Source organism: Sipha flava, unplaced genomic scaffold, assembly GCF_003268045.1.
Source record: "Sipha flava isolate LNK unplaced genomic scaffold, YSA_version1 3_pilon_pilon, whole genome shotgun sequence".
NCBI classification, from domain to species: Eukaryota; Metazoa; Arthropoda; class Insecta; order Hemiptera; family Aphididae; genus Sipha; species Sipha flava.
In genome coordinates this window covers 2,145,232-2,217,320 of record NW_020273108.1, presented here as the reverse complement: position 1 = coordinate 2,217,320, position 72,089 = coordinate 2,145,232, and the positions used below count along the sequence as shown (strand labels likewise).

At 26.2% G+C, this 72,089-nt stretch overlaps 3 protein-coding genes across 4 annotated transcripts; all 3 read right to left on the bottom strand.

Moving 5' to 3' along the window:
* Window positions 1-2,432: 2,432 nt before the first annotated feature.
* LOC112688660 (jmjC domain-containing histone demethylation protein 1-like) lies at window positions 2,433-11,425 on the bottom strand. 2 transcript variants are annotated; one of them, XM_025561968.1, is made up of 2 exons: window positions 11,337-11,425; window positions 2,433-4,696 (listed from the first exon to the last, which is right to left on the bottom strand). In XM_025561968.1, the coding sequence occupies exon 2, from the start codon at window positions 4,583-4,585 to the stop codon at window positions 2,624-2,626; it is 1,962 nt and encodes a 653-aa protein (XP_025417753.1). In that variant the 5' UTR covers window positions 4,586-4,696; window positions 11,337-11,425; the 3' UTR covers window positions 2,433-2,623. The 2 variants fall into 2 exon arrangements, with proteins under 2 accessions (XP_025417753.1, XP_025417752.1); XM_025561967.1 differs by lacking the exon at window positions 11,337-11,425 and adding an exon at window positions 5,691-5,771.
* A 14,389-nt stretch (window positions 11,426-25,814) lies between these two features.
* LOC112688635 (protein kinase C) lies at window positions 25,815-51,752 on the bottom strand. The gene is made up of 16 exons (XM_025561924.1): window positions 50,764-51,752; window positions 37,682-37,742; window positions 37,410-37,569; window positions 34,527-34,558; window positions 30,878-30,951; window positions 30,653-30,794; window positions 30,450-30,568; window positions 30,153-30,312; window positions 29,898-30,046; window positions 29,700-29,825; window positions 29,301-29,455; window positions 28,268-28,406; window positions 27,938-28,126; window positions 27,236-27,382; window positions 26,543-26,758; window positions 25,815-25,997 (listed from the first exon to the last, which is right to left on the bottom strand). The coding sequence occupies exons 1-15, from the start codon at window positions 51,175-51,177 to the stop codon at window positions 26,573-26,575; spliced, it is 2,253 nt and encodes a 750-aa protein (XP_025417709.1). The 5' UTR covers window positions 51,178-51,752; the 3' UTR covers window positions 25,815-25,997; window positions 26,543-26,572.
* A 13,654-nt stretch (window positions 51,753-65,406) lies between these two features.
* LOC112688650 (adipocyte plasma membrane-associated protein-like) lies at window positions 65,407-71,463 on the bottom strand. The gene is made up of 8 exons (XM_025561950.1): window positions 71,086-71,463; window positions 70,856-70,959; window positions 70,336-70,541; window positions 70,027-70,155; window positions 67,560-67,728; window positions 66,858-66,992; window positions 66,531-66,789; window positions 65,407-65,715 (listed from the first exon to the last, which is right to left on the bottom strand). The coding sequence occupies exons 1-8, from the start codon at window positions 71,086-71,088 to the stop codon at window positions 65,494-65,496; spliced, it is 1,227 nt and encodes a 408-aa protein (XP_025417735.1). The 5' UTR covers window positions 71,089-71,463; the 3' UTR covers window positions 65,407-65,493.
* Between the last annotated feature and the right edge of the window lie 626 nt (window positions 71,464-72,089).

Genomic DNA, 72,089 nt, shown 5'->3' with positions numbered 1-72,089 from the left:
AAGGTCAATTAAATTTAAAAATTCATTTAAAATATTATTTAATTTGTATTTTTTAATAATTAAGTGTTTCCAATTTATGCATTGAAATAAAATAAATATGAATTATATGATTATTTGATAGGTATTCATTAAAAGTACTTCTTAAGCATGGTTGGTACTTAACTTTTAAAAATGGTACATTTAAATAGTACTTTTTCTTTTATTAAGTATAAGTATCATTAGTGAATTTGATTTAAGTCATTAGTATAATCGACTATATATCGTTTTCAGTAGACATAATGAGTACAAATAATATGTAAATATAACATGAATAAAAAATATAAATGAGAAAAAAAGCCATCCAATGATGACACTCAGGTAAATGATTTACAAACTAAAGGTGAATTTTTATTTTATTTTTTTATTTATTTTTGTAGTAGATCTCTGTTTTATTTGTGTTTTAAACGTTTAGCAGGCCTATCTGGAATTAGTATGAATGAAAGTTTTTCAATCAAAGGATATGAGTGCAAAAAAGATTTAGAAGTATTTGGTTTCTTCATTAATAGTTTTAAATGAAGAGAATAGTTTCATATATAAATATGGGGGATCATTTATTCATTTTTTCAAGGTTATATTCTGAAATTTTATTAAGGTTGAATATTTTTACACTACCCTAAAGCTGTAGACCATATGTTTAAATTGGCTTCAATAAGGTTTTGTAAATGAAGAGTTTGATATTAAGTGAAGTGTGTTTATTAGAGGTTTGACGGTACGAATACAGTTGTACAGAGAAAGTTTTGTAATTTTTTATACGGTGGGTCCATGTTAGTTGTTTATTTACCGTAATACCTGGGGTATTTAACTATGGTAGAGGAATTGAAACTCCATTGAATGTTAACTGTGGTAAAGAATAAGACATAATAGTTTAGCTAATAAATTATTATCAATCATAATAAAATAATAATAAATTTAATTAAGTTTAAAAATTAGTAAATGATTAATACTTGTATATTAATACATAAATAAATGAATAAATAGTTTATACCTATATAGAATAATTAAATAAGAAGTTAGTTATTATTATATTTGTAAAATATTTCGGGTTTTTAACTAAATATTCATCATGAGGTATATATAAAGTCAATAAAATTGCATATAAATAGGTAAATAATTTAATTTATTTACAGATTTCTCATCATGGAAGATATTTAAATGAGAATTTATTTTAAACATAATTTTTTACATAAAACAATAAGGCATTATTTAATAATAAATTACTTAAATAAAACACACTTTTAGAATGGAAAAATAATAATACAATCTTTTTTCTTTATCTTACATCTTTATTTTATTTTATTAAAAAAATCAATACTAGTCATAAATCTGAAGTATAATTCTGTTATGTTTAAACTTTATAAAATAATGTAATTTAAAAATATAACCAAAATATATCCTGTATGTTTTTGAAGAGCAGGTTATAGTTCCATTCAATTTTTTTTTTTTTTTTACAAACATGTATTAGATAGTTTCTGTTGGTTCTCTATTATTTTTATGTCATAATATCTTCATAATTTATTAAAATACATACTTACATAACTTGGCAGGAGCAAATGGGGAAAACTGCCCTTACGAGCAAAAATTGTGTTGTTCTGAGGTTTTTAGCACACTCCTATTTAATATTATGTTAATTTGCTACACATATGGAGCTAAATATAATAGTATATTAATTTTTGTTATGAAAAATAGTTTCTTTGTAATTTTTATATAATTATAAATATTAATTATGATTTTTTTAAAAAAAGGAAGAATTTTATTATTCTCTAGATTAAATCTTATAGTTTATATAAAAAAATTTTTGTTTAATATTAGTTGAATGAAAAATTATAATTATAAATAATAATTCTATTATAAAAATTAAATTCAAATAAGATAATGCAAATGTATAGATTCTTAAAAATTATTTTTGCCCCCACATGAAAAGAGTCTAAGTTACACCTAGGTTAAAATAGATACATATTTTAATATATTAACACATTTAAGTAAAAACGACTGAATTAATAGCATTGTATGCCATTTAATTTTTTTTTTTTTTTACTGATAGTTACAATCAATTAATTAGGGAAATGGACTCAACAAATATTTAACTGTTGACAAAACATACTTGAAACATAATGATTCTTTTTTCACTAACTTTTTTTTTTTTTTAAATAACTAATAATTAATAAGAAAAAATATGTAATTGGAAGAAAAAGAAATCAAAAGTTTTTAACTACATTTATAAAAAAGTGTAAGTATCAACTTAGATATTTATTGAACATTTATAAATAACTTTCATACAAAAATCAATATGTCTACTAAATATAGGTCCACAGAAATATTTCTAAATGCATTTCACATTCATAATAATTAAAAAGAAAAATAATATTAAATTTAAATTAAAACTAACCAATTTCAAATAATTAAATATAAAAATAAAGTTATGAAAAGTACAATGATAAATAATTAATACCTTGTCATCCATTAACTACAAACTACAAATTATAAGCACTGATAAAAGTTTAAAATAAAAAAAAATATTCAACTCTGAAAACCAATGATGTTGAGAAAGCATTATTCAATAATAATTCTCTTCAATGATTTTCCCTCATTCATTTAATTCTATGTCCGGTAAAGTTTTCAATCTTTTATTACAATCATTGTCCATGTCACTTTTAAAACGCTTCTGGTGAATGTTTGATAGTTTAAGAGCACGGAAGTGGCGAGGCTTGCTTCCCAAATTTTTTCCTTCCATACAACATTTAGGGCATTCCCAACTATTAAACATATATAAATTGTTATTACCAATATTGGTAAAAACAGAATGTTTAAATAAACAGTCTGGATGGACAATTTCAAAGCATACACTGCATTCCATAAGATTACTAGGATCATTTTTAGCACTTTTTTGTATGGATGTAACTATTTTTTGACCCCAACCATCTAATGAGCAAATTTTACAAGTTGCAGTAATTGGTAATATTGGCGTTAAACACTGTCTCATGACACATGTCTGTTTAGCTCGACCAGACCCACCAAACTTGACCATATCCTTACAAAATGAACATTCTCCACAGTCTGGGTGCTTACATGCATTACATCGCTTACATCTTGTACGCCTTCTTTGTGGGCCTGAATGAGGAGCATTTTCTGTTTTACGGATCTTCACTTTGCTATTCATATCTCCGGCACTTTTATAAAACCTTTTTTCTTTTTTTTTGACTCCTTGCATATTAAGAATAAGTTGCCCACTTAGAACATTTTCAGGTTTGTCATTTATATGTTTATTAAAAACAACAGTTCCATTTTTTATTAACTCACTAGCATTCTTGATAAAAGGAGGAACTCTTTTGTTATCAAATGGTAAAACATGTAAATATCTTGCTATTGCTTTAATGCCATAAAGTTCCTGTTTAGTAAAATGAATATATTTAACTGGGGCTGGAGGAGTTTCAACACTTTCTGTTAAATGAGATATACCCAAACCATAGTAAACATAACGTTCCAAAACATACCACAACATTTCGGTAAAAAAAGGATACCTAAACTTTTCAGGAACATTAGTGGTCTCTTCAATTTCTGCGATACGGAGTTGTTTTTGAATGTCAAAAGAATGTAAAAAGTTTCCTCCAAATACTATAGAGTCTTTAGTAGTATAAGCAGCATGAATCCAACCAGTAGGTATGAAAAATGTATCTCCTGCGTTCAATGTTACACGTTCACATTTTTCAACAGTATCTCCAAAAAATGTGTCACCCTGTTTACCAGACAATATCCATTGTTCATATAGACTAATGTTTACATCCGTAGAAGGTACTAACCAAAACACTTTGCTCCCTTTAAATATATGATACCAGACAGATGTACCACCAAATTCAATGTGAAAATCTGTAAAAGAGCCTTTAACTGACATCAAACAATACTTTTGTACCTTTGGATGGGGTAAACAAGGTATTACATTAGTTGATTCTGTTTGACTTCCTTTAAATCGTTTGGGCCAAACACAATCAATCCAATCCAATTCTCGCACGATATTGGGACTCTTTACGTAGTTTTCTAGCTTAGTTTGGCTGAACTCGAGTGGATTTACATTTAACAGTTTGTCTTTAACTGGTGCCCGATAATACTTAGCCCATTCTTTCAAATTCATTCTAAAGTTCTTTTGAGTTTTTACATCAGTTACATCTAGTTTTCTTCTTGAACCCACATTAGTACGAATATGATTTACAGAAAAATTTGGAGTAGGAACTTGTAAACCGAGACCTACCTTATCATTAAACAACAATGGTATTGTAAAACCATTTTTTTGAAAGTAGAAAATGGTCAAATCTACTCCCTCCATCCGCTTAACAAAATAGGAATCTGTATAACTTGTTGAGCCAAGTTTATCTTGAAGATTATAAGACTGTACACCTCCAATTTCATCTCCAAACGCCCCATCTTCTGAATATGTTTTTTTTTCATTGTGAGTTCTGATTCTCGTCGAATATTTGTGCTGTACTGGAGTCGGCGGCGAGACAGCGGCAGTGTTAGTTTTCCCGGGCTGGTTGTCGCGCGAATTCAACGCCATTTTCGTTCAGTAATCGCGTGCGCGTTTTCTCCAACGACGGTAATAGGCAACGGTGCGTGCACTAAAACACTCGCTGGTAGACAGTAGATAAACACAGAGCCGCCGTTTCTACTGCAAGATAAAGCAAAATAATTGTACAGTGCTACCATTTTATACAAACTAAAATATTGCAATGATTTAGTATTGTTCATGATATATTCATATTATATTATTAATTATTAATATAATTAATTATTATCATTCATTAATAATTATTAACGTTTTGAGTAATATTGTACTATTACAGTTAATAAAAGCGGTAAAATAAAAATAATAAACCGATGGCAAATATTATTTATTAACCAACTGTTATCATTTTTAATATCGTACTATCCGAACTAGCGAAGCTTATGTAGTTGATAGAATAATTTTTATTTGAGATGTGTTTCAATTCGGGTATACAGTGGTTATAGGCCAGGCCGTATCTGGGGGGGGGGGTCCAGGATACCCCCCAAAATTTCTGCAATATTTTACGAATGTTTAAAATACTTATTTATTTTTAATACCAACATAAATATTTTCAGTCAAAAACGACTTAAGCTCCAATTAATCAATGACTGCTTTTTATTTTATATCATAATATCATATGAAAATATGATATTAATTTTAATAAAAGAAGATTAAATATTTTTCTGTCTTATTTTTAACCAAATATCAAATGTTAAAATCTAAATTCAATAAAACTACTATATACATGTTTTTAACCCCTTCCGAAAAAATTTTTTAGATACGGTTTTAGTTATAGGCAACGGCATCTTTATATTACTCAATGTGGCAGACAGGCACTGACGCGGTACACAAATTCGTACTCGCTCTCTCGCTGTCCGTTTGTTTGGTCCTACTAACAACGCGCGTACAAAGTATAAGTAAGCCGGTGAATGGGTGACAAGAGCGTTATGATAAATGTGATCGGGAGTAGCGAACGGAAGTTGAGGGGGAGGTATAAGTTAATGAAGATAGAAAGAGAGAATTACGTTTCGTATATTGTTATAGGACATGAGAGAGAGGTGCGAGCACACATTTTTTATTTTACATAATAAAAGTAATTTATTATAATGATACTTACATAATTTGGTTGTTAATAATGAAAGAAAGAAAAAAACGTAAATTTCGTTATTAAGAAAAACACAAAACCGTTAAATGTTAATTGATATTTTTCTAATTATGATAACACAAATTAACAACTATGAGTAACGCTGCGTAACGTTCCGCACCTCAAACGAAAATTATAAAAAACATTGTAACTACGATTTCTCGATTTTATACAAGTATGATAATTTAGTGGTATCATGATACCACCGTGCATAAAGATGTTATGTTTTTTTTTTTTTTTTATTAGGAAAATTAACAATCTATGCTGCGTGCACAATAAGCTAATGAGATAAAATATTTACAAACACATGAAAAAAAAGACAGAGGAGGGAGGCCATCCAGTGATAGAACCCTCTGTGACGAAGTTTATACGTTTACTAACGTATGCTTAGTATTGTGGTTTTTTTTTAGAGAAGATCTCGACACCATTTACGGATTAGTCGACGGATCGTGTTGTCGAGAAGATTGACGGTAGAAAGACGGGAGATCAAATGATTGGAATTTTCTGTGAAAGTTTGAATAATGTTTTTTTTTTTTTTTTTTAATTTATTTATTGTTTCTATTTTGAAATAGTTATGTAGGGAATTGTTTGACACATACCATGGAGCTGAGGTATTGACACGAAGTGAGATGGATTGAAATACCTGGATAGTGCGAGTTTGAGAAGGCTTAGCGCCTCCCCATATTTGAACTCCGTATGACCAAATAGGCCTCAGAAAGGATTTATATACAATTATTTTTTTTTTAATCGACATTTTTGATTGTAATATGGGTCGGAGCAGGTGGAGATGACTGTTAAGTGTTTTACGTTTGGATTTGAGGTGTGGGCCTCAAGTTAGCCTTTTGTCAAGCACTATACCTAAGTATTTAACTTGGCTTGACGTTGGGATAGGAGAGCCCTGGAAATATTGGGGGAGAATATTTTTTTTGCGCAACGTAAATAGTACCGTAATCGATTTTTCTGTATTTATTTTTATTTTCTATTTTAATGCTAAAAATTTAATTTTGATTAAGTAATTTAAAGCGAATTGGCCGCTGTAGTGGGATCATCGTCGGATGCTAGTATCGCCGTATCATCTACGTATGTGGCTAACATGGTGTAATTTGAATTAGGAATGTTAGAAGTGAAAATATTAAATAAGTCGGGAGAGGTATCGCTTCCTTGTGGGACATCAGCAGTTATACGATAGTATGAAAAAAGTGAGTCACCGTGTCGGACTTGAAAAATGTAATTTTCTAGGAATGGACGGATTATTAAGTAATATGGTGCATAAAGATGTTAAACTGAACACAATTGTAAATTCAATTTTAAGTTCATATTTTGTAAATTTTCGGGTAAATAATAACAAATTATGGCAGGAAGTGAGACAATCTCTGAATGTGAAGCAGTGCTTCAGGACTATCAACTAAGATGACATTTCGTACAGAAATTGAGCATAAAAAGTGTGTTACACATAGGCGAAATATGAGGGGTTGCTTGGGTATGCTTAGCACCCCCATTTTCGAAATTAGCACCCCCAAATTTGTTCATGTTAATTTACCTTTAAATACTCATTATTCATTATGTATAGAAAAATAGAGTTTTTATTGTATAAATTTATAAATTTATTATTTAAATAATGGTGGTGGAATTTCGCCCTTCGTTTCTTTGGTCTTCGAACTAGATAATAGTAATAGGTAGGGATGCCAGATTTTGAAATCCCTAAACCTAAACCATCATATTGAATGATTATTTTTTTTATTTTGATATGAAAACAAAATAAGTATGTAGTTTTGTAATTTAAATATTTATTGGTTAATACATAAATACTTTATTATTATACATAACTTTAGGTACCGATTAGATTACCATAATATGATTATATAATGTAGGTACGCCATTATTCTATGTTTTATTATTAAATAATATAATATTAAATGTTATTTTCTCTCCGCTTCTATTAACGGGGATAATTTGAATGATTGGCCGGGACAACGGGACGAATGGCAAGTCTAGTAGTAAATATACTGAGTTTTAAAGAAATGATAATTAATTTATTTATCAAAGCGGTTTTGAGCAAAGGTTCAGTACAAAAATCAACAATTTATAGGTATATTTTACCATTTTTAGTCTAATTATCGGTAGGTTCTTTTTTTATCAAATTGTTTAACATTTTATTGTTTGACGAAGAAAATTATTTTTTTTTTAAAACAAATATTTATCTGTATTCAAATTTTTATTATGATTGGATAAACCAAATTTTTTTAATAAACATTTAATGTTAAAAATTGATGTAAAAACAGTAAAATCCATAAAAATCGTCGGTATAATAATTTACGCTTATGAAATAAATTTCAGACTAATGATTTTTTTTTAAATTTTTTTAGTATCGGTAAATAAGTAAGTACACATATATGAGTTAGGTGATATTACATTTTCACTTAATATCTAAAAATAACAATTTTATTACATAAAGACTTTCAAAAAATAAGTTATTTTTAAAGTTCTATACTTAAATCAAAAGCGCTTTTTGAAAATTTCATCAAATACGAAAGAAAATATCTTTACTATAGGGTAAGAGTTTCAAATTTCTAGCCACATTACCTTTGGAATTATGACTAAATAACTAAAATCTGAAAAGTAGAAGTCTTATTTACAGCATATTTTTACCATTTCAAGACAGTTTTTTCCTCATGCCTAGAAAAACTATTAAGATTTTAAAAAATGACTTATCTAAAGTACCACCCTACGCCAATATAAAATCTAAAAAGTTCCTAGAAAAAACTTTCGGACCAGTATTTCTATCCGAAAAAGTGTTAAAAAAATAAAATACAAACATCATTATAAAACTATTTGTGTTTACAGACGGGTAATTTATAATACGCGCAATAAAAATATAAAATCAAAGTGAACAATTTAAATTTAGAAATATTCAAATATTTTAGTAATTATTGAATTTTACAGGTGGCGGATGTCTATAACCATTAAGAAACATGAAAAAGATAGAAGGGTTTTAGCACCCCCTGTTTTTTTTTTATTAAAATTGCGTCCCTGGTGTTACAACAAATTAAAGTTATAAGGATGAGTAATTCATGAATGAATCGATTCAGTTAGATGGCTGATTAAATTTATTCAGTGTTGTAAAATGAATAGGTTCATCGCAGTGACGTATACAGAAAATATTTTCGGGAGGGGCTACGATGTTTCCTATAATAAGTATAATCCTGTATTTATGAACAAAGGATATATGAAGTGGTACTTGACTATTTAATATTTATAAGTCTACTGGACTGTTTCTATAATAAAATATGCTATGAATAAAATGTATTATACAATTATAATTTATTTATTTATTAAAATGTATTTAATTATATAAATATTATTAATTTATTTAATTTATTTATTTAGTTAACTCTTAATAATAAGCATTGAACCATTAATTGAGAACCTTAAAACATTTTAATGAACTATTCAAGTACAATTGAATAAAATAAATGCAACCAAGTTCAAATCATTTTCTATTTTTTTTTATAAAAGTATTTCTAAATAAGCATAAAGCACTATTAAAATATAACAAACGTTTAAAATAATTTTTAAGTTTTTTGAAACATTTCGGGATGGGGGGCTATAGCCTACTAGGCCCCCCTCCCTATATACGCCACTGGTTCATCTGTAACACTGTTATTTTCAAAATTGAATTAGGTAATATCACGATTCACTAGCATTCATAATTACGTAGTTTATCGTGTCGTGTGATTATGATTACAATTACTAACCATCATATTGGTTACTCTGAAGATACATATGATGATAAATCCATCGTTGTATCCATCATAACAGAAAATATTTTGGCTTTTTTAACTTTTCTTGAGATTATATTTTTAATTTCTTTACCAATCAATTTTATTATTATAGTTACGGTGATTGCACTGAGAAATGTAACTAGATTTTCTCTTCCAATTTTAGTACCTAATAGTCTTTAATGCTTTCATATTTATATTTTGTGCTCTATCATCATGTTCCTTACTTAGTTTAATCAATTTTTCTAAATTAGACTTCAATATATTATAATATTTCGACAATAATAAAATGATTTCCAAGAAATTGCCATGGTTCAACGAGGAATGGTCTAATTTATACGCTGCTTCACATTTTTCACCTTTAAATGGTAATCCCTGATTTTTTGATTCCCTGCTAGTTTTATGACTTCAATAATCTACAATAACACACATCGTCTTTCATTTACTTCAATTTTTCTTTTTTTAAATTATTCACCACACAATAAATGTTGGAATACTTCTATCAGTAAAACATCTGCTCATCCACTGTCGAGCCTATACAAAAGAAAGATATAATCATAAAATCCTGAACAACATGCATGAAGCCCTAGGATCAAACAAGAATAACCTCAACAAGACTTTTTTTAAATCAATTAATATGTATAATTCTATTAAATAATAATTTTCCTTTAACATATTCTAATTATTATTCTGTAAGCTAATAACCATGTTGTTGAAGCAATACCATGAATAAAAAATAAATAAATAAATAAATGTTGAACTGTCTTCTCCCTTTTTTCTCTGATGAATTAGTACTGTTTATTGGTAAACTATTCGTATTAATATCGATTTCGTTAGAAGTTTCGTACATGAGTTCGTAGTACATATATACATGTATACTATATGACGTGTCTTATTTTTTTTTCTTTTATTCTCGGTTTACAATTTTTATGGAAGTAACGAGATTAAAACGGGACAAAAAGCGTCCCGTTCAAAGTTTTTCGGGACAACGGGACATAATGATAAAAAAAGGACAATCCCGTTTTAAACGGGACGTATGGTCACCAGTGGCGGATCTAAGTTTTTCTTTTTTTTTTTTTGGAAGGAGGGTTGAAAAATGTTTTCCCTTGGGATATTTTTTGTAACATTGCAGTCAGTTATTAATAATGAATTAAGATAATAGTAAGTAATATAATACATTAATTTACATCTAAGACTACTATTTTCTTGTACAAATAAAAATACAAATTATATAGGTACTTTCCCTCATACTTTAAAAAAAAAATCTTTTTCTTAATTCATAAAATTGATTTTTAATTTATATTTTTCCTGATGTGGGGGTTAACCTCCCCCCTGTGGGTCTACCATCGATGATCACCCTACATGACAAATTACTCATTAGGCGATTCGACATTCTAAAAAACTTGGTAATTTTATAAGTTAAAACTATTGTAAAATAATCAATTAATGTGACGTTCAAGTGGGAATAACATTGGAAATACATGGTTTCATTTTAGAGTGTTTATCAAAAATTAAACTATAACTTATAGTGCGATTCAACGCGACAGAACGACCTACTATTTTGTCAATGTGAACCATATGTGGGTATACATATAATATTATGTATGTACCTACTTGTATGTTTAATTATTTTATTAATTTTTATTTTTATAAGTAATAAATTATCTGTATCAATAGTTAGATACAATAAGAGCATGTGATAAAAGTTACAATTATGTTTAATTCTAAGCAATTAATCACGACGTTGTAAGAACTTCGACGTCCACGTTCGAATCGCATAGTTTGTAATGCACATGAACAACTTCTTAATTAATTTTAAGTTTACTCTTACGAGTCTTACCTTATAGGCAGTGAATCGTATTACCAATCTCTTATGCAGTTGTGGTTGTCACTTGACGATGATTCACGAAGAAATAAGACAATATTATTTTCCATTATGATAAAATATTATTATCAAAACAAAATTACGACCTATTTCATAGGTATATTTATATAATTAAATGCCAAAGTGGATCACATCCACTTTGTTTAATGCCTGTGTTATTAGATGGGTGTTCTATGGAAAAACCGAAATAAAAACAATAATAAATGTACACACACTTCTTACATTGATAACGGCGTTCGGATTTTACAAGTCATCTATAGTCAAGGTGGATATATATCCACCTTGTTTATAGTTAATATCATGAATGATAACAAAAAAATGATTTACATAAATACAGCACGGTTAAAGATATAAAGTATATCTTTAACCGTGAAATACAGTTATAGCCATTGAGATAAAGAATATACTTTATCTGTGTATTCTTTATCTCGATGGTTATAGCACAGTCTGTGGTAATAGTAGTAGTACCTATGCATAATAATTACAAAATATAATACACACATATAAAATAGGTACACTCTAATACAGAGATTTCCAACCTTTTTTGACTCGCAGCACTCTATTATTTTCTAAAAACGTGGAGGCACCCGATAGCCTATGGCCTATACTCTATAGCAGTGGTTCTCAATCTTTTTAGAACCGCGACCCAAATTTTCTTCCAAAAATCTATCATGACCATAGTTTTACATTTACAGAATCAATAAAAATAATTTCAAAAAACAAATTTTTTCTATTTTATTACTTATTTACTACTTTATAATAATAATAATAATAATAATATATTTATAATAATAATAATATAATATAATATAATGTATATAATATAATACTTAATTAATAATTAGGCGTATGTGATGAATGTACTTGTTTCTTACAATCTGTATAATTAAAAAAACTTCTAGCGAACCCCTAAAAATTGACTCACGACCCACAGTTTGAGAAACGCTGCTCTATAGTTTATACTGAATACGCAATACTAATATATCGTATATTTAAATTTATATTTTGTAACTTCGGTTTTATTTAGCATTAATAAATAATAAAGATAAGATAAAGTCACTAGTATTTCACCGTAAATAACTTTAAAATAGTTCACATCAAATCGATAGCAATTGAACCAGTATGAAAATTAAAATAGATTGAACATCTCAGTATTACTATGTAAAAATTATATGTGTTAATAATTAATTCATTAAATTATATTGTATATACTTGATTAATTATACACAATAGGTTATATACTATAGTTTTATTACTCACAGTGCTATATTTTTCATGAAGGCGTTTAAAAATAAATATATTGTTTGAGCCGAAATTGTCACCATATTATAATTATTATTAAAATTATTATTATTGTATTATGTATACCTATTATTGTTATTATTATGCTAATGAGCACGGCGACTGCCGATTTTATCTGTTTTGTTTCCCTCATTCACTATCGTGCTTCATTCAATTGCTTATTATATAATATATTATTAAAATTAAATTATCACGTATATTATATATTTTATCGTCGTCATATTTATTGTCTTCACCCGTTCGTCGTCGGCCAACGACCGACTGTTGTTATTTTGTATTTAATCATCGTCGTTTTTGCACAAATACAATTTTTTTCGTTTGTATACTTATTTTTTGATACCAATATTTGTTGTGATTTTTTATCGTTTTTCCTTTTAGTCTCACATTGTGCGAACTACTTGGATTTGTATTTATTAATTGTGCAATCATAATATATTGTTTTACGCCATTGCCGCTATTAATTACTACAATATTTCTATGTTACGCCATTGCGGCTAATACTTGTTAAATTGTAATTTTTATTCTCGTGCCATTGAGGCTCATCTTTGTAAACTTAATTATTGCTGTAAGGCTTAAAAAGCCATCTCTTTTAATTATAAATTTATTACTATTATTTATTGTTAATCGGCTCTAATAGCCAATATTTAAATTTTGTCTTGTATCGTTTATTTTTTTTGGATTATTATTATTATTTTATTTAGCTCAGGCAGCAGCTGGCCAGCGGTGCTCCACAAAATTGTGAGTTTTTCTTATACGAGTATATTATTATTTTATTTATTTATTGTTGATTGTTCTATTTTAAATTATTATATTTGTGTGCCACCGGTGATTTATTATACAAATTTAGTTTATTATTTTATTTATATCTATATCATCTACCAAATCTCACCATCAGTTACCATATTATTATCAACTATTATTTATTTTATGTTGTTGTGAGTTTTAAATCTCCGTCAACCATAGTTAATCCGAAACATTTTGGTCCTTCAGCCCGGATTTGAACCAGCGATCTATAGATTTCAAATATTTTTGCGGCACCCTAAATTTAATCTCGCGGTACCCTAGGGTGCCGTGGCACTCTGGTTGAGAACCTCTGCTCTAATATTATATAGTAAATAGAATGATATAAAAAAGGGCAAATGGGCGCTAATTTCTCAATTGAATATGGGGCGCACCGGGAAAACTCCCGGTGTTCTGGTAGACCAGTACGGGCCTGAGTAGTTCATTGAATCACTGAATTGATTCATTCAATTTAATTGAACCAAAATAATGAATTTTATCAACTGATACGTATTTCTCATCCACGGCGCCATTTTTGTTGGTTGTGCATCATTATCAATATATTATAACAGAATATTCTATGATCAAACATTTTGAATTTATGCCACGAAAAACCGCTACATGATAATATTATAGACACAGATATGTACAATTAGTAAAGATGGGAATTGTGATCAGGGGCGGATCCAGACCATGATAACCGGGGGGGGGGGGCAGTGCTCGACTTGAGGGGGGACGCAGGAGACGGAATACCCCAACTAATTTTCAGAAATTTTAGCGTCCCCCTACTATTATTACGCTATAATCATAACGCTTAGCTAGTTTTGGGGACGTTCTTTTTTTTAAAGTAAATAGAGTCCTCCTTCTTTAATTTTGCCAAGTCGAGCAATGGGGGGGGGGGGGGATTTTTAACGGAGAAATATGATATAGATATTTATATAGATAATATTAAAAATATTAATTTTGATATAGGTTATTTATTTAAATAAAAAAAGTTTTAAAAATAAAATTATACAGTAATAATAATAATAATAATTTTTTGTTATACCAATATGTGTCATAACAATAGAGTTTATAATTACAAATTTGTTGATTATGGAGATGCTGAACGATTTTCACGTTGATAGTCATCAGTTATCACGTTTCAGAAACACGAATGGATCTTCGCAGGAAAAAATTGTTTGTGTCCGTATTTAATATTGCCTATATTTGGCCCCGTTTTTGCAACTATCAAAATATGATAATATTAATAAAACGAAAACATAATTTTTATTATAATAATTTTATATAGGTATTGCTAAATTTAAATTAAAATATTTAAATACAATACTAGTTAAATAAATGTAATAATACACAATGCGAAAAAAAATACAATATTCACTTAAGATCGTCATTTAAAAGGTACAATTCAAAAGTAATAAAAAATATAACATTTTTATTATTTTATTACATATTATTACATATTTTTCCATACCTCTAAGTTCAAAGTACCATATTTTAATCTTTGTTAAACGAAAACAATGAATTAATTGTGAGATACAGCAATACTCAATTATAGCACCAAAATTAAATTGGTAAATTAAGGTTTACTACGGCTGATAGAGCAAAATTGGCAGGTAGCTTATTTTATTTTATTTAATACTATACTATCAACTATACTGGTTCATATTCAAAGGGTTTAAATGATGTCTAAGATTCTGTGGAAGGAACAACATTGAAATGTTTATAGTCTGAGTGTTATGGGCCAAATAGTTAGTAAAATGTATTAATAATCTAATGTTGTATTTTAAATAGTGTAGTAAAGATGATTTTGCCACAAATTTAGGAAAAGATGATTTTTGTATCGGGAAATGACTAAATTTGTGTTGATGGGACCCATGGTTTAAACTTTAAATAGTAAGGTACGCTTTTATAACAAAAATACAAAATATTAAACCTAATTGTAACATTTGTATTACATTTTCGCTTGAAGTATACGCAATGCATTGTGTATTTTTAAATTTCAAATTATGTTATTGTGTTTTTTTCTCGAATTGTGTATTGTTAAATTTATTTAACTATTTTAATTTGAATTTAGCAATATATAAAACTAATATAATAAATTTTATGTTATTGTTTTATCAATGTTATAACATTTTGATAGCTGCAAAAAAGGGGCTAAATGTAGGCAATATTATATACGGACACAAACATTTTTTCCTGCGAAGATCCATTCATTCGGAAACACCGACAAACACAAAACTTGGTTACGAATATTTAACATCATGATAATAATATATAACTGTGATATCAGTATATCACCCAATAATAAATATAAGTGATAACACAGTACCAGTATAAGTTTGATATAAAAAAAAGTTTAAGATTTCCCTATTTACTCTTGAAGTAATTATATCAAAAACTAAAGTTTGCTACGGTGACCGGAGGGGGGGGGGGCGATCGCCTCATTCGCCCCCCTCTAGATCCACCCCTGATTGTGACTCATTTGGATGAATCGATTCACTCAATTCAATTCACTTTAATAAACAAATTCACCAAGTCAACTCTCAATTCTCAATTGATAAGTCAAATCATATTTTAACCAAGTGTTGGTACTTGGTAGTATTGAATTGCCGAGTTACTGATTTGCGACACATTGATTCAATTTATTCAATTCACTGAAAAGAGTTGACTATTTGAGTCAACTCACTCATGAACTACACATCCTTAATAAATAATAATGCAAATAGGTACCTATATTACTTTGGTAAAGTATTTTTAAGTAAATAATTTATCGTTAAAGCGATAAGTGATAAGTCATCCAAACATAAATTAACCATTGTTACCTACCATATATATATATATATATATATATATATAAGTAATATGTTTTACTTATAGTAATAAGTATAATATAGTATACATTATAGGTAGTTTATAGTATATTAAGTACCTATATTAATTTATTAAAAATTCCACAGTCTTGCTGTATTACTGGTTGTAAAAGTGTTGCAAGCAAATCAAAATTTAAAAATTCAGCTGTCCCAAATATATTCCTCCCTCTAAATACCGGACATCCTTATTTGCTGAAATTTTGTCTGTTATTTGGAGTTTCCCAGTACCTATTTAGAGGGATAAATATAATATTAGAAAAATAAAAAATTAAAACCATAATTGAAAAATATATTTATTTATTTAAAATAATTTATAAATAAAAATAGGTACATGATAAATTTAATTTATTTTTATGTATTTTTAAAATGATAAAAAAATTGATAGTATAAAAATTAAGACTAACATATAATAAGAAAATCAGTTACTTTAGATTGTTTTGTATTTCGACGCGAAGTCTTTTCGTAGGTTAATGCACTTTCTAATTCTACTGTGCTGGAGAATAATGAAGTACATTTCTATATTTCGATGAAAGAAATGTATTTACGTATACTCTTCAGTTGCCAGTGCCTCCTGTAGATTTCCAACGTCAACGTCATAAAATTTCCATGACTGGACGGATAAGATAAAGTAAAATAGTTTAATAATGTATAATGGTAATATTAATAAAATTAAACTTACGAGTGTAGACGACATTCTACAATTATTTTACTAAATTTACGATAGAAATGAATAAAATCAAAAGTTAAAATTCCAAAAAAGTGTCCGATATTTAGAGGTTTTCCTATAGAAAAGTGGTGAAAATGTATCTGGTCCCCAAAAAATATCCATTATTTAGATGTGTCCGTTAAGGGAGATTTCACTGATTATAAATATTAAAACAAAACCTAAATTAGAATTTAATCATCAAGTGGATCATAACTATGCGGTGCGTGATTTTTTTTTATATATTGTTTTTTATTATTAATAGCTTCTAGTATAAAACTATGATAGCTTATGCAATGCATGATATAATTGTAAAACCCATAGAACAATAGAATAGTAAGTTATTTTAAAAGAAAAAAAAATACACAAAAAATAAAAAAGTATTTACATTTATTTATCACTTATCAGGTGAAAAAAGGTTAGAAGAAAATAATTCCACACTACATGATACAATATATGAACCCATTGATTTATTTTTGGAACAAAATACTGATAAATTAGGTGAACTTATTCTGTGAAATATAATAATTATTTTATAATAAAAATATTATTGAATAATAAATTTTAGTTTTTTGCTAGATATATGCTGACAATATAATATTTTTATACATTTATCTATAGATTTTAGTCCTAAAACACCTAAATTGAAAAAAAGAAAGAGAAATAGGTTATAATTGAAACATCTACAAAAAGTAAACTGAGGAAAAAATTAAAACTTGAATAACAGAGAGTTTGAAGGAAAAATAAAAAATTACTAGTTTACAAGAAGATTTTTAAATTATACTCAGCTTGTATTAGGTATACATTAATAATTTATATAGATTCATTTATAGATAAATAATAGTAAAGTACTAACATAAACTATCAAAATGTTAAAAATAAATAATAAAATATTTTTGTCTCCTGACAAAAAATATAATAACTAATGTCAAAAATAAAGAAATCAACAGATGCTAAGATTCAAAATACATTTAAAAAAAAACTTTAACGAATCCTTTTTAAATTAATGAATTAAAAATTTTAAGACTGAAACCAATGAAAGGTAATATAATGAAGAAGTAAAAAAAATTGCTACAACATTATACTTTAACTCCCGAAAACATAACATTTTCTCCGGTATTTATAAAACTTATTTTATTCAATTAATATATAATATTAACATTTTTCATCGATTATTTAAAGGACTAAACTATCTTTACCAAATTCTAGCTCTATTTGCAATTGGATGTCAAATATTTATGCTGGTACTGGATTTTTATCAAATTTATTAACTGTAAATTTCCAGAAGATGATAGAAATTGTTGTCTTATATTTGATTCCATGTATATCACTACTACTGAAATAAAATGGGATAATGTCAACCATAAGTATTTTAATTAAAAATAATAAATTAATTATGTATATTAATTATATATTACCTATTTATATGTGTGTATAGGTATGTTGGATATTGTGACTATGGCAATGGCATAACAGTTGAAGACTGTGAAACAGCTGCAACAGAAGTGCTTGTTTTCATGATATCTAGTCTGAATAGTTCATGTAAATGGACATGGGTTTATCAATAAGATAAAAGCACCTGTACAAACATAACTTATAAAAATTGCACTATTGAAATGTGAAAGTTTGAGCATGAAGTATTTAGTATTACATATAATAGTGCTGTATATTAACTACAATTCTTTAAAAATATTAGGATGTGATCTAACGACGCAACAATATCACAATATAAAATATAAATTTAATGTTACTCCAAAAGGACCTAACATTCATTTTACATCTGATGCTTGTCACAACGTAAAGTTAACTGTAAATGCTCTTGGTAAATTACAAGTATTAAGAGATGGAAATAAATTAATAGATTAGCGTTTTATACATCAATTATATATTATCGAATCTAATGCAGGATTTAAATTAGGGAATAAGCTATATATCCATATACATTATAAAGGAAATATAATAAAGGTCAAGTTTGCTGTATAAACTCTGAGCTCTTCTGAAGTAGATGGTTTAGAATATTTAAAAAGGACTTCAAAAGAATTTGAAAATTGTGAGACCACCATAAAATTTATATGAATAAATAGATAAATATGGAATAGATAAATTGTTTGATTTCCTTAATTCAAGAAATACATTTGTCAAAAATTTCAAACTTTATTGCATTCAGAACATCGAATATTTAGAGGAACGTATGAATAACCATATAAAATATTTATATTCACTAAAAACTAGATAGTATAGAGTTATGGAAGAGTCAACGAAAAACATTTACATTTTTATACTTGAGTTAGCGATTGCTGTAAAATCAACAATTTCAATAGCTAAAGAATTACTTACTCGCCATTAATTTAACTTTGTCCTGACATACAAGTTAAGCCATGATGATATTTAATTATTCTTTGGTCATGTGAGAGGTCGTTTTGACTACAATGAAAATCCTAATTATTTAAGTATGCTCTTCGTAATATTTTAGTACGTAATGCCATAAATTTGACTAATGGAAATTCTATATAATTTATGTCTGAGGAAAACTTTTTATTTACTTCAAAATGGAAAAACAAGAAATTGGAAGCTGAATAATTCAATTAATATTCAATTTATAAGGATAAATTCTTACATAATATAACTGATAATATATTATATTATATAAGTGGTTATACAGTACAAACAATTACTCCAGAGTTAAAATGTAAATTTTGTATTAGTGCACTAAATGATCATACAAAAGATAATAATTATTGTAAACCAACCGGTTTCAAGATGTTGACAAATCTTAAAAATAGAAGAGGTCTTCAGTTAGCTTCTGAAAGCATAGGTATACAAAATAGTAAAATTAACTGAGCAATATTTTAAAACCTTTGCAGTAGAAAAAATGCATAAAAAATATTGATTTAAAAATCATTGCAGTAGAGCAAAATTTTTTAGAATTATCAAGTTATATTATCTGAATGTTAGAACTATTTTAAAAAACTAAAAAAAAAACTAAAAACTAGTCAAATAATCTATACATTACTTATAATAGAACCTATTAGATGGTGCCTTTTAAGTGTAGAAAATCTGCGTTCTGTTGAAGCAACACTAGGTAGTAAACAAATAATACTAAACATATGATGAATACTTGGAAACAATACAAGACAACATTGAGTCGACAAAAAAAAAATCTGGACATAATTGAATTATAGAATAGAATAATTGAATCTTCAGAAAATTTGTTTAGAATAAATGAATAATATAAATAAAATATTACAGGTAGGGAAAGATCACAATTCAGCCAATATTTGAAAGCTGTACTTGTTGAACCACGTATTAGGTGGCTGAAAGTTTAAATAAATATGTTTGAACTTCAAGGTAATTCAAGATTAGACAAGGTAGATAATTAAAAAACCCAGGGTCAAAACATATAATACGGTATGTTTTAAAATACGTATTACATGTACATATAGTACGTATAAAAATTAAACCTCTTATAAACAAAAATACATTTACAATTTGAACTAACAATTAAAAAAAGACAGTATCAATTATAAATAGACTAATATGGTGCTATTAATATATTATTAAAAATTATAATTATCTTATCACGGACGTATTTATAATAAATTTATTGTACTTGTGATGTAGATAATACTTTAAATATTTTCATAGTAATTGATTACTAATACCTACACGAAAAATGAATGTATTTAATATTTAACATTACAATTTTAGTTTAAATAAATGTACATGAATAATTGTTTTATTTTATTTTTTATGTAATAAATAAAATGTTAAGTGTCAAAAGAAATAGAAAAATACTTTCATTTGTTATATATTCAAATATTCCGTATTATTAACTTGGTTAAATTTAAATTTTTTCTTAAGATTATGAATGTAATAATATATTAAATTCTTTGTCTTAAACAATATTTTATTGTTTTATATTTAAATAGTACACTTTTGAAAGAATAAGAAAATAAAATTGCAAACAAAAATTTTTTTTTATATATATAACACTGTATAATTTTTAACTACCTACTATATATTTATAATAAGTATAAAAAACTTAATATCTGACAGGAAGTATTTTTAATTATTTAAGAGTGAATTTCAAAAACAAAATATATTTTGTCTTCATTTTTTATATGTTTTATATGCATATAAAACTAACCCTGAAAAAAAAACTATATTATTCTAGACAAGATTATCAATTATTATTGACTTACAATATCAATACAATACAATATCGAGAGTTGAAATGTCAAGACAATATAATAATAAATCATTTTACTGCCATGTCTAGTTTTGTAGTATCACTAACTAGACGATGTAATGAAAATACCAACATTCATTAATCATACCATTGCTTTAGTACAATTTTTTTTTTTTTTAGGAATCATAAAATTTAAATCATGTTATAATATAACACCAACATTGTAAGGCTCATTTGATATTTTATTAGAAAAAAAACCAACAAAAATATGTTAAAAATAATTATTAAGATTATAATTTTCTGTAAGCTATAGCATGATATTATTTAAGATATATTAAAGAAATATAATTTGTTTTTATTAAAAAAAATAAAAAAAATGAATTATAATTCATTAGTACTTTAAAAAGCGCGAGGTATTACAGGAATAAACACAAATTATTAAATTAAATACCGATTGAATACAATTAAGTTAAACACACATTTTTGGCACAAAATTATAACATAACTGTAATGACTCAAAACAAAATACAACAACATTAAAACAATAGTATTATATAGTTATGAAACAATAAAATTTTAAAACGGCTATAAATTATAAAAAATTAAAAACATAAGAATATAATATTACAAAAACTTAATTAATAATACTGAATATAATAACCAGAAAAAACAAAATAAAGACTACATACACAACATAAATAGAACATAAATAGAGGTATTTTAATAATATTAATTATATCAATAATTATAATAATACTTAACAATAATAATAATTTTAATAATAATAATAATATATTAATAATTAATAAAAAGTACCTTGGTGATGAAAATACGTGATGACTAGGTTGTTATGCTTATATATTAAGATTCATTGTAAATTTAGAGCAATAATTAACATTTGGGATGAGATTTTTAAAATACGCTCTAAGTTTGTTAAACAGAACAACAATAGCTATAATATATGATTTCGATCAATGTAACACTAGTTTTAAATATAAATTATAATTAAACACATAATTTACACATAAACTAATGATTAAAAACTATATTATAATAGGTTTATACTGTAATAAAATTAAACCACTTTTGAAAAATGAGTTAACTTTATTTAGCTTTAAACATTTAATGAAAAAAAAAATAATTATAATTATATAATGGGAGTTTTTCAGCACCCATAGGAAGAGTAACAATTAAGAAAAAAAAATTGACAAGCCCACAGTATAATGAACGTTATTATAATTAATTAATAAATTTAAGTGCATAAATTATGTTCTTTATAAGTGGTAATCATTTAACCTAATGATAATTGTGTAATATTAAAAGTTGATGCTTTTATGTTTTCCTAATACTATTTCATTTTAAAAATGAAAATTGTGCATAATATGATATACATATAAACTTGGTATATATATATATATATATATATATATACACAAATAAATTATAAATTAAACTATATATATATATATATAAATATAAATATATTATTAATCACTAACGGTATATTATAATTAATCCTAATTTATTATCACTAATAGCTTTTATAATACTTATTATAAATTTTATTTATTTTAATATTTTTTTCTTTATATATTTAGCGCTAGGGTATCTTAAATTTAAAATGAACAATTAATTACTTTGTAAAATTCTTAAATACTTAAGCCTAATTACCATGAATAAAGAGAGAAACCTACATAATAATTGTTTATGTTTATGTATATTATATATGTTTAAATGTCAATAAATTACATCTTAAATTGCTTTTATGGGCTTATTTGAATTTCAAAATAATATCTATTATCTCGTAGATTGGTATTATTTAACTTGCATATTTTAATTATGATTTTAAATAATGAACATAGAGTAGACTTCAATTAAATTTTCCTTTTATAATAGTAATATAAAGAAATTATCATATGTTGGTGGGCGGGCTGCACATCAGTGATTTTACTTAACATTGTGAAAATGTAGTTTCCATTAAGTTTAGCAAGTGTATTCAAAGTATTCAGAATGGATAGATTAATGATTTCGGCATGCCGTGATTTGTATTTATTTTGTTGTTTATTTACCTATTTATTTATTTATTGAGTAATGCCTACGAGGGCAGAGAATACAATATATATATTTTCAATTCAGTGTTTTTTTAATTTTTTTTTTTTTTTTTTTTTTTTTTAAGGAAAATAAATAATTTTAGCCTTTTGGAAATCAATAACCGAAATAAATATCTAAACGATTTTTTCCCACAGCCGACCATGAGTCTATGAGAATGTTTTGTACGTAAATCAAGTGATGTGTACTTATAAAGGTCGATGAAATAATTTCATAACTGTACTATGTGTCTATAACAATTATCTAAGCATATTAATTATGTAATAATTTACTTCTAATTTTTTTCATCTTTAATTAACTTAGATATTTTATCAAATAAATTAAAAAATAAACACATATAGTAATGTATTACATTATGCATATAGTTTTGAGTTAGTGCTACTTTTTTTTTCTTTTTTTTCTTTTCTTTTTTTAATTTTAATAATGAAGTAAGCAAACTTGTTATATGAGTTTAACTACAAAATAATTGTATGGTAGAACATATAACGAACTAGTAAAGTAGTCAGTGTTGATGATTCAAAGACCTAATATTATATTCTATACATAATATTTCACTAGTCGATAATGCATTCTGTATTTTTCGAATTTATATAGATGTTGAATAATTGAAAACTGGATGATATTTTGTATTATTCAAGTGCGAAATGTCAGTTTTAAAAATTTGTACAAGATAATGCATCCGATTTCAACACGAATTCGATACATAATATCGAAAAAAGAAAAAAATGTAAAGAAGAGGTACGAGCACATGTGATATTCTCTCGTTATAAAATTAAGTTTTTACGCCAGACTAAAATCATATTTGACTGATAAAATAAACCACTTATTTTCATTACTGATGCATAAGTATATTTTTTTCTCGGAAACAGAAAGAAACATAAATCGATAAGAAACCACATTTATAGACCAATATCAAAAATACAATAGGGATAATATTTTATCACCGACGTTCCCTCCCTTATGGGTAATCAAGCGTTATACTTAAACATGATGGGCAATGTTTCTTTTTATACAAATAGAACAAAAATATATATTTTTGATAATATTAAAAAATATTATAACCATTTACACTAGTTTTTCGGAGTTCAACTTTAAATTATTAATACTATTTTGAATAGATAGTTTTTGTACAATAATAAACTATTTTACTGTAATGTTTTTACGAAATAAACAGATAACATATAAATGTGAATAATTACGATCTGAATATTAATAGTGAAGAGATATTAAGCGAGAAATTTAAAATGTAATATTCTATGATTCTACATTTCTATAATATGTGTTATTAAAAACCAATTTTAATAAGTCAAGTTGGGCTTTTTATGTTTTGAGTTATCGAATAAAAATATTTGACATTGTACACGTCACTGCAATATGGAGCCCTGTTCATAAAATTCATAATTAATAATAGACGAAAATAAATTTTTTATATAATAAAGTATATATATATACATATATATATATATATATGATATAGACTACAACAATAACCGCCCAATTATAATTATCTTTAAAATAATTTTACTTATGTTCCAATAAACGATCAGCACATTTTTGTTCAACAATTATTTACTAAATGGTCCATATCTTCAATCATGTATTGCCTACTAACTAAAAATTAAACATTTAAAGGCCACTTGAATGAACACACATTGCTGTCTAAGGGCATTTCAGAGAAATATTTTAAAAAATAAAATTGTTAATCTTTAACGAAACTAATGTACAATAAAATTTATAATATATTTTAATCGTGGTTATATAATTTATATCTAAAAATGATTGTTGTTTAATACAGGTAACATGAGACTAATTTTAAATAATATAATTTGTATTACATTTATAAATAACTCATTGTAGATGAGCAGATGTCAAAATATTCGAAATTTTTGAAATATATTTAATTTATAAGAAAAAGTATTTAAGAGATTCAAAATATACGCATCCAAAGATTTAGTGGTGTTATAAAATATTATACATTTTAGACAACAATATTTATATCAATATTATGTTTTTGTTTACTAACATTATATAATAATTCTAGAATAAAATTCGTAAACATAGAGTAGAATGTCATGTACGAAGTGTTATTATATAGGATTTGATTTTGTATCGGTAAACAGAAAATTTTAGATTTTATAGCTTTTTAATAACAAAAAATTAATAAATAAATAAAATAAATAACTAGCTTATAATAAACAATAATTATAAGTATTGTGATTCGCAATTGCACACACAGACGCAGACAGACCGATACACGTACGCAGGCACAATCAGGCACATAAATATTCATAATTTAGTGGTTTTATACCATGTTCTACGATCGATAGTGACTAGTTAGTTTATAATAAAATGCAAAAAATAATACTGTTTAAATTACGATATCGTATTCTAATTGTTTCGAGCTCAGTTAGTTTAATTGCTTTAGATTTAACTAAAAACTATAATCCAAACGGATCAATTATTTCATTAAATTAAAATAGGACTAGAACAATTTTTATTAGAGTGAAAGATCACATTATAAGTTAACTAATGTTATAATATATAAATAATTAGAGGCAACTCGTGAGTAAATACCATAAGAGACTCGTGCATATCACATATTATATAATCATTCTTGTTTACTGTTGACTGTTCGTTTGAATTCTCTTCGAATTGATGCTCTATGAGTAAAAAAAAAAAAAACAATAAAAAAACGTATTAGGATACTTAAGTAGGTAGTTTATATTAATATTTCATAGACGTCATAGAGAATGATTTATAATCAAATTATTCCTATAATATTTGCAGCACTAAACTTTGTACGAAAATTATTTTAAATTTTATCAACAATTTTTAGATAAATAAAGTTAATATATTAAAATAAATCGTTTTGAAGTAACACTCAACAATATTTAAAATTACTAATTGCATTTTAAAATAAAATATTAAACTAAAATTTGTTTTGTCAATGTGAATGTGAAGGTAATTTAAGGTGCTTTCCTGCTTACAAGTTATGATCATGATCATTTAATTAAAATATAATATACGATCAAAAATAATAATAATAATAAAATAAAAATACATAACATAAATACAATTTCAAATATATGTTTTTGTTTTAGTAAATAATTAAGATTGATTATAAATATTCCTTAGATTAAATTGTAAGTAATAATAATAACTAATAGTATAATTATTTAGTAATGATTAATATTATTTAACTCACCTTAATTAAATATATTGTATTGTAGAATTATTATTTAGAAGAATCTGTAGTCTGAGAAGAGGTAAATTTGCTGGGGTTAAAATCGAAATTTACAAACGAAAATCCTTGAAATTCTTCTTGGTTTATAGACAGAGTTACATCAACGGGTACAGGGGTTAAAATTGGTTCTTCTTTAGTGAATTCGGCATCAAAGTTCATAGCATCTTTTTTGTTTTTCTAAGAAAAAAAACAAGAATAATTAGAAAAAAATTATAGTCAATTTTTGTTACATTATACTGAAACCTCTGTCAATGAATAATTAATAACTATACTACGAAAAATTATCTAATCAATCAAAAAATGATTAATAGTAAAAAAAATTTTGATTAAAAAATTATGCTAGACCTATCGAAAGAAAATGCTATATAGTTTATCGTTTGATGTGTTATAAAATGTAATACATTTTTATAATAAAAAATTTATACTCAACAATACAAAGTAATTAAACAGAATTAAATTTTCAGAAAAATTTACTTATCAATATACATATATTATAATTGTAATCATTGTTTTGAACATATATACTTAATGAGATGCTTTATTTTATATTAAAAAAACATTAAAATGCTATATTTTTATTAATACAAACAATTTAGCTAGAACATATTTACAGAGGTTTAAGGGTACTTTTTCAAAAGTAAAAATAAATATTACAATCTTAGGCTTGAAAGGTGGTTTAACACGTCGATTTTCTAGTGCGTCCCAATCCAAATCTCGAAAAAATGGATGGACTCTTATAGCAGCTTCTAGGCCATCAGCTAACACACAACCAAGGCGCTTGTTACGATTTTTCGTCATAAACTAAACAAATAATAAAAACAAGATTAGTATTTAAATTTTATTGTTTTAACATAAAATCCATAAGTATCAATATAAAAGCTGTATATACATTTTGGGTTATACCTTTATGTTAAAAACAATAAAGACAAAATGGTATTAAATGATTGAACATTAAACTCTGATAAAATGTAGAAAAAAAAAAACAAATTTTCTGCGATTTATATTGAAGATTCTTAGTTGATACTATAATATTACTGAGGTTTTTTTTTCATATTTAATCCATAATATTGTATATCTTCAATATTATTTTGAAATTATTTTCAATTATTCATTATAAAAATTAGACTTTTAAAATAAATAAGACATAAAAATATTATGGATTGTTAATTTATTTTGTAAGTACATCAATGATTAAAATACTTTGTTAAGAATACAATTAGTTTAAAGAAAAAAAAAAACTAAATAGTATAATAAAAAGTAACAATACTTATAAATATTCTTTGTTTTTCATAATTTCAAAATTATATTTTTGCTATAAATGAAGAATGAATTTATATAAAAAAAAAAATTATATACCCCTTTCAGTATGGAAACAGCTTCTTTACTGAGCCAAACTGGATACAGTACATCGTCATGCAAAATAGATTCGAAGAGATCGTCTTCGTTATCAGCTTCAAATGGTGGTTGGCCAGCCATCATTTCATACATCAGTACACCAAGAGCCCACCAGTCAACACTTGCACCATAGTTTAGTTCTTGAAGAATCTAAATTAATTATATATAAGAATTAAAAATACAAATAGTATAAAAAAAGAATTATAATAATATAATTAATTCAATTCACAAAGTATACCAATATGATCATCATAATTTTTAAGTTTTAAATACTAAATAAGCATAACTTACTTCAGGAGCTATGTAATCAGGAGTTCCACAAAATGTAGTAGTAGTTACTCCGTCAGTTATGCCTTCCTTACACATTCCAAAATCAGCTAGCTTACAATGCCCTTCATTGTCTAATAATATGTTGTCTAATTTTAAATCCCTAAAATTACAAGTAAGTTATAAACATATATTTAGTTTATACTATCAAATTAAATAAATAGTCAGAAAACCAAACATAAAAACTTAATTATTAAGTAAGATAAATAATATTCATTGCAATTAAAATAAAAAATATGCAAAAATGTTGGTATGATTTATTTATTTATTTATATTTGCCAAAAATCTGAATAACTCTGACGATTCGTATAATTTTAATAATAAAATCGTTTATTAGACCTAAGATTTTTGTTTTTTTTTACTTCGTATTTTGACGAGTAGTGCAAATAGAAAAATATCAATATTAATTTTTGTCAAAATGTACTGCTTCCGGTTGGAACATAGTACAATTATTACAATGGAATACATGTGTTTACTCTAGTCTTATTTTCTAACAACCTATAAAATATACTTTTACAAGTAGGTAAATGTTTTTTTCCTTTTATCATAGAAAGTTAATTTAAAAAATCCAAAAACCCAAGGAAACTTATCAATATTACTCAATTTTACGATGCAGATAATATTCTTCATCATATAAATTATGTAATATAATATATTACATTTTATATGTTACTGATATCAGAATAAAAAAATAAAATAATAAGAACATTAAGTTTATTATTAGTCAATATTATTAAAAAGTACAATATAATCAACGCAAAAGCATTTAAGTTCTTTCTTTTTATGATGGATACATTCAAAAATATCCTTCGGCTTGACTAGAGATTTTTAAACGATTTACATTTCCGATTAAAACATTATTCCGGTCGGTAAATTTTTTGATTCGCATTAAAAGAATTCAGAATTTTACACTCACGTGTATAAGTAACTGTAACCAGATTCTCATCTCAATTCTTCGTACGGGAAATTACAAACAACAATAGAAATAAAAATTCACCTATAGACTACACCATGTCGATGAAGGAACTGCAGTGCAAGCGTAACTTCAGCAGCGTAAAATCTGGCGCGAAGCTCATCGAACTTTCTAGCCCTTTGTATTTGGAACATCAGATCACCACCATTCACATACTCCATCACAAAAAACAGCCGGTCCTAAAAATAGCCAATAGTGAACGCACTAATAATATGTCAATGCCGTGTTACTGGTCGACGGGTCTATTTTGCACGCCACGCCGTACGAACGATTTCCGTTACGGAGAGAACACGTGTTTTTGTAATGTACATTAACGTGTCCCCGTACGTGTCTAATGCACACCTACACGGTAATCGTTCGCGACGCGTAAAAAAACATATGTCCCAGTAAATCAGCAGCTACAATGAATTAATAGTAACGTACTTTAGTTTGAAAGCACGAGTGCAAAGCGGTTAAAAATGGATGTTTAGCGGCAAGAGCCAAAATACGTTTTTCCGTCATGGTACAATCTACATCATCGTCCTGCACGATTACATCCTTTTTCAACACCTAAAACACAGGCAGATTGTCATACTGTTAAAATCGAATTCATTAATTCTATCGTAAAAATGCGTATCATACTTTGACAGCGTAAACCTCATCGGTGCCTCGTTTTTCAGCCAACATCACTTTGCCAAAACTGCCTTTGCCTAATACTTTTATGAAAGTAAAATCGGTCACACTCATTTTTCGATTACTCTGTAAATTGAAGCAGCTCATACTTTGATTCACTAGCAAAAAAAAAAAAAAGAAAAGCGTATTATTATAATATCGAATTAATAATATATGTTATTCGTAATTCAAGTTTAGCAGTTGTAAGTTTTTTAAAATTATTACTTTTAGACATTTTGTCAGTGCTTCGTTTGTCGTGCGGGGAATGCTTATCTGACATTATGTTCAATATATTAGTAGATTGTTGACTGAGATCACGGTGCAAACTACTTCCACTTCCCGTAACACTGCTGATGCTAAAACTACCGTTACCACCAGGCCAATCCTATAAAAACACATAGGTTCGTAAATAATAATAATACCTTTTTTTCAATCATTAACATATAATACTCCTGTTTAAAAGGAAGCAACATCATAAGTAATTAAAATTAATAATTAGTATGAAATTATAATATATCTTACAACATTTTTGCTAAGATTTAAACCACAGCTACGTAATGTATCGGCCATTTCTCGAGGATTTATGCCACAGTTATTAGCAACATTTTTTACACATCTCCTATGTACATTTAATGTACAAACTGAAAGAAATTTTTTTTTAAATATTAATTTTATTTGTATAAAAAAGTTAAAAATAAATACATTTAGTGTGATGAAATAAATACCTTCACATTGTAAGCCTTGTCTATAGATTCCATAAAGTAATGATCCACAATGATCACAGAATGTAAATATTTTATACGTGTGTGGTTTGAATCTATGAGGAACATTGACACTAAATCGTTGAGATTGATTTCCTTGACTTAACTGAAATAGAAAATATATTAAAATCACTTTATCATACGTACTAATTTTGAGAATCATAAAAATATTGAGAAAATAAAACGCACTTCTTTCTTCCCGAATCCTGGACAAATGGTAACTACTTCCATATGACAACGTTTGTGAACAACGCATGTGCAAACTGAAAATAATTCGTTTGATTTTTATTACATACGAATAATCTTTGAACGTACAAAAACATAATACCAGTTACAATTTTTTATAAGATTAAACGGTTATTATGATACATTTTTTGATTATTAATAAATGGGAACGTTAAGACGTTGGAAAACATTATTTCACGAGATTTCTCTGAAACCGATTACATCTTTGAAATGTTATGATCAGGGTTCGGATTTTATAGTATTTGCTACTTATTATTAGATATAGATAATAATAGCAAAGTAGGTTATAAATTAGTTTTATGAACCAGGGACTCCAAATATGCGATTTTATTTTGCTATTTTTTTTGCATATTTGAAGTATTTTAGATTTTTAGTGCTATTTTTCACTAATGTACATAATTTAATACTTTATTTTGTATTTTTCATCAGTCTTATTTATATTGAACGAAAGATAGTATTCCATGAGGATATGTGAATCCATAAGAATTCCTATATTTTCGTTTCATATTGATAATTTATAAATAATATGATATTTGACATGTTATAATCTATTTTTAAGACGGCGATATCCAATATACTTATACATTTATGCCTTCTTATCTGTTTTATTTATATTTATTATATTATTGTTCTATAATGTAGTTTCCATATTATAGTTAGGCCGTTTTCACACACACTAATCGGAACCGCAGCCTCTCATAGACCGGACCGATAAATTTGTCGGTCCGGTGGACGATTCCGGTATTCGCAGTTGGCGTTGAATTTGATAATTCGAATGCCAGACTGATCTTCAAACTATCGATCTCAATGTTTTCTTATAAAAACGTGTACACACAGGTTGGCACAGGAGGGAAACCTAAAAATAATTATATTGATATGATATGATTCCTTCCAAGTACCTTATACTTAATATAGAATGAATCCATTATCGTCTTTTAATGTTGTCTCTTCGGTACCTACTTCGAAGGTACAGTATCTCAAACAGATGGCGTTTGTTAAAAGCAGCACACATTGTTGAGAACAACAGAGAAAATAACTAAAACACGAATTCACCCAAATGAGTATAAAAAATGTTTAACATTGTTTCCTCGTTATGTGTGAAATGAAACAGGCATCGGTTAGGTTTTACCGGTATGTGTGAAAAAAGCGAACAACCGGTACCGGCACCTGTTCTGATTTTATCGGTGTGTGTGAAAACGGCCTTACTGTCATACATATTTCAGCGTCAGTCAGTTTTCCGTATCGTTTGATTTCGTTTCATCTTTGTTCATTACTCGATTGTGTATGATTTGTTTTCCTGTTTCAATAATTAAAGTAATATGCCGAAAGATATAACATTGAACTATTCAAGACTTAGGTATTTTGTGTCCGAGTTTAGCGATGAGATTTTTTCGATTGACGCAAGTATTTTGCTATCATTTGCTTCTTATGATGTTTTTAGGGTATATTTATAGAGCATATTTTAAGGTTTTTTTTGTCATATTATATCGTATATTTTAGTATTTTTGGTATTATAAAATGCGAACCCTGGTTATGATAATTGATCGATTATTTTGAAATGTATCGCGTTACCGCAAGTATAAGTTTAAAAAAGCCGTTAAGATTAAATCAACAACGACTATTTCATATATAAATAAATAAACAAATAGTTTATACATACGAGTACAAATAAATAAATAAATAAAGGCTAAGCCTGGATTATTATTATATATGTAAAGTACGACCGGATTCGAATTTAAAATTCACTATCAGATATATAAAAAGTTAATACAATTACGATTGAATATGAAAAAATAAAATTGAAACTGAATATGAAAAAATAAAGGAATATATTGAATATCTATGTTTAATAAGAACTCATTTTAAATAATGTTTCCTATTAAAATAAATTATTTCTACGTAAAACTACTCATTTTTTTCAATGTATTCCTTTCTTTATTTTTTTTTTATTCAGTTGCAATTTTATTAACTTCGTTGAATTCTTAATTCAAAATCGGTTGTATTTTAAAAATATAATAATATTCCAGGCTAAGTTTTTATTTAATTATTTAATTAATGTGTAATAATAATTAATATAAATAATTAATCCATTTCGATATAAACTATTTGTTTTTTTATTTATATATCAATTTTGATATTATTATTAACCATTTTATAATTTTTAATTTTAATTTAATTTTTTTATATTTTACTAACGATTATTTGTTCTACGTGTAGTTCAACAAAACATTTGTGCACGACGTCATTATAATGTATTGTGCAATGGGTCGAAATCAAAACGTTAAAACATTTCTAAGTTATAAATAGAACGCTCGAAATGTCCAGGAAATGTATATAGAGGTCATGGGGAAAAAACACGGTGATCTGTAGAATGTCGTGTAGACAATGTCTAATAAAAATATTAAAGTTTTATAATTTTTAAAATAATTAACTTTTACCATAACAGTATAACACGTGCATATTCTCAACTCTACCATTCTTTATTTTCAAAATATAAATGACGTATCGATTTTTCGAACGAAATCACACGTATGTTTCGGAATATTTTATACTTATAATAAAAAAAAAAAAAACTAAATTATGTGCTAGTCAGTAGTTTTCCCGTAATCGGTATCTGGACATCTATTTTTTTATTTAATCATAATAATATAAGTACCTGTACCTATAGATTTAGTTAAATTTTAATTTGGCCAATATGTAATTGTAAATTGGTAAATTATAATCATGGGGTAAAGTATACCTAATGAACTATAATTATTCTATAGAACGATTAAGATTACAATTTATTGTTCGAGGGTCGGCTTACAAATAACTGATATTCGTTGAATGGCTGTTGCCTGTGTAACATGCTTATACGAGTATATCTACATCGGTAATAAAATAAAAAAATAAATGACTCTATTAAAAAAACAATTCTAAGAGAAGAATTTAAATTCTGTAACTTATAATAATCAATAAGTTTTAAAAAACTAAACGTAAAAAACGAAAAAAAAAATATCATAATACGATATGTAAAAATAAAGAGTGATTTCAAAATGTAAATGCTTGTAAAAAAAATCGACTTAGAATAATCAAATGATTATTATTTTGCATTGTAATACTTGTCACTTAATAAATTACTTAAGACTGCATTATATCTAAAGCCAATATATAATATCACTTATCAATTAAACCATGTATAAATGTATAAGAAATGTAATATTATTTCTAAGTCTTATTCTAGATTTTCGTAAATTTTAAAAAATAATATCAGGGTCCAAAATCTGATCTAATTAAATTTTATTAAAAACTTTTGGTGCAGCTTTTCAACATGAAAGTTTATTCCCAGAAAAAAAAAGCAACGTTATAAAATCAATGTTTTTTCCTTCCATCGCTCAGAACGTCAAAGTAAATTACAGTTTTTTCAGGTATATTATTATTAAAAATGGTCCATGATTTGTTAAATAAAGTTTTATCTTTAAGGCTTAAACAAAAATTAAGTATAGGTACCAAAACCAACTAGCATATTTAAAGAGTAAAATGTATTCATACGTTCTCAGAAATGTAATAATATAAAAAATAAAATGTTTTTTTTTTTTATAAATTTACATACCTTGACATTGATATCCTTGTTTGCCAAATCCCCTTTAAAATAAAGATACGTTTTTTATTAATAACAAATATAATAAGATTTTTTTTATTGGTAAAAAACAATCTGAAAAATGTATACAATAACAATTTATTTTTTATTTGCTTGTTTTGCCTGAGAAGAATTCCTTAAAAGGCACTCTTATTGACATTCATTTAAATTCAATTTAGTTTATTAATAAAAATTGTATTTTATTTTATTTTTAATATGATTAAAATACTTAATAAGTTTAACTCTGTTTTTAGTTGTAACAAAAAATAAAGTAAATAAATATGTATTGAACTTTAGTTATTGTCAATTGAGTTGTATAGTATAATTCTTGAATAAATTAACATACGGGTTAAAATTGATTCTAAATTAATTAAAATTATATTAATGTTATAACAAATAATTAATACAGTACCTAAAATGAAAATATAATAATACATAATGATAATTTTTTTTCGGTATAGTTGTATAATATCATAACTACGATGTTACAATGTTTTATAATTCATATAAAAGTTTTATATTTTCGACGAAGTTTAAAGAAGTGAAGTGTTAAATATTAATTTGGTAAATTTAAACTACAACTTTTTGCGAGATGGCAGCTGATTTCGTTATTTTAAAATGTTTATTGACCTGTATTTGATTTTTTTAATAGGAACCTACCATACGAACAAACCAAACAAATCAGTGATGACTAACGCATATTGAAATTCTAATTATTTATACAACCATTGATTTTAAAAAAATACAGATTCGCCAAACTGTTAAAATTTGTAGCATTTACGTGGACGCATTAACAAGACTTCGCTATAATCGTTTGCATTCAACTTGATAAACACGGATTTTAAACAATAGAAATAATGAATTTCTATTCTTGAAAACCGCTCCATGTTATGAAAATAACACTTCATTAAATTGTTGAAAACTTGTTTTTATAAAGATGAATGCGAACGATTACAGCGAAGTCTTGTGACTGCGTCCACGTATGTGGGCGCTACTAATTTGAACAGTAAAACGTATTCATTTATAAGCCAATGGTACAAGCTATAAAAAGTACATGTTTCACAAAAGTATTTTGCATAATACTACATACATATCTACTACATAATATAATGGACGAAGCCCGAAATTCAAATACTTCAATAAATTGTTGACTAATGTAATGGCACAACAACGATAACTGATCGTTAAAATATACTCATATACTCGTATTTTATAAACATATATTAATTGTTTATGAAGAAAGATGAAAAAAATCACTGAGTGATAAAATGGTAAAAGTAATCTTAAAAACTTTATAACTATTACTAAATGTATTCGCTCGTTTCATAACATATTTAAGTTGGCGAGTATATAGAATGAAAATCCCTACCATCCGGTAATAACGTATTCAAGGCATTTTCTGTTTAAACAGATCCCACTTTGTTCCCGTTTGTGGTACGAATACTACAAATAAAATATTGTTCTCCAAATGCTATCAATTTATGAGACTCATTGCGAAAATATTTTCAGATCGAAATGAACGACGAAAAATACATTTAGTAAAATATCTATTGAATATTTCGATTTTCGATTTGTCCAATAGTTACGACGGCACATAAAATAACTTAGGCTACTAGTGTAGTCTGGTATAAAATTAAATTGGTTATTAAATTCGTGATGCGTTTTTATATTTTTCTTTTTTTATCTTTAAAAATTCACCACTAACAGTATAAAATTAATCGATTGATGTGATTAATATTTATAAGATTTAAGAGTAAATACAATAATATGACACATCAAATAGTCAAATATATTTCAGTAAAACTAGGAATTTATTTGTATTATTGATAGTTTTTATTTTATAGTATTACGTAGTATTTTATTACATTATAAAATTGTACATTATTTGTGAGAAAAATACCAAAATAATTAAATAATTTTTAAGTCATATTTTTTTGTTCTAGATTAAAACGCAATAAACAGTAATGTTCCAATAATCTATAAATTAAATTTACACTTTTACATCATATAAAATTATGTATATATATATATATATATATATATATTATACTCGTAAATTTAATACGTTAAACTGATATATCAGTAATTTTAAACTTTAGTATATATTTAAAATTAAACTAGGGTTAAGTCTTTTAATGGAAAATTTAAATTAATCAGTATTTTAACGAACCGATCCAATTAAATGATTAGGCATAGTTAATCAATGATGTTTTAATTAAATAAAATGGGTATACATGGACAACTTAAGTTTAATAATTTAAGTTTAATAATTATAATGAATCAAGAATGACGTGTACTCTAATGTGCATTAGTTAGATAACACTTCCCAAATTTCAGGCGACATGACTTTATAAATTTAATAAACATCTAAAAAATTATACCATTTTACCAACGAAATATTTCAAAATTTTGAATATTTCTTTTCATTATAATATTAAGCCATGAATTATTTTTTATTTACAAAAACAGAAAAAATAAATCTCAGCTTTCCAATAAAATTATTATTAATTATTATTAAAATCGATGATTCATAATAAATATAAAAGTTTTCTACAACACTTATTAACACAAATTTACGTTATATTTGAAAGGCTAAATTCATGCGAATTGTTTTTAACTCTATACTCGTTTAATTAAAAATAAAAATTGAATTACATATGCTCAAAGAGAGTTACGTTAGTGTTATTAACTGACGTGGTACAATTTAATAATAGTAGTTCAACAAGGTACCCAACTAAATAATGTTTTTATTTTGTACAAGTATGTAGTACGTAATTTACGGTAGTAATTATTGTTTAATATAAAATAATTCCTACTTCTACCAATAAATATTAAAATTAAAAAACTTTAGATTACCAAATAAAATTTCTGCAATGTGAACAAAATGTTGGTTGCCTGAGAAAAGTAGCCATAAATTTATGTCCATTCACTTGATGTACTCGTCTTCTCATGGCTCCACGCCTTCGATTTAATAACCCTTGTCGTTCTTTGAATTCCAGAGGGCGAGCCGGTAGATCTGATAGAATTTATATTAAAAATTAATAAATTAACTCAATTCCTTGAGTTTTCAAAACAAAAAAATAACTATTTTGACGTACAAAATAATAATCTTGTAATAATATTCTTACCTTTTGAGTTCCATTTTAGATCTATTCGAAGATGCAGTTTTCCTTGGGGTTCTAAATGTACCTAAAAGAATAAAAAGATAAATGTAAATTGAATACATAAAAAAAAACTCTAAAAAACTAAAAAATAACTAAAAAAATCTAACTGAATTGGAACTCTACACAATACGAACTTTTGTTCATATTTTTATTCAATGGTATACATTTGTGTACTGAATATTATAATATTATTTTCAAATATAAAGAATAAGTTAAACTTATGAAACTTTCAAAATATCATAGCATTTTTATAAAAATGTTTTAGTTTTCCAAAAACAAATGAAATAAAACTTTCTAAATTAATTATTTTGTTTTTAAATAAAAATAAATATTAATAGTATAAGCTCGATCTGAGCTCGTTTGAAGTTTAAAACAAATATTGTAACTAATTAAGTATTAATTATTTAATTAGTATTGAACATAGTTAAGACCGGCAAAATTGTATTTTTAATACTCTTAAGCATCGATGATGTTATAACATACGATTTTCACGTGATATCCACTTTGTACAGTCTAAATCAAATCATAATGAGTTAAGGGTACAATTATTCAAGCTTTTATGCGTTTTGGCCAATACATAAAAACAATTTTTTAAATGTCCAGACAAAATGTATAGATACTTTTAACACTTGGAATAAAATTTAATTCCAAACACTATGTACTTTACAATATCAAAAAAAAATACAATTCAAATTTTACTTAGCAAGCATAATATTTGTTAACAAAAACATATCCACCAATATCGTGTTTAAGGACTTTTAATGCAATCATATATCAACTACTTTTGTAGTATAGAATACTTGTTGCAATATTTTTTTTTTAAATTATCCACATTGTGGAGGTTAAAATAAGATAAATAATCTACTAACGTTTATTTTAAATTTAATTCGTACGCCATATAAATATTTAGACCTAAACAATTAAAACTTAAGTGTTTATAAAAAATAATTTAAAAATTAACACGAACATAAAAAATGAAATTAAAAACGAAAAAATCAAACAATGTCTTTTTTTCATCTAAATGAATCCTTATTTACACAAATATACAAAGACACCTTCGCACGTTTTGATTTATCCAATACTTTTTTTTTTATAATCTTAACACCGAATAATACAATTCATTTTTACTGTAAAATAGAACAGTACTAAAGTACAGTAAAATTCAGAATTTATTTTCTGAACAGTGAGTACTTGTGCATTTAATTATAACATCTTAATAGCAATTCAACTCACTCGGTCATACGTCAACGTAAATTTGATTAAAAATGTTTTTTTCCATACGACAATAATAATATAAAAATGAAAATTATTGAGTCATTATATAGCAGTACTGATTATTAGATAATCAATAACTTATTTAAGATAAAAATGCACATAAACTAATCAGTTTTCCTAAATATTCTGATACAAGATTTTTTTCATTTTGTTAAGCAATATTTTAAACATACAAACATTGAACCCAAATTATAAATATCAAAGTGTTTATTTTGATTATTGATTGAATTTACTGTTAAATCGATATTATATAGGTACTTCGAGTTGATAAGTTGATAGGTACATTAAGACACTACAGGGTTCGAGTCATTCGTAGTGTTATTGGAAATATTTATTTATTATTTTTGAATTTTGAAAACGATTCGTATTAGTTATCATTATAATATATGATATAAATGCTGTCTCTTTTCTTTAGGTAATGTCACATCAATGTAATCTACTTAATAAACCAATTGTGTCATGCAAATATGTTTATATTAAAATCACATATGATGTCATAGGGATCGTTTTTAATTCCAAAACTGACAATTTAAACTTAGAATAGTTGAAAAAAGTCGCTTAAGCTCAAATATAAGTACAAATATTACTTAAATCCTACCTTAAGACGATGTCACACTATTTTTACTTACTTTATTGGCACCATTATGGTGCGAAATGGTGCCAAAACGATATTACTTAAGACATTTATATGAGCATTTAGTGCATAGCAATGTTGTTGAGATATTTTTGGTTTATTATTTTAAATCTTAGTCAAAATATCACGAAAAAATATTCATTTTGTAACCATACAAAAAAGAAGAGAAAAATTATTCATAAAGTAAAGAGCACAGAATACAAATACCATACTCGGGGTACCGTTATTATTTTAGAGACGTAAGCCCTCTGTACTAATTGCCACCTGGGCCTTTTTTCTTGATCCCCGCCACCACTGTTTTTTTAAATAAGCATATATACTTTTTAAGCTTGGTTTTTTATTATTACTATTTTATGTATTATTTTTTGTATTAACGATGTATATATGATTTGCCATTTAACAAAAAAGATAACGAAATTATACTTCCAATGTTTTAAGTAATTTAACGCAGCTCAAAAGCTGTGAGTTTAACAGGTGCATAATTAAAAGACCCATTTAATTTTGAAAACAATTTAAAATAAGCTTAGCCCCGGGAGACCTTGTTTGTTTTAAAGTCAATTCAAATAATACGAGAAATATATATTTCAAAGTAACTAGTATAAAGTTTATAATGTTAATGATCTACCTCGGCCACCAATATCAAGCATCAAGTGATGCGATTAACACTCAATCAAAACATCACAATCGAGAGCATAATTGAGGGATTCAAAGCACACATTTCCATTGCTATTTTTTTGCCATCGATTCGCATAGGAATTGTTTTAAGGTTTAATATCAACAAAATAATAATAATAATAATAATAATAAACTGTTGGCTTTGAAGTTAGATGAAACTCCTATGGTGGATATAACGTCAATAGATTTTTTTCCATAACTCACGAGTATAAAAGTAGGTACTTATCAAAATAACGTTTGCTCTTTTAATATTTTTCAAGAAGTTGATGAGGGCAAGCCGTTCATGAATATCGTGTTTGTGAGTTTAATACACTGCTAAATTACGCATTCGAACTTCAAGATCTGCTTTATAAAATATTATACAAAGGATTATAAACACGCATTTTTCTTTTCGCTTAAATAGGCCAAGATATAGGATACGCTACGTCATTTAAACCGACTCGGAACTAAAAATATATTTCGACGAAACGTTAACGTCATTAAACGACTTGTTAATCATAATGTACAATAGCTAATACCTTAGTAGCAAATTAAAATATGTTTGAATAAATTTCAAGTGACTATAGATTTTTTTGACGATTTCTGAAAATATTAAATTTTCACATTGATTGGGAGATTATTTTTCTGTTCCAATTATTGATCGAGTGATAGTGTTATCTTCAATTTAATACAATATGTACAGCTGGAGCATACGCTAAAATTGACGCAACGGAAAATTAGCCACGGACGCATTAAACAGGGAACGAACATCAGACCGTAAACTCAACGAGACTGTAAATACATTGGCTTAACATTATGTAGTCTCTCAGTAGTACCTATATGCAGTACAGCTTATCGTACGGCGTTCCATAATAATATAATTTAATAGTACGTAACACGTGCAAAAAAACGGCACACGTCTAACACGGGGACGCTGCGCGCTAAATAATCAAAGATCCTTATGAAAGCTCAACGCGTCCGACAGTCCGTAACCAGTATGACGTTGTACATGGTTGTCAGCGAAACAAATGGATGCGATCGGACCGACAACTGAAGTAGGACAAGTTGAAATGTGATGTACGGTACAACTCACCACGAAAAGGGACTTTGCTTTAGCATGTGAACGCCGAAGCTCTACGATTTTTGTACAAACTAGCCAATGTTGAACGCCTTGAGCGTTACAAACCAAACGACCTAGTTGTCAAATAATAATTATACCTATTTATGTATGTAAATTACGAGCAATGGGAAAAAAGATCAGTAGCTTACATAAAATTATATAAATTACAATAACTGCTCATTCGGTATCCTACTCGTAAAATACGATGACGACTCCGAGGACGGTACGAAATAAAATAATAACGTAATTGGTCATCGTCATATTTCCTAAATGATAGGAATAAAATTTGACCGGCAGCAAAATCAAATGCAATAATTCATAATATCAATGCGTCATACCAGAAGTAAATATATTTTTTTCAAGTTCTAATAAAATTATTTACTAATCTATTAGCATATATAACAGATGAGTAACCAAATTGAAATTCGAAAAATGTTTTATAAGTAGGTAATTAGTTGCTTATTACCAATAAACGCAAGTTTAAAGTTGAAACTTTTAATGAAACATTGTTTTTGAATGTAAAGAGCCAAAGTTTTGATCCGACAATTTTGAACTTTTAGCTTTTAGAATCATTGCAAATTCAAGGAATTACGAGTAACTTAATCTTAGTTAAATTTAAATATAGCATCAAGTTGATACACGGATAATAATATATAAATCAAAACATGATCACAAGTGTATAACGTAGATCATGCTATTTAGTTATTGGAAGTTCTACTGAATTTATAACATTCACCAAAACTTTGAAACATAAAGTTATAACCAAGATAAATATTTTATACCAACAAAACCTGAAGTTTTAATGCTAATTAAAAATTTTAAAAAGTTTAAATCTAAATAATATTTACTTTTGGTGTTTTATACTTGTGTAAGCTTACTTATTTTAAATTAATTTTATAAAAAAAAAACAATTAAGTAATTATTGTAATTGTTTTAAACATACAGAAAATTACTATTTATAATTATTAGAATAATACATAGAACATAAGTACCATACACGCACATGTATGTTTATATAAATATATTTTAAGTTATTCTTTAGATAGGAACTATAGTTGATTTCAAGACCGATGAAACACAAAATATATTCTAATAATCTAATTACTAATTGATAAATTAATCACATTTGGTTTCTTATTGATTAATTTTAATTTTCATCTACATCCTTCACTATTCCACTACAATCACGTTTTATAGTTTAAAATTAATTTGTGTTTTTTTTTTTTCATATTTTATTATTTATTCGGAATACCAACAGTCAGGGTATACTTTATAATGAAACCCGTAGAAAACATGGTAAACTCAAAATATTATTGTTACCTACACCTTAATTACATTTTTATATGTATGGCACAAGGTTGTACGAGTATTGACCTTTCTGAAAATCTAAAAGGGTAAATTATTATTGAATAGCATGACAAACGAATGCAAATTCAACAATAAAATTGTATTTTCCGCAGTCCATGGTGCCGAACTTAACCGAACGCTTATTATAGCTGTGGATAGTTTTTAACTCGCAATAATCAATATATTCACATAAGAAATTGAAAAATATTTGGTGCTCGGAGATTTTCAAGAAAACTTTTTTATAACAAATTACAGTGGATACGACCGCATATTTGAGTTACGTATTTTGTACCTATATTGGGTCATGATTTTAAAATATTTGATTATAAAACAATTTCTTTCAGGTACAATTTAGTTATATCTGGATAGAAAGTAAAAATTATTCAGACATAAACCTACAGCTAGTAAAATTAATGTAAAAACAATTAGATCTATAAAGGGATTAATTTTAATGAAACTACTCAATATTATATAGTTAAATTTATAAATTATCCAAAAAAAAGTAGAAAGGAATACCTACTTTTTAAATTTTTGACTGTAAAAGATTGTTTTTAATGAATAACTTATATATTATTTAATTTCAGACCAATGTATTTTGAATGAAAATATTTTTTTGAAAATCAAATACAGAACCCATAATTAACTATGCAGAAGTATTCACTATTGAGATGAGCGGAGGAATTCACTAACATTTAATCGGGTGTTCCTTGTCACTCAATTCCAACGTTTCATTGATAAATACTTGAAAATAGTATACTGGTTCGATAATTGATTTTTATGAATATATTAGTGTTATACATTGCCGAAGGAAATTAATGTTATATTTTATGAATATTTAATGAAAATCATTGAATAGATTTAAAGCTTAATCGAAGTCATGGAAATTCAAAATACGCTATCAACAAAGTGATGAAATAAAAGCAAATCGATGACAACGAAATATCATAAATATATTCGGCGATAAATCAATTTTCATGACAATGCAATATAATTTTAATACAATTTATTTAGTACTATTTAAAATTCAGATTATGAAAAAAAAAATAATACAACAATAACTATCCGTTTAAGTTATTTGAGGTTTGGATGGAATATTTACCAAGGTAATAAAATTGAAATAATATTTTAAAATAATTAGTAACGAGTTAACTAACTTAAAATAATTTATTAAAATAATCGGTAAAGAGTTAACAAACTTGAAATAATTTAAAAACTGCCAGAAAATCACGCTATAAAAGTCAATGTCATCATAATTTGTTAATTGTATTTATTATGATACTCGTTTGCTCTAAGAAGATAAACACGCTTACGTAAAAGCCTGCACTATGAACAGCACATAAATTATAATACTTTAAAATGTTTAACTAGTTTAGTTTCGTAGAGTATTTTATTACAGTATTAAAATTATGACACTATATTAATCTCGAAAATCTACGCGGTCCTACCTACCTACATTTACGATTGTTGATGTAAAATTCTTCAAGATTAAATAACAATACAATATACAATAAAAAATAGTCAACTGAACTTCATTTAACCATTTCATTCAAATTATTGTTTTTGAATTTAAATTGCAGCACAATATTGTCTATTTATAAACAAAGCAAGTGTTCAGTTATCTAGTCCGTATTTTTTCACTATAAAAATAATATATACTTAAATAATGACGTATAATATATATTTTACTGTTATCTACGATTTGTCTTTGCATAACTAAATAGAATAACTTTCTGAGTAATAAATAAAATGTAAAAAAAAGTAGGTACGTCTGGAAATTAATGTGAATATTAATAAAATGTACACTTGCAGATAATACTCGCGCAGTCACCCGTTTTACATCTATCGACAACATATAACTAAAAATACTTAAAAATAAGTAACCACAAAAATATTTGTCTAAAAATATACGTATATATTATGTAAAATATCTCGCTCGACGTTGTAATTATTTTTGTATCTTTTTACAGTACAATTTAATACGGGCCTTGAAAAGTCGCGTCCCGAGTTCAAATATAATTGGTTAAGATATTTTATATTGAAATTCGATTTTAACTTGTGTAACAGCTGACATTAGCGTCATAATGTGTGAGTTTATTTGAAGTTTTACAAGTAGTAATTATAACCTATAGCTAACTAGTCTATTTAATTAAGTTTTTGATCGTTATAGTAATTTACTACCTGTAAACAACAGACACCTCCTTTGAAAAATCAAACACTGAAGAGTACACTCCATTATTATAAGTGGGCCATATACCAAACCAATTAGGTTTTTCTAACCTAGTTCCTTTGATTACTTTTTTATGATAAAATATATTTGATATAAAAATGATTTTTTTTTTTTTCATTTTCATTTATTAGATTTTTCTAGGTCACAATGGTTTTAATTTATAACTATTTTTATTTTTTGCAATATTTAATTTACATTTAATTGGTTCACAATTATTTGATCAGGCAATAACTTGATTTTATTTTTAATTCACTTAACATTTCTACACAATAAGACTATTATTTATTTAGTTGAAAAACTTTTTGTTGATTTAAATATTTATTTGCTTTTGGTTAACAAATTTTCTGTTAGTTTATGAGCATCCAAAGTCTTACAAATTAACTCATTAGATAAGCTATTAAACAAAGTACTTAAAGAGTTTAATTTCTAATTTTCATAGTTATTGTTTGACATAGAAAAAACTAAAAAAAAAAATTTAATTGTGTTAAATTTTGTTCATAGACAATCTACCTATATATAAATTAAGTAATTTATAACAGGATTAATGACCTTATGATATTAAAAATGTATATTAGGCTAATTCTATTAGTTAAGCATAACTATTCTTAAGCATAATTTTAAAAATAAAAAAATTTAAATACAACAATTTATTTTTATTCATATTTTGAGTATCAATTACAGAAACTCATTGTTTATTTAAATATTGATATTATATATTTTTTCTTATCAAGTTATACGTATAGCTTAATTTAATAATTGAAAACAAACATTTATTTGTACTGTAAGACTTATTACAGATAGGACCTATATACAATTATTTCATAAATGATAATTTTGATTTATGATTACATTAGATAATGTACTCAATGATTATTGTCTATATATACATATATTATACCTCGTTTTATACCAAACTGCAAAAAGAATTTTTTTTTTAAAACAATGAATTCGTTTTTCTTTCAAATTTAAATACAACTCATGTAACAAAGGACTTATATTTCAATTTTTTTTCTAGTAACTTTTTCTACCAATACATACTCTTTAGAATTTCATTACTCCATTACATCAAAGGATTGTGATTAACAAATTAAATGTTTATCCCAAAATTAAATGCTTAGCTTTATATAGTGTATACTTACTGTTAAAATGGTTATTATGTTATATTACTATAAATTGGGAAATTACTATAATAATAATGAAATATATAACAAAATATAGTTATTAAAATTAGTAAATAGATTTATATTATATTACATTATTACAATACTTAATTTTTAGTTGGAAAAAAATTGAATCAACCATTAATCTATGTAATAAAAGACAAATAAATAGAAAATATATTTCTGACTTTTGTATTTTTTCAATTGGGTATCAAATAAAAATAGGTTATCATGATTCATGTTTTATATTTTTCATAAAATTGTTCAATTACAAGTGAAATTTAAATGCAATTCTTGTTAATCTTGACATGAGGTTGTCAAAATGAGAATTATCAAATAAGAAAATTAATATAAAAATATAAATAATATTAAAATCAATAAAAATTACCCCAATAGAAAACAGAACTTAAACTTTTCAACCTTACAATATCAAATATGATTTTTAGTCCTCTATCCAGCCTAATCTTTAATTGACTTCAAAACTTATATTGATAAACTTTAAAACCGTGTTATTGATTTTAAAAACCTAAAAAAAAATTAATTTTTTTTAGATAATTTAGAACAAATTTTTATTATACATGACATAAAATTAAATTTTATAAGACCAATACTTAAGTATGTGAGAATTTTATTCAGTGTTCACAAATTTAATTATTTTCTTTCAAATTAAAATAGTAGTTTTCATCAATTTCTGTCAAAACCAATAAGAATGAAGCCATTTTAATTTCCATTTAAATTGATAAATGGCTATTCTATATTGATTTGTTTATACTTAAAATAAACATTTAATTGATTTTAAGAAACCCTCAGAAGAAATGTATAAAACATTATAAGAGGATGTAAATAACAAATGTTATATTAATGATAATAATATGCAAATTTATATATATTATTAATATTCTAAAATGTTTTTCTTTGTAAAATAATTATTACCATATTCTTATTTATTATATTTTAATAATATCAAACAATATAAGTTATATAAAGTATTAACACAAATTTAAGATAAAATCATAAACTCTTGCTCTATAGTAGATTCTGTTATTGGTAATTATAGATTCCTTTTAAGAGATTCTGTATCTAAAGAACTCTAAATAAAATAAAATATTATAATGATTATAAAATAAGGTAAAGCTATTTTTTATCATCGTTTTCATTGGTTTGGTTGAAAAACCATGATATTATTTAATAATTTTCGTGAAAGACTTGTTCCACTTTCATTTTTTTTTTTTAAATCAAGAAAGTTATTATTGAAGTAGATAATCATTTTTAGTCTTGTAAATGTATTTACTTTTATGATTACATTCGTAACAGTTTTTTTTTAACAGAATTTATCAGCTTAATTATATATATATGAGTATTATTAAAATCTATTTTCACAGCACAAGGTTCTATAAAAATATTTTATGTATGTTATAACTGTTAATTGTTTTTATTTGAATAAAGATATAATATATAAATATAATACTTAAAAATGATATTTAAAACTAAAAATATTGAAGTTCATTAAATATTCGTATTCAATCTAATTTTAATACTAAATATGAATTATGAACCCACATAATGGAAAATATAACTAATTTTTTTAGTATTGTAAAATAAAATTGTTGTATTGTATAATTTTCATATAATATATATATATATAAAAGATAAGATCAGCAGACTTTTTATATTATAGTTGGTAGCAAAATTGATCGTTATACTATCATTTGTTTAGTGATAAAAAAAAAAAAAAAAATAATGAATAAGTTTAAATTAAAAATTAAAATTTTAAGCTCCAAGGCAGGCTCCAAGGTAAAAAAAAATATCAGATTTGTAACACTACTTATGGATATAATTAAAATGAATTGTATCTGGATTGTATATTAATTGATACAATACACATTAGTGTTTTCACATATTATAATTATAATAACAATACCATAGAATAATAAAATAAAATACATATTCAAAATAAGTTACTGATCTATAAAGTTTCATTTTTATGATTTTTTAGAGTTAAATAATATTAAAAACTTATAAAAAATGTATAGGTATCTATAAAATATTAACTTAATAGAAAAATATTTATAAAAAAAACATAATTTGTTTCAAATTTCTTGAAATTATTAATCAGGTTATTACAAAAAATAAATTATTAAAAAAATTGAAAATAATATGAATACAAGTATAAATACTTAAAAAGATTATAAAAGTATAAATATTGAAATAGGTACTAAATATTTAATGCTATATATATATTTATAAAACATTTTCTACACTAATAGTAATGAACATAACTAATTTAACTTGAAACATTATCATAACCATTATAACATGGGGAATACCGTTTATGAAATAGTTAATTGTATATAAATTCAAAAAATTATTATGACAAATATCTAACTAATGACCAAAAAATTGTTATGTTTACAATATCTTATAAGTATTAGATGTATATAATATACATAAAATACAATATATATACAAACAGGGACTAGTAATAATAATTACATGCATTATGTACGGCTGCAATTATTAACTAACGAGTCATAATACGTTAAAAAAAGTTGTTAAAATGATTTAATCAATGTTTCCAAAATATTTCAATACTATAAAATAAAAAATATTACAGTCTAAAATGCAATACTAAAAGATAAAACAAAATTGTTAAATAATATAATACTAAAATTCGATTAAGGATAAAAAGTAATATATTTCAGAGAATTGGTTGAACTACTTTTGATAATTTTATGAGTTTAGAAGTGTATCAATATCAAGGTTCTAAAATGACCTTGCACAATATTTGGTATTTAATGGTATTTAAAGGTTATTAATGTAATATTCTAAGGGTTTTATAGAATATTATCAATAATTTAATAAAAGTATCTAGTTTAATACATTTTTTTTTAAATCACATAGAAGATATAAGAATGTATACATTATATATAATAAAATGCAAGATGTATTGTTTTCCTTGATTATATAGGTATATCTGTACTATAAAATAATTTGTTTAATAAGTTATTGTTATAAATATTATTTATTATTTTCTGTATACCTATTATTTGTTATTATTTAATATAATTTTAAAAAAATTTCAATTAACAACAACTATTGTCACTAATATATTGAAATTCTTCTATCCATAAAAAAATTGAAGGATTATATCTTTACATAATATATAAATATGTTGTAAATTATGTATATATTGTATATTTTATAGAAAATTATTATGTATTTCCTTAACAGTAAAGGTAATCACAGATGAAATAAAATTGTTTAAGTTATCTTTAATTTTTAAAAACAGTGGTAAAGCTTAGGAACAAAACTTTAATACTAATGTGTTTTAAGATATTTATTAGTCTTAATACTTTATAATCAATATAATGAGAAACTTTCTTAAATGTATTAAATTAAATTAAATTAAATGTAAATAAAAACTATTAAGATATTTACACTGAAGTTTACAGTCCTAATAAAATATATTTACTATTTATAATAAGTACCAAAAGGCTTCAAATGATCAATTGAGATGTCTTGAGTGTAACAGTCTTTTTTTTTAATGTATCCGATACACTCTCAAGACATATATTCATTGAAAAAATAGTTACATCAAAAAAATTGTTCAATCAAATTAATTTAATCAAGCAATATAATAGCTACATTATAATTCAATAAAAAGTATGTGAATTGTGTAATTTTACAAATATATTTTTTTATATATATTCTGTTTAAATAGGTATCTATATTAAGGTTTTTTGAAATATAATTGTAATATGTATTGACTTATGTTGATATCATAGATTTAGGGTAAATCAAATTTGGTTACAAACTGTAAACATCAAATCATATACCTATGTTATATAACAAAAATAATAATTAAAATGTTTACCATCCAATTCCTTTAAGTAATAATTCTAACTGTAATGATAAAATGAAGCACTCAATTTTTTAATTAGGTTATTTTAGAAGTTTGTAAAAGAATCTTATAGAAACTTTAAGTAAATAATATAAAAAAATATAGAAATATTTATTTAAACAGATATTAATTTTTTATTGTACATAATAAATTATTAAGAAATATTATGACAAAAGTAGTATAAATAATTTAATATTATTGAGATCATTAAAATTATAAAAGTTTAATTTAATATTTAGCTTAAAACCAAGTTTCATGGAAAGGATACTTGTGTATAAAAATCAAAGAAATATAAAGTACAATAATAGGTAATAGAAAATATTTATTAAAATCTAATTAGAAATAAAAATATAATAATACATATAGTTAATAGTAAATACCTATAAACAAGAACATAAATTATAAATAATAAATGACTAATTAAATATTTAATATGTTTGCATGCATAAATAATAATATTGAAATTATAAAACAATGTAAACAATAATTTAGTTTATTTTTCCATTCATCTACAACTGTATAAATTAAATTGGAGAACAGCAATTATCTTTTATATACAACAAAACATCAATAAAATTAATAAAAAAAGCTAAGAAGCAGCTACAAACTCTTAAATGGGTAATTCTTGATATATTAATCAATTGATTTCAATCATAATAAATGTTCACATAGATCTTCAAAAAACTCAGTTTAAAAAAAATTTAGTATAAAAACTATTAGGTACGTACCCAGAATTCTTGATCCTCTGATATTTCACGTTGAATGAGTTCACTAAATGATAGCTTACAATTGGCCACAAACAAGTCTTCAATGACGGCATCATGGAACACGGTAAGACCTAATCGGTTGGCTTCGTGTACGTCTTGTGTGAAATACTCGTTCCAAACAGGATCGTAGGTCTTAGGGATAGTGGCCGACCTAAGCAATATATTGTCGTCCACATCGATGCTGACATACGCGTCCAGCAATGGATCTTCAGGCTTCAAGAAGGACATGTTCTTGAGGCGAGTCTGCAGGTCAGTCGGTCGTAGGCCGGAAGCTTCACATAGTTTGATACGTATCGTGCCGGTGAACGTTTGATCCAATGGCACCAGTGGACGGTCGCCTCCGACGACGTCCTCCTTTTTGTCGACACTGATCATCGGGCAGCGTCGTTACGGTAGTGACGGTAAGAACGTACGACGTGTGAATTAATAGGAGTCGGGAGAGAAATTAAAAACGGGAGAACCACCGCTAGGCACCAGCCATGGTAGGTATTTCGCACGTCTAGGGCGTGAGACGACGATGCGCGGCCAACCGAATGGCAAACGGAGACCGTGCCTACTTACCTAACAATAAAAATAATTCCAACAATAACAACAGAAAATCAACAATTACAACAACGAGAAATGGAATTAATAATTTGTATTCGATTTTTTAACGGCAACGTGCGACCGCGGCAACGGCTACGACGACGACGAGGGAGACGGCGCAATAGCGGACGTTACGCACCATTGTGTGCCGCCCGACTAACCGCGGAGTGAGCAGCGAGCGCACACGGGGCTTCGTTGACGATGTGAAGTACGACGCGAGTGAACTGATAGTGGCTCGGACCGACATCAACCGCGAGCGCCCATTTTCGTAATGCTCTCCGGTCACATCCTTTTTCCTTCTCGCCGCCGCCGCCGCGTACTCACGTCACGGGCGCCGCCGTCACCGCCACCGCCGCCTATCGATATATTTTTGCGGCATTCCCCTACCCCCGGTCCCATCCGCCGGTCCATCGGCCGTCGCCGCCCCGCCACGACGGTAGCCGACAATCGGGAATTCCGATGTTGTCACCGTCGCACCCCTCCCACCACGGTCGACCACCCTCCGCGCCATCGTCCGTCTGAGCGGTACCGGCGGCTGCGGCGGTGGCGGTACACCGCGGAACCCCTGTGCCACTATCGGAGCGGATACACGATATCGCGTACCGGTCATCGATGTGTCCGCGTTTCGATAGCGCAGTCGTCGTCGAGGGTTACAGAGTCGCGCGGCTGCGGCGGCGGCGGCGTTGTAAGAACCGGGGCTAGGGCACAACGGGTAACGGCCGCCCCTCCCCGCCGCACCGCCGTCGACGCACGCACGCGCGCGTAACATCGGCCGCCGCCGCAGTAGTGACAACTGCCGCTGGACGCGCGCGTCCGGGGCGGCGGCACTCGGGTGTTTGATAATGCGAACATTACGAACAGCTGAGCAGCTCTTACCGTTCGCGCCGCGCCAGCGACGGCGGCCGCGGCTCGGGACGTCGGTCACGGCGGGCGCCACGGATTCCACGTAAAACGGCCAACGGCGCCAATTTCATTATGAACGGACATTACACAAAGACATAATAATAATAATAATAATATTAAACCGAAATACCTTTGCGGGAAGTTTCTCCGGTTTCCCGTAAACACTTTCGACCGTGTTTTTATTGCCGTAATATATTTCGTTATACTACCCGAAAATATATTTATATTTTTACGCGCAACATGGAGTGTCCACCACCCCGACGATTATGTTTCTTCAATCCGTTCATCCCGGGCCGCACATTGTTGTGTAATTATCCGTGTCAAGCTTCGCAATTGCGACTGATCGCCGGAAAGGAAATTATGTTCGTAAAAAAACAAAAACAAAAAACTAAAATCACAATACAATATGGTATATAGTGTTTCACGACAGGCTGACGGGCTGTAGAAAATAATGACGTTTGTTTTTGTGCGTGTATTCCCAAAAAGGAGACGAAGGGAAGTGTTCACCCCCTCATAACAATTTTTATTGTATAAAATTACACTCATTGTCAACAAAATAATAATGACCAACATTTTAATTTACGTTATACGTAGAAAGAACTTATAACCCCAAAGATAATAATTATTATCCACGGATAATAATCAAATCCGTCTGATTACATTATGTTCAGATTACTCGAAATGAATAATATTTATTCCGACGAATTTGTGTATCCATTTACTGCCTCCCATTAAAAACTCTCTTTGAACGCCTGTGTGTTTGGGTCTATTTTAAAGGGCTGTTGAGCGCTATTGTGTTTTTGAGAATTAGGTACTTTTGCGTTGGTATTGAAATTACTTTTTGAGCTGTTCGAAAACTATCTATATTCGATCAGCAAATTCATCAAATCAATGATTATGAATATAGATTATGGTAAAAGATATCAATAAAGCAAAAGAATAACGCTGGTTTAATGGCATATTTGAAGAAGCTATTAACATAAAATATCAAGAAGAAGAAAAACTATTAAGCGCCAATAACATCAAGTCTTATTAAATAAATACCTATACCAAGAAAAATAATTGTTTTGTATAATTGTTATTATTATATTAATTTTTATTACATTTTCAATGTAAATTAAAACTCACAATAAAAATCACTTTTAACAGATACACGTAGTTATACATAGGTAAATCGTATACATAATACGTGCCTAGTGCATACAAATATATATTGCAACAATGTGTACTCGTATAAATAGAGGTTTGTAAAATAATTGCGCTGTTGACGAAAATCCTTAGAACAGACCCTTCTATAACAATTGACGCGGTTGTTTTGTATGCCCATTAATAATGTAATGTACCCAAGGCCGGATTAAGCACCTATTGAGCCCCGGGGCTAAAATTTTATATGGGCCATTTTGATAAAACATGCTTTACAAAGCTGCTCGTTACGCTCGCAGAATGATACATTTTTTTTAACTATTTCACAAATTATCAATTGCATTATAAAATTATAAGATTAATAGATATATACAATTTATGTCAATAAAACTACTAATTTTAATATGATAAAAAATGTGTATCGACTTAAAATTGTTTGGGCCCCTTTCACTTGAGTACTCAAGAGGGTCCGGGGGCTACCGCCCCCGCTAGACCCCCCTTAATCCGGCCTTGAATGTATCATACATTTAAATCTTGTATTGTTATTAGATTCGATTTTGTTACGATTTCAGCAAAATATAGGAGTAACGGGATCAAGCGCGTATGCCGCGCAATTGCGCGTCTCGTTTATTTGCATTGTGTGCACGCAGTATGCTATAAGATAGGCGGACGAACTATAATTAATAATTATAGCGCCTATTCAATAATGGTAATTTCTATAGGCCCATCATATCATATTGTACTCGGCCGTGCTGGTGCGCGCTAGAAATTCGCGATGATTCTGTTAAATCGACTTTGGACAATGTCATTAGCGCGATAAAATCAATTACCAAAAACGCGTAAATATTGATTTATAATAATGTTCTTTCGTAATCTATATGTACCTTTATAAAATTTTAATAAACGGGGATTACACAATTGCGTACTTTTTTAAAAAAAAAAAAAAATGTGAATGTTCAATAAACACAATCGAAAACATGTTATTTTTAACAGTGTGTAAGTATACGGGTACTTATTATATACTACCTTTAAATTCAGAAGTTCATTCGCATAAATTCACATACTGGTACCATGGAAAATAATTAATTTAAGTTTGTGAACATTTATCATTCGTTTATAGATTAGAAGGCATACATTTGATGATCGATCTCTGCCAAAGAATATAAAAAACCCAATATTATGATTGAACTTACCTGTCTATTGTTGAAGAATAGTATAAATTTTAATTTATATTTTCACAACCTCGTACAACGCCGTACACCGGCCGCATAGTAGGTTCTGAATAAATAATTTTTAAAGACTTTTCTTTGATTTTTACTGCAATAACATGGTTTTTTCAATCACCAGTACTTTATCTCATTTTTCAATACAAATGATTTTATCTCGTATCGAAACTCGTTATAATTACTTTAATTATTTCTTCTTTTCTGTCGTAAAACGGATTCGACTTTATAAGAAAATCATTATACTTGGATTTCAATGCTGCCATACGAGATCGAGTCGTCGAGGAATCAACAAATTAATAGTATACTTTTTCTTCGTGCGGATTTTATTTCTACGCAAGACTACAGTAGTCACAGCTCTATATTAAGTACATCGAAATCCCCGCCTTACTAATAAGTAATAACATATTGTGATGTAGGGCAATTATTGTAGATATAGATGTATAAATGGTGGTATTAAGACTGAATCGTCATGGTTTCGATTTTGAAAATATAAAACAGATGTTGTTGAGTATTGTTTTTCTACGAAATAGTTTAAGAATGAAAAAGATGTACGACTTCAAATGTCAATAACATTAAAATCGAATTTATCCCTACGTTTATTTGAAAATGTCTAAATTTCTTTTAAAACATTATTTACTCCGTGTTGTATTATTTTTGAAAAAATATTGTGTACATAAAATATTTGATGTGCTAGTCTGTAGCAATAATAATTATTAATGGATGTTTGTCGATACAGGGACTAGAGACAACTGAAATAATAATTGTTACATAAATATCGCAATATTGAATTTTCGTCTCGTGTGTACAAAAGTAAAAGCCTCGGCCCTCAAGTCTTGTTCTTTATTTTTTGTAATGGCACTTAACTTCTTTCTTGTTGTCTTCTAAGTATTATATAATGTGAAATCATTAATTTGATACGTTATACGCGACCTATATATTATAGCAAGTAGATATACAATGTTATTTACCTACTTTGTAAAACGTCATCTTTCTCGAGAGTCAATTATTTTCTATGTTTAGTAGTTTTGATGGTTATATTTTATTCTTTTACTAGGAAAAGATACATGAAATGTCAAAGCAACCAACATTTTCTAAAAAAAAAGTTAACCGATGTACTTATATATTTAAGTGCATAATAAATTTATGAGTACTCCAAAGGAGTAAATGATATATAATCAATACAAATGAGAGTGGAAATTAAAATTAATGATTACTTAAATATTATAGTAACAATAACAATGAATATATCTTTTAATACTAATTTTCACGAGCCAAATATAATGAAATTCTTTTAAAAATAATTATAGTTCAAAGTGAACATTATTAATCGCTCTTTATATCCACTAAATAAACATTTGTTTAAAATATGTCATTGTAGAATTTACGGGTAATTTATAAAATACAATCACAGTAATATAGTTATATAAAATTTACACCAGATAGTGATTATTCACAAAAGGTTAGAAATATTTCAATCACTCTGAAATAAATATTTACAATATTACAGTTTATACGTATTCAAACAAAATGTGTTAATAATATATTAAAAACTAACAATTTTTTTCTACAGTTTTTGTGTCATGAAATATTTAGGGCTTTTATATATTATCGTGTATTAATAAAATTTAATTTTCCACCATAAACACACAAAATTATATATTCTATCGGAATTAATGCAAATGAAAAACCATTCTAGTGTATATCACTTTATACCTCGGTACCCATAATCTGAAAAATTATGCGTGCAAAGTTTCGTTATATTTACATATAATTTCTGTGTTCAATTTGCAATCTAAGGACGTACTATAAGAAATTATGTATACTATTTTATCATCCAAGTGTTTGTGGAAAATAAACATCATTACTATACTATTATACATTCTTCGGTGTACTCAGAATTGAAAACAAATACTGCAGATTAAATTGTCTAAGAGAATAGCAATACGAACTGAGTACATTACAGTTGTATTCAATAAGTGAGAAATCCTTAAATTACATTCGGAAAAGCGCACAGTATTCCAGATGAGATAGATACACTACATTTTATTCAGAGTTGGTCACTGACAGTTTTCACCGTATTATAAAAAAAAAAAAAGTCTTAAAATAAATAGAACTATTTTTGTAAATAATTTATGAAAACGTGGTCGCATATAGAAGTGTAATGTTTTTAAATAGAAAATATATTTAATGCTAAAAGTTTATATTTTTCTTGAGACAGTTGAATTCGAAATGCGATGCATATATTGGCTGCGAATCAATAAAACGATCATGCTATTGGTATTATTGATGAATACTTAAAAGCAATAAAATATATTCAAGTCGTATATACTATGTTACTGTTGCTCTAGATAAGCTATGAATCATGTCTTCTATTTCATGACACAAACTGGTTTTAATTTAACTTTAGTACCTAGTAGATAAAAATCGTCTATCGAATGGAACGTATAATTTCAAATAAAGAACCTTCTTGTGGGATATTAAATGACGTACGATATCCCTATTTCATCTCTTATCGACCTATATGCAATCAAAATCGAATTAAGACAGTTTGGGTTTAGGGTACACATTTTTCAATAATGTTTCTAAAACTAATTCTAAAAGCCCTTTTATGTAAAAATAGTTTTATTCTACTTAATCTTACTTGGAAATCCGACCCGACGTAATAAAACTTTTAGTTAGATATTCTTAACCTGGCTTTATATAAATTAGATACATGCGTGGCCTTTTTTCTTTTTTGACTTTATTCAATTTGAATTTTTCCGAAATTTTCAGAACGTTTTAATTATTATAATAATATATTTTTTTCATTTGTGTATGTATAAATTATTAATATTTTTATCCCAATTAGATTTTATATATATATATATATATATACAATAATAGTTATACAGCGTATACCAGTCAAATAAATAATATAATGTAATATACTAATAGTTTTATTAACAAGATGAGAATTGAAAAAAGTAAAAAAAAAAAGTGATAACTAGAAGTTCGAATAAATATATTTATTGTATACAATTACATAATGTAGGATGGTTAAAATTGAAACATTTTTCGCGTAAACTTATAACATATTATGGTAATTTTTTCGTTCTCATACAGTGAATAATTTGTGGTATGTGTTATAAATTCGTTTATTACATATTTTCAATTTATTTGGGCTTTCTTTAACACAATTTTTGAAAATATTATTTTGAAGTACGGTTTATTGGTGTATAGTATGTGTTTATATAACGCCGTTGGGAACTATATATTTTTATTGATTGAACATTTATTGGGTGATTTTATTTCTCTGCTTTATCGTGTTTTTTTTTTTTTATTATACCAACTCAAGAAGTTTTATTTCATTTATACATGAAAATACTGTGTATATATAAATACACACAATCCTATGTCAAATAACGAAACGGATATTTTCGTGAATTGAATGGCAGAATCATTAAACTCATCATCTGGATCGTGTATCCCAATGAAAATACGCAATACGTACCTATCGTGTATTATCCGTACCTAGTTGTACAAACATCAAAGTGAAATAAATAAATATATTGTATATTTCATTTGTATTTGATATTAATTATTTATCGATGATTCGATGTAATTTTCGTGCCTTTATAAATCTAATCATTCATTATCGAACCGACTCGTTTCTATCGCTTTATATTGATCGCATACATTAATTAAAATGTATCATTAATAATACATAGTGCTTATGGATGACTAATGTAATATCACATTTTGCTTTATGGGTAAAAAAAAATAAATAAAAAAAATATATCACATCCAAGAAGCTTTCAGCTACCGATGATCAATTACGTATTTAATGTTGTACACGGATCAATGCATCAATAAAATATACATAGGCGTGTTTACAGCTATGGCCACATTAGCAACGGCCAGACCTGCAAAATCCAGCTCCGTTTTAAATTTATGTTTAAATCTTTAAAAATAATTACTAAAAAGTAAAAAAAATAATTAAATTAAACAGAACTAAATAATAAATATTTTCACATTAAATATTATATATGTATAATATGTCTGTGACAAAAACTAACCATTAATATTTGAATCAGTCATTTCGAAAAGGCAATTTCTCCATACATTTTTAAAACTATTTTTATATGATAGATGTGTTTAACTAATAATAATGCATATTTCCTGCGAGACCACCACATCATAATTGGTTTTTTATAAGGGAATTAAATAATTCAACCCATTTTCAATTTTTATCTAAATTTAATTTTGATCTCTAAAAATAGTTTTTTATGTTTCCTGACAGTTTTCATATTATGGAGATATGGCCTTTTCGAAATGACCGATTCATTTATTATCTAATATCCATAGCTATAAGTACCCGTGTAGTTCTAGTTGTATTTTATGTTATATACCTTTTATTTTTTTGAAGAGAGTGAGTATATTATTTGCTAGCTATAGTTACTGTAGTAGTTACAATTACTACGTACGTTCTTGAGGTAGTGTATTGTGTATAATTCACTATTTGTCTTCGTATCCTAAATGAAAATTTAAATTTTCCTAATGAAAAATGTTGTTGGCCATACCTGTACAAAATTTTCAGACACGCCTATGAAAATATATTATGAAAACATCAGTCATCAAATAAACGTAATTAGGTATTTTAAACCTAAAGGCAGTCTTGTAGATTATTTTGATAAAAGTATTTGAATATTATTCTAAATACATTAAAAAGTAGGTATATATTCGATTACGTATTCTGAATACGTTATTTAATATTTTTATTTTATAATTAAATACTTAGTTATAAATAAACTTAATTAAATAAAGTATTTATGATTTTAAAATCTAAAAAAAAAAAATATTAAAAAATAGTATTTTTGAAGTACCTATCCGAATAATTTTTCGAGTACCTATTCCATAATGTATTTTTTGAAAATTATTCGAATACGTATTCTAAATAATGTAATATCAATACTAAATAAAAGTATTCTTTGCATGACTTCCTAAAGGTATACACGTAAATTAAAATATTAAAATAAAATATATGTGCTTGCTTAGAATACCAAAAATTAAATTCATCAGAATAGGTACCACAAGTTGTATTTAAATGTAAAGATTTATCGTAAAATATTACTGCAAACGTGTAGTAAAACAATTACCAAACAATGGTTAACTGCGTGTTATATACTTTGCCTCGAAACCGTAGATATTATGAACTAATAAAAATATTCAATTTCAATTATTTAATACTTTAATCTTTACCTATAGCCGTTTATTTTTTTTACATAATTACTTTGGTACCAAATACAGTGGTCACCGAAAATTATCACGGATAATTGACTCACTCATCTATTAGACTCACTACACCGGTTGATGGTGTATGTGTATGTGATCTGATCACAATCAGATAATTTTGACAAATGTACAGGTTTCCATAAAAAATGAAACAGTTAGGTTAGAATAGAATTACAATACAAACAAATAAACACATATTTAAACTATAATTTTACCTCTTAACCCAAACATTATGTTATTAATGTACGAAATACGTCTACAATTTTTATATTTTTTATATTTCGAGGTACTCTCGTGCTTTACGGACTATTTCGGTTAATGGACTCAAATTATTTGGTCCTATAGAATTCAATAAGCGACGACTGCTGCACATAGTTTATTATATTGACGACGTTTATGTGTAATATATTGCATAACACCTGTAAATTATTACTATACTATTAGTATTACGTTTCGTCGGTAAAATAAAGTGCACTATGTATTGGTATCTAGTACATACCTATAGTTATTAAAATAATACATTTAAGTTATTTTAGGAAAAGCTTTAGCAATCATAAGTTTCCTCTAGGTAGAGCCATTGTTCGGCGGGAGAGGGGACGGGGTATTGGAAAGTTATTTTTTGAACTCTTCAGTAGACAGGTAATCACGAAAAATTCAAAGAATAAAAAAAACAACTACATTTATAAATTAAAAATTAAAATCAATTTGAGTCAAATATTTATTCTGTTATGTATTTTATTAGATATATCTTCACTGTTTATACAATTTCATGCTGCAAGTTATAATTTAAAATAATATAGGTACACTTAACATTTTTTCTTTTTTTTGTAAAATGGTAATTTTTCGACCGTTTTCTTACAAAATTGTAATTTTAACATTAACACTTTGATAACACACGATAAACTGTTCCTTTATGTAGGTACTTAATTTTATGTTTATAAAATTTAAATCGTTCTCTTAGTACTAAATTATTCGAGATCTAATATTAAAAATTGATAATTGTTTATGGTTAAAACATTTAAGTCAGTGACAAGTGTTTCACATTCAATACATTGAATACACAGTATAGGTACTTATATTTGCAAAGTTCAATCAATTTCTGTTCCGTATACTTGCTAATCAACAATCGGCCGACTTCCGGCGCAGCCCTTATTTATTAATTAGTAACTAACTAGTACCTAATTATAAATTATTTTAACTGTAAAAGTTTATTTCCAAAGTATTAACGAAAACTAATCTTATAATTCTGATATTGAATTGTCGTTGATTATTGTGTTTTCTACGGCTTTTAACGTATAATTGTAGACTCACATTTGTATGTGTACAGTCCTCTCCTAATTCCGGCCTTGAGTTGAACAGTGTTAAATATCACTCTTATTGGTAAATATTAATAAAATAATATTATTGTATTTTAACTTCTATACTGGAATAATTTTTGAGTGCTTCAAACTCATAAATTTAAATATTCAGTTCAATACAATTACCAAGCCTGGGAAAGTTAATGATAATTGTTAACCGAGTTAAATTCAGTTGATTGAAAACATTTTAAAAAGTTTAAAGTTAAGAGTTAACCTAATTTTTTTAACTCGGTTAAGTTAAAAGTTATATGAACATTTTCAATTAACTTATTAATTTAAGTTATTATTTTTTTTACATTTTTATATCCATATAAATATCCAGTTATATGGTTTAAAATAATAAAAATAATAAATATTATTAAACACAGGAAATAGCGGGCGTTCGGGAATTAGGCCACAATTAACCCTTTTTCAAAAAGGTATACGGTAATTGGGCAACTACAGTTTTACATTTATAACAGGTAGACCCGGTGATTGGGCCACTATTGCCGTCGAGTCGTTCCATTGATATTTTAAAAACAATTTTTATATGTCACATCCCAATATTCATAATTTGTTAAATGTTTTATTGGGGGTTCAATCCGAAGTATATAGGTATTTAAATAAAAAGCATAGGAATGATAAAAGCAAGAAAACGAACTTTGATTCGTAAAAAATATATTTTTAATGAAATTCAAAATTATGAAGAAGGGAAAAAGAATAGATTTGAATTTGTAAAATCGGTATTATAATATTTAAAAAAATAATTGTATTTTTATGTACTTCTCAGAAAAAAATATTTATAATAATTATTACTACTTGATTAATTTTATTGACTTTTTATATTATATTAAATTTGTAAATCCCATGTATGGCGTTATTAAAAAAAAAATATTGTATTTTATGCATTATAAAAATAATTATTAGTTAATTAACGTTGTATATTCGTATATTTTTATGCTGTACATTTATGGCCCAATCTCCGGGTACACTTTAAAAATATAGATTGAATTTGTAGCCCAATCTCCGGGTAGTAAAATGTAAACAACTATTTTATACGAATACATAAAATGTGGCCCGATTACCGACCGCTTGAAATAGCCTATAGGTTTTCAATACATAAGAATTTAATTATTAGGTACCTACCGATGAATAGAATTATGTAGTAATAAACAAATTAATTAGTAAAGTATACAAAATGCTGATATAAATATAATCTTTTGATTTATTAATACAGATAGGTAGGTATTATATATATTTTTTAAAATTATTAGATAAAAATAAGATGGTAATTAAGAAAGTACTTAATTTTAAACTTTGAATAATTTTTCATAAAACTAAAAGCCTAAAGCATAACTTAATTGGTTTTAATTTAAAAATAACTTATTTATGGCGAAAATATTTTATAATAATATTATGTTCTTGAGAATTGTACATTTGTGATTTATATCTTTATCAGTCTAATAGTATAGTATCATATTAATTATTAGTATTAATTAATTATTATTATTATTATTATTATTATTATTATTACAATATGTCCGTATGCTGCAGTATGTTATAGTATATCTTTGTAAATATAATGCACCTATATATTATAATATAATATAATATATACTTTTTCTTGAAGAATTCTAGTTAAATTTAACTATGTATATTTTTAATTTCCTATTCTAATAAATGGTTATGTAATACCTATGCATCATCAATAATAATTTTATTATATTTTTTTATTTAATTATTCATAAACTAATTTAACTTGAATTTGATTAAAAGTAATTCATTATTAATTAAGTTTATATAAATTCAAATAAATTAAGTTAATGAAAATTAAAATAAAAAAGTTAAAATTTACTTAACTTTAACTTTTTAATTTGTTTATGCCCAGACTTGAGAATAATTATAGGAAATAGGAAATGTGTTTATAATTGATTATCAAGATTATTTTTAAGTTTTTAAAAATTAAGAAATAATAATGATCTTGGTTTTTTTTACTTTATATCTACCAATTATTATTATAACCTACATTGGTGTTGTAATTTTAGCTTTTAAAACCAATTGTATATTTATAATGTACAATGGAAAATATGTTTATTTTTTTTTTCAATCCTTAGATTGGTTAAATGACTTCAATGGTTCATATGTATATACCTATATATTTATTATTAAGTCTCAATAAAGGTCTAATTTACTTCACTGATGTTAATAATTATAACTAGGAAAGAATAAGCTCCTATTTTATTTAAGCTTATGGCAATGAGGAATTTTTAATGTTGAATAGAATTCAAATTAATATTATTTTTGTACCATAATCGCAAAATTTAATTAATAATTTATATGAATATAATATTATTTACGATATAGGTACTAATAAAATATAAGTTTTAATAAATTTAAAATCTACAAGGGTAAAGTAAGAATTATTTTTTGTTACATTTTCAAATACAAATAGTAATTTTTAATATATTCGATAACTTAACATTGTTGGCTTCTCAATTATAAAAATGGTATGAGCTTATAATTTTTGATATGTTACTTATATGTCAAAAATAAATAACCAGTGTTGAACATTATCTAGATAAATAATCAATTATCTTTTATCTTATCTAGATAATAAACAAAATTAATTATCTGATGAAAAATCTTAGATGAATTCTTGAGTTAACTAACATAATTTATCTAAATAAAATACGAGTATACTTATTGGAAACATTGAAATTCAAAGTTAAAAACTGATACAAATTTAAAATTAATCAAAACTTTATTAATATTATTAATTTACTAATTTTATAATTAATGACTATTATTTTAAAAGTTGTGTTACAACAATAAATGTTTAGTTTTTTATTTAAATTGTGCCTATAAGTATTATTTTTCAGAATTGTTTACATATTTAATAAAAACTATTAAAATTATGCTTTCTAGTGGCTCTTAAAATATTTGATTCCTGTTACAGACATCCATAAATGTAGGTCTTTACAATTATCATTTAATAAGGAAACACATATCACTTAAAATATTAAAAATATCAGAATGTTTATATAAGCATAGTATATTAAGCATTTTATTAGTATCATTATTATGGCAAATATAATAAGGGCACTCTATATATATATATAAATATGATGGGTAGTTCAGGGTTAGGCTAATAGAAATTTAACAGCTATTTTATTGGCAAACAAACTAAGAAGAGACTACATAAGCCCGGAAATCAATTTAAATTGACTCTCTTGAAAGGACCACAGTCTTTTACATGGGAACAGGGTATATGACTATAAGGTATTCCCGAACAGATCAATATTTAGATGTGTTACAGTCTGATCTTAGTAAGCACCTTCACGCCATTTTACTTGCCAAATTACTTAAATATTTTGTACTTAGAATATTCACAATAAAGAAAAGTAATTATCGGTAATATCCTAACACACATCCTTCGTCTGAACTGCTGTATTGACGGCAAACAACATTCCTAAGAAAGATAATTAAATAATACAGATGATGGTTGTTTTAATTTTTTAATATTTTAACCATAATTATTACTCCATAATAAGTATTATATAAATTGTAATGAATTGTTTTATAAAATTATAATATTCCTACAAAGATTGTATCTTTTTAAAATTAAGTACTTATTATTTATTACTTATTTCCCATACATAAATGTAGATAATATAAATATTTTTTGTTCATTATTTAAATTGTAGGTACCTAATAGATCAAAGTTAAGATAATTTTAATTTAATTACATTTTTTAAGTATAAATTTATAAAAAAAGTGTAAATTAATCAATAATATTAAAAAAATGTTATTTTTTATTTTTTCCAGATAATTTAGTGTTTTATTTTTTATTTTTATCTAGATAAATGTTTAGTTATCTTGCGCAATACTGTAAATAACTCTACATGACTTCATATATAAATTTAAATCAAATAATAATTTTTATAAAACATTAAGGGACTTTGGATAAAGATACTTAAGAAAGTATTTTCTACTTAAATTTTACTAAATTAATAATGATTACAGTGAATATAATATTAATACAAATTAAAAAAGCAGTATGAGTATCCACAGGTACTCATTTCTTATATAATGTTAAGTTTCAACTTACTAGACATGGGTTGTATAAATGAAACAAAATGTTTACAAAAAAATATTTTTCAATAGGCTTTATTCACTTAGGTAACATATGTGACAGATAACTAAGATGAAAATATAAAATGTTTGGTTTATAAGAAACCATGTGGCAGTTTAATGACTCCTAAAAAGTTGTTAAATGGTGAGGCTAGATATAATTTATCATCAATAACTTCGACTTCACATATACCAAATACTTCTCCAGTAGTAGAATGCCAACTTGATATTATAGTACCTTTTTCATTAACTTTTAAAATAGTAAGCCGTGGTTTCGTAAGCTGATTTAAAAATGATAATGATTCAAAATGTCCAACCTGTAAGAAATAATAATTTTGTTAATATTATACAATTTTATATTTTGTATTTTCATAAAAATTTGATGAAAAAAATTAATTTTACAATAATAACACATTGTCAATGTTATAATTTATTTAAATATCATTAGTACGGATAATTTACTTAAATTTCTCAGATATTATGTATAGTAAACACTATTTACAATAATATGAAAGAAAATTTACTCTATATTTTACTTGCATTTAAAAATTGGAAAATGAAAGTATGTAACAATTTAATGAAAAATTGTACATACATTTTAGAAACAATCAATTTCATGGTAATGAATACAAATATGATCATTTATTTTCAAGAGTAGTGGAGGTAAACTACAGACCATAGTTCAAATCAGACTTGCAAACAGTCTTTATCTAGTCTTTTATGGATATTCATGATTCAAGCACTTTTATAGTTTGAATGTTGTATAGTTGTAAAACCAAAAATAAGCCTTCATTGCTATAGAGTGTAAGGAAGGAATCCATAGTTATAACATAAGAGATTATTTTTTTCTATATGTATACATTTATATACATTACTATAATAAGGTGTTTTAGATGATTTTGATATTGTATCATTAATATTATATCAAAAAATAATAAGATGTACCTTTCGTGTAATTTGAATCACATATTTACCGAGAGCACAAATGAAGATATATAAAATAATATATATGTATAAGTATAGTAAATTAAAAATTATAATAATATTGTAAAATTTTATTTTAACTTTTAAAATCATTAATTTCATGAAAATACAAACTGAAAAATGAATTATAAGTATGTTAAGTAATTACCCAGTGAGCAGCTTTTTTCAAAAATATATTGGGATAAAATGAATCAAGTATTTGAAATGTTTGGTCTAAGAGTCCAAGACTTTTAGTAGCCATCATTCTTAAAGTTGGATATTCACCAATTTTACTATAAAATGTGTTTCGGTGAAGAACTAATGGTAAATAAAACCATTGACCAATTCTTTTAATATTATCTGGCATTCCAGGTAATCCATCAATAAATATTGAACTTTCTCCTGCTTTAGGTCCTTTTAAATAATATCTAACACATAATACAATAATTCAATTTTTAGATACATTAAATTTTAGAATTAAAATATTTTATCATACTTATGGACGCGAAATTTCAAGGTTTCAGCAACAAGTATAAATGATTCATCATCAGATAATTCAATACCATTGGCAAAATGTAAATTTTTCATTAAAACTGTATTTTTTTTCAGTTTTGAATCATATTTTATAAGTCTAAAAACACATATACATAACATGTATATTAATATTATTAATAATTATTAGCAATTGTTATAAATGTAATAAATAAATGTATATAAATGTTATATTATTATAAATATTATAAATGTAATAAATGTTATAAATGTACATCATTATTGTTATAACAAACATTATTTCCATGTACTAATGTATTTAGATTTAAACTAATAGGTAATAGGTAAAACTTAGTAGATAATAATCTATTAAGTTTCCTAAATAAAAGGTAGATTTAATGACAGCATAAAATTTAGTATGTGTCAGTGTCAATTGTTGAAAAAATGCATGAAAAAATTTAAATTATTTTATGTATATTTAAACTGATAAAAATATTTTTAAATAATTTAGAAGACTACTACTGAATTTAAGAGATATAGATCTTTTAGTTTTTATCATAAATTTAACATATGGATATATTTCACTATTATTGTAACAGCTCAATAAAATTGTTAGATAAAATTTATAACTAAGTTTACCAATTTTACCAAATTTCAAATAAGAAAATAAAAATGATTTATTAAATATTTTTTAATAAATTCTAACCTTCCAGTACCATCAACTAAAATTGTATAAACACCATCATGTAATGCATAATGTGAGTCAGAGTCAGTCCAATAGATAGTTCCATCAGATGAAACTGCAACAGAATTTGGTAACTTTGGTCGTACACCATCAATAACATCCTCCATTGAAACTATTTGCTCCTTGGCACCTATAATATAAAAATAAAACACATTATATGCATCAACTCATTATGAATATTACAATTTGATATATAATGTACTAAATTACATAATATAATTAAAATAGTTGTATAATATCAATAATGAAGAACTGTTTATAATTATATATTTAACTAAAATTGTATAAATACAAAAAACTATTAACTTATTATAAGTTAAATCTAAATGTTCTTTTTTTACGTGAAACTGCTGTCTTAATGATTATTGAAAAGACAATTTAAAAAATAACATTGTTATGTATATGTTTAGTCATGTGTATTATTATGGCATTTTATATGATTAAGAATTTAATGTAATACTTATCCATTTTTAAAGAAGTATATAATATTTAAATTATTGCATAGATTTTTTAAGAGTTTTATATAATTACTAAGCATTTTATAAAATGTCAAACAAAATATTGATAATGTCCAGAATAGGAAAATACATTCATTTTTTATCATAATGGTACTTAACAACTATACCAAAGATAATTAATTTAATTAATAAAAAAATATATTTAATAAGAAATGTTAACTATTACATAATATATGTATACATATAAATGAATAATTTCAATTTTATGCCTGTACAGAGATTTTAATTGTTTTTGTTTAATTTTGTTATTTATTTTAAATGTCATTAATGTTGAGACAAAATAAATATTATTCAAACTATTTCATTATGGCAAAAAAATATATTTTTATATATTAACAGACTTAGTTTACTATTATTATTTATGACCAAAACATCATATTTTAAACATAAGTTATGAGAATTTTTTTTTTGGTTTTCAATTTAGTATTATAAACATCTTTTATTAATAAATTATATTATAGGTGAGGGCAGACTTTGTCCACAGGGGGGTCTTTAAAAAAGTTAACCAAAGATTCTTGTACTAAAGACTACTAGTATAATTAAATATTTTAAATTTTTATAAATTATTTATTTAATTCAATATGCAAATATAAAAATAAATACTATTTAAACTTACACAATTTATAACTAAGAAATCCTTATTTACATATTATTATACTATTTACAAATCCATCCTTCTGTCCACAGGAGTAAGGTTTTTGAATGTATCAATTACATCTTTAATTTTTATATTATATGCAAGTTCTAATTAGTCTGATTAGTAACTAATAACTTTATTAAATTTATTCACAGATAATAATTCTATACTATAAGATTAAAACTAGCTTTATTTTATTCATGTAAAATGTAAAAATGTTTGCTATTTTGTATAGTATAGATATACATTTATTAAAGAAAAAGCTAGAGTTCGCAGGGGGGCTGTGGCCCACCCGGCCATCCCTGTGCGCATGTCTATGAATGATATTATTCATCAGTTAAAAATACACTGTTTTTCTATCACATTGTTGCTTAAATAACTTCATTACTCACACACAAAATTTTATGGAAAACTGAAACATGAAAATTATAAATAAAAAGATTACAGCTGTAAATAACTATCAACATTGTTTATTAAAAGTCTGAACTAATCATAATTTTTTGATATTACATTATCAATGCTGATAAGATGCTTTTAACACATTAATTATACATTATTTGGTATTTCATACAATGCCTTGGTCATTTAAATAATTCTATAGATTCCCGAATATGTTTGGTATTAAATAAAATTCTTAGTTATTATATAAATTGCTGCCAACATATTTATTAAACAAATATTATGAATTAAATACAAAAACTATTTTATACTTATGTAAATAATTATTGTATATGAAATTTTTTCAATTGAGTATTATGAAATTAAGAACTTTTTGAATAAAATATTTCTTAACAGGTTAATTATAAATATAGCCCACTCTGAATAAATATAACTATAGTATCATCACAATTTAAGATAGTTAGTATTTAACCTATATAAATATATAAAACGTTAAGGAATATGGAATGATTGAGCTAACTAACAACTATTTTCCTTTTTCAGTGAATCAACCAATTAAGATAATTTCAACATAAGGTAGTAGGTCTATATTTTATACTAAAAATTAATATTTTTTATTTATATAATAATATAAACAGATTTATTAAAATAATAGTATACTAAGTGTTTTAGATTTGATTATTACATTAAATGTTATAAACGAATAACTTATTGAACACAATCAATATTAAACTGGCCAATAATATAAGATGGGACGAAAAAAAATTTGATAAGTGGTTATGGTATAAATTAATACAGTTATAAATTAATTACTATATAACTCTAAGATTACTTAAGTATACTAATTAAATTATACCATATTCTATGGACATACCATAATTATTTGAAGAATTCACATTGATTTTAAAAATACCATAATAAGCATCAGCTACATACAAAAATCCTTTATTGTCCGTAGTAATACCGAGTGGTCGTCCACAAATATGTTCTTCGTATATACCATCTATGATCAAATATAAAGATAAAATAAAATTTGTCAGGTACACAATACATCTTTAAGAAAAAATTAAAAATAAAAAAGATTTATAATTTACTGGGATTCAAATATATTCATAAAAAACAAATAAAATACATTTGTAATAGAACAGATAAGTGTTTATTAATAAACTTTTTATTTACATACCACAGGGTTTTCCAAATTTTGCTATAGGGATGATTTGATCATCAACTATTTTAATAACATTACCAAGATGAATTGTTGAATACAACGTGTTATTATAATATATTAGCCCTTCAGGTCCTTTAATTTGATTTTCAAACAGTTTGGATGCACCTGATAGCTTTTCATTTAAAGCTAAGGGACCAATTAAGGCCTTCTCTGGAACATTACTGTTGGAAGTAAAAATCAATTAATTAATAAATAATCAAAAATTATACATATAATATATATTCATTAGACCATTAAGTACTTAGTTGATAATTAAAATAACGTACCAAGTATTAACCTTAAGTACATATACTTAAGTACACCTATTAGCAATATTAATAAACGTGCGGTTAATGAGGTTTAAATGATTTATTGCACAATGGAGTGTTAGATGATTATTGAAAGTTAATAAAGTTAATCTCCGTTTCTTAACGAGCAACAATGTTCTGAATTGTTTGAACACTTCAATGGTTTAATAATGAACTGTAACTCTAACCTGAAGTGGGTGAATGTGTCATTGTGTTGCGAGGGCAACAATGTGAAAAATCCGACGAGAGCAGTTAAATAAACACCGGACTTGAGCAACTGGTTCACGAACGCCTGAGAAAATCAAAAACAATTTTAAAGCAACCGAATAAGACGGTTAAAAACGAAATCTTTTCCGTTTTCAGCAAACGCCGGCCGTAGGCGATAGGACGTATTAACACTAGTTCGCGTTATGCTTACCATTATTTTTAAATTTTTCTTCGTACGACGTACCTAAGCACCGTGCGTGGCTGCAAAACGTGTACTGAAGGTGAAAAGGTAAAAAATGTGTCGTCCTACGTAGGTCATTGTGCCGGTGTTACGTTCGAGCGGAAAACGAACGGCGGAGAAGGGAAAACGTAGAAAAAAAAAACACTACGATTACATGAATAGTAATGTGTTGCGGTGTAGTAATGCGGTCGAGCGTGTTGTGGTAGGGTGGCGCGCGGTGAGACGGCGGCGTTCGGAACGAAAAACTAACCGGTTTTCCAGCGCGCGCCGTCCCGATGACTTTCGTCGTCTTGTTTTCGCGTCGTCGCGGACGGTCTGCTATCGACGTGCAACACATAATTACGATTCCGTATCGCGCGCTATCACCCCGGTCCGAATGATACGGATGATACCATCACGCGCACCGGACAGGGATTCCCAATTCGGTGCCGCGCACCTCGGAACCGCTCCGTCGCTTAGCCATCGCTCCTCTCCCTGGCAGGATCGCACGCGTCGCCGCGACTTTATTCGTTTTTCGCGTGGCGCGCACGGGTCTCGCACCGCTTCCCGACGTGTAGCGGCTCATATGTGGGCCCTCACACGATCAATGTTACTGACATTATTTGGGCTTACTGGCGGTGTAGTACTCAAACGATCAGTAAGAATTCGGTAGTGTCAATTCGGAGTGCCTACAATATTTTTTGGCCTCTTTCTTGATTCAAGTTCTCACTAAACAATACGCGCACACATTCTAATACATTACACAATATACAAATAAACATTACTTAAATTTTTTATTTTATGTTCCAACACAATAGTTATAAATTCATAGTAACAGCGACTATTTTAACTCATTAGTAACTTAATCCATAGGCGTGTCCAGACCTCCATGGCTGGGGAGGCCAGTTATAAAATTTAAATTTTTTACTTACTACAGCGATCTATAATCTGTACCTATATTTGTGACTTATTTTTGTTGTATGAAAATTATATAG

Bases quoted from the DNA above. Each gene is read 5' to 3' on its own strand.
- LOC112688650 (XM_025561950.1), bottom strand. The intron at 70,156-70,335 runs GTATGTAAATAA...ATTTGATCATAG, and splicing joins AAAATTTGGAAAACCCTGTG to ATGGTATATACGAAGAACAT. The intron at 65,716-66,530 runs GTAATTACTTAA...TATTTCTTACAG, and splicing joins TGAAAAAAGCTGCTCACTGG to GTTGGACATTTTGAATCATT.
- LOC112688660 (XM_025561968.1), bottom strand. From the start codon at position 4,585: ATGGCGTTGAATTCGCGCGACAACCAGCCCGGGAAAACTAACACTGCC.
- LOC112688635 (XM_025561924.1), bottom strand. From the start codon at position 51,177: ATGATCAGTGTCGACAAAAAGGAGGACGTCGTCGGAGGCGACCGTCCA. The intron at 29,826-29,897 runs GTATGATACGCA...CCTGTGTTTTAG, and splicing joins ATGAGGTTTACGCTGTCAAA to GTGTTGAAAAAGGATGTAAT. The intron at 27,383-27,937 runs GTATATAATTTT...TTATTTGTTTAG, and splicing joins CTGTTTCCATACTGAAAGGG to TTTATGACGAAAAATCGTAA.